The sequence below is a fragment of the Strongylocentrotus purpuratus genome, unplaced genomic scaffold (genome assembly GCF_000002235.5).
Source record: "Strongylocentrotus purpuratus isolate Spur 01 unplaced genomic scaffold, Spur_5.0 spur5_contig_828, whole genome shotgun sequence".
NCBI lineage: Eukaryota > Metazoa > Echinodermata > Echinoidea > Camarodonta > Strongylocentrotidae > Strongylocentrotus > Strongylocentrotus purpuratus.
The window spans coordinates 267,840-339,928 of NW_022145533.1; the positions used below are offsets into that span (position 1 = coordinate 267,840).

Sequence of the window (72,089 nt, forward strand, 5' to 3'; positions counted from 1 at the left end):
TCAAAAAAAGTCTGAGCAACTAATTAGAAAGTTATGAATTTTTAATGACATTAAACAATTTAAAAAATAACTAGACGAATTGGCAACTCACTCATGAGTCTTCGACGTCATGTCCTCACGTACTATCCACTAATTATTTTCTTTTTATAAAATGGCTCTAGTATTTTAAGCATCGTGATTGGTCAATACGCGTCACATGGCATTGAAAAATTTTTGATGCAAGCACGATTTTGCAGAAATGAGTGCAGAAAAAGCGCAGTAAAAAGTTATATTGCACGGTGCGTACGCGTGACCATGGAGATCCAGTGCGCGCGCGTACGTGTAGTACGCGCTCCCTCGAGTTGCATTGCAATTATTGTAGGCTACGCGTAGCTAATATTGTACGCTCCACCATGATCCCCAGCGCAACGTACGCGTAGCTAGCTCTAGCTAGCTAGCTAGAGCGGCCAGCGGGGTATTATTAAAAAGCAAATTTTTATTTTACTTTTGCCTTGGATTTAGGCCTGTTTTGACTTTTGGATTTTATAATGAAGCCAGGAATTTCAGCTGTCTGATGTAGACTCGTCACTAGACCCACTGTATGGATTTTATTTTTAATCAAGGCAATGAATCCCATTGACTTTTTGGTAAGCCTGCAAGGTCTTAGTCTAACTTTTGTTAATTAGAAGTAGAACCAACATAACTCTAGATCTAGATCTAGATCGAACTCTCGTAGACTCTAACTTATTAGATCTAAAGTTTCGTTTTTGCTATTTGTGTCGCTATTTTATAAAACAAATAACGCACTTGACCCTGTTGTGCAAAACGTAAATGCAGTAAACGCTCGGTTTCTTCAGATGGTTCGCACTGTCAACTCGCCGCAAGCGGCTCGTTGCACAGAGCGGCACCAATCTAAAGAAACCTCGCGCGTACTGCATTCACCGCTATTGCACTCTGGGACGTGCGTTATTTGTATAATATTGATGATATAAATTTCCTATTTTCTCCTTCAGAATCTAATTTCTTCACACCAGCATCCAAGTTAGATTGATAGTAATATGTTTTTGTGTGGATGCACTAATATAGAGTCATTTTTTCCTGTTAAATCATGAAAATGTGAATTTTGATAAACTATTTATATAAAAATCAATAATTATGAATATACAATATTCAGAAAAAAAAGTATAAATTCTTCAAAGTTCATAAAAGATTTTGTGAAATGTCTTGCTCGCAATATGATACAAATCATATAACCTGGGCAAAGGCATGGGGGAATCAAGTTTTGGGGGAATTGTACAATATAGGCTAACATGTATTGCTGCTGACTCTGACGATAGGGGGCGTTATGAAATGAGACTAAACGGAGCTATATGCATGCTTTTTCAAAATTCATAACTTTCTTATTAGTAATCCGATTTTGCACAAACTCTTTTTGATTGGTATATCTGATTTTTCTGCTTTTATTGAAGGTAAGTTATTTTTCGAGTGGACTTGTCCTCTAAACGTCTTTGGCTAAAACTCTTCCCATAGACATTGGACACATCCCTATGCAGTCTATGTGCATTGCGCGACCATGCAAAATTAGTCAACGTTTTAAAAAAAAAATTGAGATTCAAACCTTTATTTGTTCTGATCCTGAGGGTAAAAACTCAAGAAATGAGGTGTCATTATGAAAGAGCAGATTAATTTCCATATTTCCAAAGGGGTGTCATTTCAGATTTCTAAAAATATCTTGGTCAAAACAGCGATTTAAACGTTGTTTCCATGGTAACTCGGAGATTTCCCACTTAGTGAGCACTAATTTCATTTTTTTGGCCCTCGAAAATTAAAAAAAATAGTACCCCCTCCCCTTGAGCGTCAGGGGAAGGGGCCCGTCTTAAAAAAAAGGGTAAAATTCACCCGTTTTTACACGTTTTCCCCCAGGGTAGGGGGCCCCCACCTGGATCCGCCACTGGGCCACACATAGCTGCATTACTATCCTGGCCGTGTATTAAAACCTGTTCTTTTGATTTTTAACATTCAAACACCACTGTACAAATTTCACTCAAAATCAATAAATGACACCTAAACGAAATAGCAGTAGGCTAGAGCCAGTACAATTTTTTCAACTTAGGCCTAGATCTACAGATGTTTAATACTAATAGACAGGATCATTTGAAAATTCAACTCGACGTGAGTCTACTGTAAAACTTGACTATCCCAATAGTGATAACTGCCCCATACGAGGTGATTCAAGAGCAACCCTTTTGACGTGAAATGGCTACTATAATGTCATTCAAGCCCCATCATCATTTTCTTCATTGTCACCATCGTAGTCATCACAGTTTCTTGCACATTGGCTATGTGATGTCACAATAGCTACTGGTAATAATAATGATAATCATAATAATAGTACAGTTCTCATAAAGCGCATAATACATTTGTTAAAGGGATAGTTGAGTTCTGTTTTCAGACCACAAATGCCTTCGAAGTGCATGGCTATGGCTCTTATTTTTATCTATGACATTTGTAAGGGCCTTTTAGGACCTAAAATTGCTATCATCGTCATCAGTCATCACCATCAGTGGCGTACGTAGGATTTTTTCAAGGGGGGGGGGGTCAACTCGGGCCCAAAATTTCGCAACGACTCAGCTTTATTATTTTGCTCCCAAAAATTTAAAAATCGCGCCGGCCGAAAAGTCTCTCAGTGGGGAGAGGGGGGGGGGGGGGGGCGGTAAGCGGACAATTTTTTGACATTTTTCTTCGTTGAGGGTCGTAAGGTCACCTTTTTTAAATATCAAAGGGGGGGGGGTTAACCCCCCTAAACCCTCCTCCTGCGTACACGCCTGATCACCATCATCATCACTATTATCATATCATAGTCATCACCATCACCATCATCACGATCATCATCATCATCATCATCATCACCACCATCACCATTACCATCACTGTTAGGATTCATAATAGGATTCAACCTTTCCCCTCAATACCCGCTTATTTGTTATGTAGATTAAAGAATTGGGTCGAATGCATTTGGTAGTTAGGCTCTACATAGCTCCAACATAGCAAGGCGCGTACGCAGGATTTTTTCAAGGGGGGGGGGGGGGTTAACATTTTTAAATCGGGCCGAAAATTTCGACTCAGTCAACCGCTGAATAAGTGGGGGGGGGGGGGGGTGGGTAAGAGGACACTTTTTTTTGGGGGGGGGGGGTGGGGGTGGGGGTGGGGGTGGGTAAGACGATACTTTTTTTTTGGGGGGGGGTCCCCAAAAAATCTCAACGACTCAGCCGGCCGCTGAATAAGCGGGGGGGGGGGGGGGGTTAAGAGGACACTTTTTTTTTTTTGGTCTCGAAATTTGAAAATTTGACATTTTTCTCCGTTGGGGGGGGGGACACTTTTTTTAGGTCAGCCATGGGGAAAAAAACGAAGGGGGGGGGGGGGTAACCCCCACCCCCCCCCCCCCTCTGCGTACGCGCCTGTGCATAGCTACAGTGGGTGGGTTGCCTTACCTAGCAGTGTAGTGTCACTATCTGCACACAAGTCATACAGGCGGGACTTATAGGTTGGAGGTGAATGAAAGTTGTTTCAAAGCTCAAAAACATGGCATTTTGCGCTGCAAGTCTAAGTTCCAATGAGGGTCAAGATCACCAGCCCCGATTCCCTGCATTTTAGTAAACCAAGTCAAACTATGATGTTCCGGCTAGGACTTACAGAACAAGTCCTCTATCAAAGTTTCATGTCACAATGGGTAGAACCCTATCGCCAACGACTAAGGCCTTAATGAGAGTTGAAGGTGCTAACAGATGGAGCAACACCTTCGTTACGGTGGACAAGTACCAGCAATAGTAACAACTATGGTTTCTTTATTCCCATGAACAATATTTTAATATCACATCTTGAGAATGATTGCATCACTAAAGTGGGTTATTTTATTTATATCTCCAGACTTACGATAAACCTACGACCATTTTTAGTGTCAATGCTCTGTCCAAATGTGTTACTCTGTGACAGCTAAGAATACAACCTCAGGGTTGGGTTCAATATATTCTTTATATCTTTATATGTATTTCTATTGTGATAAGAAGTAAAGTAATAAAGATAAGAAGAAGATGATATTCTTTGATACACTTAACAGAATTTGAATTCTTTGTTTATTGTGTAATCTTCCTGCGAGATGATTAGAGAGTTTTAACCAGATCACGAACTTTAAAGTCACCTGAGTTTATCATGATCGTGAAGGTAGTTCCTGAACCACTGTCAGGCTATTCCTCAATTCCATAATAACTGAGTTTGTACAAAAGTATATCATGATTAATTGTATCGAAAGCCTTGGAGAAGTCCAGGAACACCCCAGCAGTATGTTCATATTTATCGATCCCACTAGCAATTTCAATTCGGTTCGGCGGTTCGGCTACACCACTTAAGCCAGACGATTCTAACTTATACATTTTCGCAAACAAGCGGTTAGGAATAAACACAATCATACACATACGTTAACTGCAATAGTATTTTTATTTTTAATCAGCGGTTTATTGGTCATATCAAATCAAGTTCAAATTAAACGAAACCACATAATTATGTATCTACGTTTTATTATCATATGAAAAGAGATAAAATGGAATTGATATCCATGTGCATTTTCTAGGAAGCCTTTGCTTTCAAGTACCGTGGATTTTGCTTCTGTTAAAACTTTAGTATTTTGCGATACGTACACATCAGTGCCTCGACACTGAAGTAAATAAAATGAAATACGTCAGAGTTTTTACACATTTTCTTCACCATCTTACACTTTAAGAATATGATGTATGATTGTTTATGTAATTTTGCCATTGTAACAATTGGAATATTATGCTATATAAAAGGGAAAATTCTAGTGATTACTCAGCTTGGCACTATTTGGCAAGACAGAAATGCTCCCTTGCCACTCTCCATCCACGTGTAAATTGTTACCTGGAAATTGTTAGGATAATAATATTGCAGGCTTCCCTGACTAATATACCATTAGCAGAAGTAGTATCATTACTGTTATCATTATTATAATAATGATGACTATTGTTATTATTATTATTATTGTTATTATTATTATTATAATTATTATTGTTACTATCACGATTATCAATATAACCTTTTACAGAAATTACATAAACAACCATTACGGAATATAGCTTTTCATTAACGAAGATCAAGTAATATGCAAATGACAACAGGAACTTAAGTTATACTTTTCTTCTTTAAAACTATTGTAAATTAAGTTTGATGTTCAATGAACATCTTACATATCTACAAGGGTTTCAATATTATGGTGGGGAGGGGGCATTATCCCTTCGACCAATCTGTTCGGAACGCCTCTGAGTTAGTTTACAGAAAGGGAACAGTAGTACATTCACAATAAATGTTGATAAGGTTAGATTTGGCATTTTATTTGGCCTATTACTTTGTTCACCTATGCCAAGCCTGTTTAACATTCTGGAAGGAGAATGAAAAAATCCATTAATCACACCGGATTAATTAAGAACTTAATTATTTTGGTCCCGAATAGTGGAGGCATATGGCGTTGAATGTGACAGAAGTATTTGATTCAAGTTAAGTAATACAAGAGAAATTGAAAGTGTGGTAAATTTCAGAAAATGTCGAATTTTGTATATTAAACAATATGAACCATTACTGCGTGACTGCTTCAACCAGGAATCTAATTCCAACACCTGACATGTAATCGGAGGCGTACGGGGGCGGTTGTAAAGGGTCTGGGTCCATTGTATCACCTGAAAATGTAAAAGTTACCAAGATAAGGGCAGCAGTTGCCTCATATTTTGGCAGCAAGAGGGTCTATTCGTAAAACATCTTATTTAGTTATGACAAACTACATGTTGACGGTAAATAAAGTGTCATTTTTGTGTCCGCTTTCTGATTGCTTGATCGTATGATTTAGAAACTGCAAATTTAATATTCTGTCAAAATACATCATCTCCCCTGGTGACATTGTGTCCATACGCCTATGGATGCGATCATTGGTATGATGAAAAGGTGTCCATGTGAAAAGAAGATTCGATGGGCCTTCACTACTGAGTACTGCCTTCATCAGGCGACGTCACAAAGCCTGGGTTCTTAAATGCTGCTGAGTTCACTGCAAGCTCCCTGCGCAGAAAATAAGAGAATATATAAGACGATTGATATCAACCACCATCAATATGCAATAATTCAGAGAGAATGATACATGTATCAGATATTTCCATTGGTCAAATCATGAAGGTGTATACCATTGGCGTTAAGAACAAAACAATTTTGAGAGGGCTGAGCCAATTAGATTAGGAATGTTTTCTTATATGTACTATACGGACACAATAAAAATTTGGATATCAATCCTCCCCATGAGAAGATTATACATTTCGAAGTATTATAACTTTGCATTGTACAGTAGCGATACCCTTGGTAAATCATTTCAAATTGCGAGGTCGCGTAGCTAGAAAATATTACGTTTTGAAGTTTGGCTATTTGTATTGAGAGCACTTTGATCTTGCAACTTAATAAAATATACTCTTCTTTTGACGATGGTAGGTGAAAAACAATTAGATATATTTGATTGGGTGGATTGAAAATTGTTCGGGAGAGGGGAGTCGAGCCTCTCTTTGCCTCTGTTGTTGCTATATAAACTTAAATTCCATACACACTTGCATATGAGCAGTTTCTCTAAGTACTGTAGAAACCGTTTCTCCCAAGCATGCCAGAGGCATCAAAAGTGAGGGGGCAGTTGTTTCATTCTACCAAGCGTGGGGGGTGCAAAATCGTTTCTGCCCCGCACCCCCCTCCCCTCCACCGTATCTCTCTACAACATGATGGGTCAATTGGAAAAGTATAAATATATGAAAAGTTTACGATCAAACTGAAATGTCACAAATCCACAACAAAATCAAAATAACAAAATAAACTGTTATGTATATGGTCTGTCCTATTGAATGACTCCATAGAGCTATAGCTCTATAGATAGAGCAGAAACATAGACAATAAGCAAGGCCATGGTAAATAGAATAACATCTTTTGAAATGTGGATTTACAGAAGAATGATAAAAATATTCTGGAAACGAATGAAAACCAAGAAAGAGATATTGCACATGGCAGGGCGTAAAAAAATGCACTGGTAGGATTAGTTAAGGAGAGAAAAATCAATTACTTTGGTCATGTTAAAAGGCACCAAAGCCTCTTGAAGGATGTATTGGAAGGAAGAGTGGAAGGAAGTAGACCTAGAGGGAGACCCACAATCAAATGAGAAGGGAATGTCAAGAACTGGAGTGGACTAAACTGCAAGAGTGCACCAGAATGGCAGAAGATGGAAATGGAGAGATGTTGCAACCAACCTCCGAACCGGAAGGAGATATTTAGATGGATAGACCTAGCATGTTTTCTTATTTATTAGACGGCCTAATTTTATAATGTCATCTCTTTTTTTTAGTTACATGTATAATTATAATTGAATATTTCCGCATGTGTGTATGCATTAAAACGTATGATTAAATGCATTATTGCCATTTACTCTGATGAGTACAAGACGGAAAGCTTCGGTATGCATTTGTATATATTCGTTGCTGTTCTAAACATAAATTTGCAAATTGTGAGCAATTTAACTATTGTGGCTGCCATTCAAAATAGTAAAACCATGAATGAATTCAAAAGAAACACATATATACATTAACTTTCAGAACATTTTGGCGACTGTATTTTTTAAAATTATCAAGAAGATTTAAATACATGTATATGGAATCATAGTATAACGCAAATACGAACCGACCACTTTCCGAAACATTCTTCCAACGAGGAAACATTCAAATACAAACCGACAAATGCGCTCTCCGAAACATTCTTCCAACGAGGAAACAATCAAATACACACCGACAACTGCGTTCTCTGAATCATTCTTCCAACGAGGAAACATTCAAATACACACCGAAATGCGCTCTCCGAAACATTCTTCCAACGAGGAAACGATCAAATACACACCGAAAAATGCGCTCTCCGAAACATTCTTTCAACGAGGCAACAATCAAAATAATACACACCCACAAATGCGCTCTCCGAAACATTCTTCCAACGAGGCAACGATCAAATACACACCGACAACTGCGCTCTCCGAAACTTCCAACGAGGAAACAATCAAATACAAACCGACGAATGCGGTCTCTGAAACATTCTTCAACGAAGAAACAATCAAATACACGTGACCACAACTGCGCTCTCCGAAACATTCTTTCAACGAGGCAACAATCAAATACACACCGACAAATGTGCTCTCCGAAACATTCTTCCAACGAGGAAACAATCAAATACAAACCGACAACTGCGCTCTCCGAAACATTCCTCCAACGAGGAAACATTCAAATACAAACCGACGAATGCGCTCTCCGAAACATTCTCTCAACGAGGAAACAATCAAATACACACCGACAACTGCGTTCTCCGAAACATTCTTCCAACGAGGATTCGAGGAAACAATCAAATTCCCTGCTAATGCGTAACTATGGCATATAATGAAGAATGTTCCGTTATTAGTTTTCGCAAACCCAAATCGATTGAGAGGAAATTGCACAAGCATGGTATAGCAAGGTCCAAGCGAACAGATTTAGTTCCAAAATACAAGAAATATCTTGAATGTACTCGCGTTTGCCCATGAATTCAATTTGTTAAGTTTTTATTGCATAGAGACATCTCTACGATGATATATAGGTATATAGGCCTAAATAACCAAAACCCTAAGAAAGGGGAAGACTGCCCTTTAAAGATGCAATCGTTTGTGGCAATTTTAAGGTGATATCTCAAGAAATGTTTCATGTTGAGGCAATTGAATTCACTTTCTGTTTTCATTTCTTTATGTAGTCAACAGTTTTACTGTGCATCACAAATCTCCATAGATTTCTCGAAATCTCTTCAGCTAAATTTATGCGGCATTTACATTATCAAACATCAAATTAATATGAAAGTACATTAATTCCTTTGTATGTTCTTTTAATAATTTTTCAGATTTTATCGTCACTAAACTTCCTGAACTGGGTAATAAAATTTAAAGAATGTTCTCTTACCCTGATTGAGAGGCCACAAGTTTGTCGAACTCGTTAAACACCTCTGCCTCTTCCACTTGAGCAAGTATTTCCTCAGTTCCTGGATCCGTTCCTGGATCCGTATCTGTAATGGGTGGTGGTGGCTCATATTTTGGTGGGATCTCTTGCTGTTCCTGTGCAGTCTACAGGAAAGAAGGAATTCATGTCATAAGTATTTCAGTAATTGCATAACATTGAAGCCCGTGAGTAGGATACAGTGCTGAGGAGAATAACTATTTCAAGAGTAGGCACGACGAATGAAATATTTTTTAAACAACATTCTCTGTTATCTCACGAAATAAAATCCATTTAATATTGCTACATGCATGTCTATTTAGTTGAATGGCATCTAAATTTTCACCACTACATATTGTATTTACCACGGGGTAGCTCTAGGGGGCGGGGCGGGGGGGGGGGGGGGGGGGGGTTGTCGGAGTATTTAACCTCATATTTACTACTTAATACGCGTTCGCGAAACCGAAATCATGATTACAACAATAACCGGGTATTAGTTCGACATGCATATTTGGAGGTATTTCGAAGTATGTCTCTTCAGATGAGGGACCGTACCAGGTTACATCGCGTCTTGATAGGACCGTAGTACGAATATCCATATTGTACTGTCCCAATGCTACCTATCAACGTAAATAGATAGGAAATGAATTAACCTTTATTCAACACACAGGGTCCTCCATTGCTGGCAACCCGGGACTGTGTGAGTTTGCCTTAAAATGCTGCCGCTATCGACAATCAATTTACACAATTATATTTACGGGAGATCAGATGCCGATTGGTTACCGAATGTGGAACGAAAATTGACCGATCATCAAAGATTTTTGTAAACTAATTTGGACCGCTCACGGAAATGCTGGCAAATGGTTGGCAGTCATTCGGCGATTTATAGTGGTCATAATTATTAAAAGTCGGAGATCAACTGCAAATCTTTCGGCGGTCGGCAAATAACAACTTATCGCACGCTATACATTTTTGAAAATATGTTGTCGTTGGCCGCAGCTTTTCATAGTTGTCAGAAGTCGGTAACCGGTCGTACGCCTAGTGTGACTTTGGCTTGAATAGCCTTTATCATTGGCAAACCACGCCAAACTAAGGTTTGGTATTGAAGTCGCCTGGCATGATATTTAAAACCGCCTTGATTTCTCAAGGATTCAGTAATAACATCATATTATGACCATCTTCATCTCTAGTCGGGAGCCATAGCCATCATTCTTCATTTTTTTCTTCTTCTTCTTTAGCTCAATATTTGTGAATTTTGTTTTAAAGCTGAAAGTTTTGTGGTAGATACCGGTAGATGGTTAACACTCAAAGCAATATTGCATATTTGCCAGGTACAAGCTTTTTGTGAGGAGGGTGGTTTTAGGGTTGCCAACTTTGAGCCAGAGGTGATAGTGAAACGACATTGCGAGGGAGGTAATGTGCACTTAAATGGCGGATCAGCTGGCGAATAAGCGGGGGGGGGGGGGGGGGGGGGGGGGGTAGTGAGCACTAATTTTTTTTTTTTTCCTGCTCAACGGGAGGGAGTATGGAGCAGAACTTTCTTTTTAATCAACCCCTCCCCATCCCTCTTGAGCAAAAAAAAAAACCCTACGAACCCCTAGTTTGCACCGGCCTGCAACTGTATGTTGTTGTAGATTTTTCATATTATATTTTCGTTAATTCTTACCCCATGGAAGTAAAAACCAAGTTAGAAATGATACCTCATTTCTAAAATGTTAAAGATCGAGAACATTTTGATGTGCTATTAACAAATTTATTTTTTCAACGACAGTATTTTCTGCAACCATTTCTTCCTACAATATTTTGTAAAATTGATTCTTACTGCATCAAGCTCAGTATCTCCATGCTCTGATGACGTAGAAGAACCAGATGAGGATGATGAAATCTCCGCAGTCACTACCATTGAAGTTCCTCCATTCGGCTTATTCTCGTTGTTGCTCAAAGTCGGATTAGCTTCATTCTTGGGTTTTCCTTCAACTGCTTCGAATCCTGTTGCAGACACTATATCTTTGTATTTCACCTGTTGAACAAACAAAAATTGAGGAATACGCTATCGACTAACTTGTAATTTAGCTGAGCAGGGCGATCCATCCAATGTTATTTTCTCATGTTATCATGTATATTGTTATTTATATGTTTTTATATTGGTAAATCAAATCAAATCAGGGTTTTGCATAAAAACACAAGTTCGAAAAAATGATGACTCGCTCACCCGCCCCCCCCCCCCGATTCCGTGAACGGAGGGATACCATGCGTGTTACCAAAATGTCCGGTAAAGGGGTACTTTTCACGCACCAAAGTCCGGCTCGTATATACACAAAAAAGACTTTACACACCGGACTTAAGGGGTGTTTTCAAAAGAAGAGAACATGCATATGCGTACCCTAAATAATGGTTATTGCATGGTCAGTATGAGTTCCAAGAGCCAATTGAATGTATTTCTGAAGTATGACCTATTTCTGGCATTTCATGCATTTTCCCAAGAAATATATAATGATTATAAGTCGATAATTGGCAAACACAAAAAGTTCCTGCTGTTGAAGTACTTTTTTGTGATCCAAGGAGGTTTACGAAAAACTTCAGCCTTGTTGCTGAATGAGCAACTTTGAGAAATTTGCATGAATTCCCAAAATGGCCGCTATTAGCCTTTTGAACGATGATGTCAGATAATAATGTATGATACCCCTACTTTAAAATTCTGAGGTTCTGAAAATCCACGTTCAATTTTCTTGGGTCAATTTCTCATACTACAGATAAAAGAATGATTTTGATTCGTTGATTGAACTGGTTTATTGTTTACAAAAAATAAATATTCAAAATAGCATCCAAATGCTGAAACAAATTGAATTTACAATAGTTTAAAATATTTAAAAATAGCATACATTGAAAATTGGTTAAAGGTAAAGACCAGTTATGGTCATGCGATTGGATTGTGAAAGAAACGTTGTGGAATCGATCAGAAAAGGTTGATCATCTAGCATCTAGCATCTGCAAGGTTCTGGAATCATCAAAATGATAAGAAATTTGGCCCATTTTTCGTAAAGTTACAAGCACTATACACAGAAAGATGTATATGGGACTACCCTATATCTCTCACAGACGATGAGAGAAACAAACTACCAAATATATGAATTAGTAGGCGGTTTCCCGGCAAATTTTTATCATCAAGTATTTAATAGTCAAAACATATTCTTTCACATGGTTGGTAATGAGAGCTTCCGTTTCATTTTTTGAAATTGGGCGTTTCCAATACTGGTCTTTACCTTTAAATAAAATACAGTAATATAAACACTGCACAACCAAGAATAACAAGATAACTTCAAATAATGGTGAGATATATTAATTAATTGGAACACAAAAACTGGGCAAGTTAGCAATACTGTACAATCATTAAAATATCCATAAGTATTTCAATTATGTATGATCTTGCTGATTGTGTATAAAGCACTTCTTGGTCAAGCTCCCACTTATATCAAAGAACTGTTGAATTACAAACTGTCTTAATCAACACAATCGCAACTTGCGCAGTTCCCGAGATACTTTGTTGCTGCAGATCCCATCTATCAAAACAAAAATAACGATCGAGCATTTGCTTGTGCAGCCCCAAAACTCTGGAATAACTTGCCATTTGAAGTCAAGAAATCACCATCTGTAAATATCTTTAAATCAAAACTGAAAACACATCTTTTTAATTAACTGTAAATCTAAGCATATCAGGAGCTCTTGTAGCGCAGTAGTTTTTTGGATAGTTTCTGCGCTCCATTAATGTATTATTATTATTATTATTATTATTTGGACAGCTTCCCGAAATGAAGGTAAGTTGGTTATCTGTGATACTCTGTGAACATATTAGTTTTTAGAATAATCAAAGGCTTAATTTATCAAATCACGTAAGTAAAATGGGTTTTGGTGTTCTTTTTATACCAATGATTCTATGCAAATTACCGATCAGAGTCAGCTCCAAGGAGTCAAATCAACGTAAATTCAATATCAATTTGTAAATGATAGTAAATGTAGACGTTACTTATGTATTATTAAAATATATCTATTTTGCAGATGAAGGTTTTTGTCAAATTTAAGGAATCGGAAGGCCAAGGCCCTGTACAACCATACAAACTGCTCATATAGACCTAATTATGCTATGCATTTCTTATTCGACTGTTTCGAGGTTGGGTAAACAGATTTAATCACTATAGACAATAGTTCCATGTTCGGAGCACTGCAACTTTGTCTGTCATTCTGTACCACATGACATAGCACATGCGTGACCCTTGTATATTGTCTACTAGAATTAAAAGTTAAAATGAAATACATTTTATATCGAATGCAGTTGGATTTCCTGTACCATCCATCTCAAGCGACAAGAAATCGCCGTCCCTGTTGATAATAATATTTGAATTAAAAACCCAGCACTTAAAGACCGTCAATACTACTGGGCCAGAAGGGATTAGACCACACAGCGAGGTCACTGACAGGTGGCTATCTCATTACTCGGCTCTCAACTAACATAAGAAAAAGAGGATCATGGGGGACCAACAGGCACCGATTGGGGAAGTTTTCTATAGAGGGAGCAAGTAGCTACAAGTAGGACAATGGGGCTTTAATACAATTTACCTGTGTAGCAACATCCGCTTCATCCACGGAAGGTTTCGTCTTTGGTGTGTCCAAACGGTTGCTACGACTGTAGAATAGCCATTTCCAGTATGTTCCGTTTGCGGTATAGTTTTCTTGTCCTGCAGTTCCAGATCCATATGCTTGCTCTTTTCTTTGCTAAAAAAGAAAACCCCGTCGAAAATGTATCATTCATCTGATAAATCCAAAGCCATCTAGTGACAAGTTCTTGTTATGACAATAATTATAAGCATGAGAAAAGGTGACCACATGTCCAAATATGACCTATTCAATTCAATTCAATTCAATTCAATAATGGTTTATTATGTAATTTCAAAAACATGCATCATAATTGTCATTTTACATGAAAAGCAGCAGAAGCTGGATTATTCATGTTTACATGCTGACATAATAATAAAGTGTCAGGTTGCATTTTTAAATATTTACACGTTAAAAAGATTGTTAAAAATACATTCAAAATAACATTACACGTTAAGAATACCAAAGAAAGATTTAGGTTAGGTGCGTGTTGAGCCTATGGGAAAGTTTAGGGTTAGGGTTAAAATCAAGACCTCTTTTTAAAAAAAAGCCCCAATCTGTGCCGCAGAAAAAAATGACGCCTCCCGCTACGAGCATTGGGACGGCGGGAGAATGAGCGTGGTGGCGTGAGACTTGCCCTCCAACTGCGGGAGGGTTGACAGCCCTGACTTACTTGTCAGACGTACCGAAAGCTACGACTAAACTTACTTTTAGACATACGGAAAGCTACGGCTCCAATCACCAGTCCAGCAGCAGCCACTGAGCCTATAACGATGAGAGCTATCTCCCAACCTTCCAGTCCATCATTACCCAAAGGTTCAGCGTACACAGGTGCAATGCCACTGTAACCATCGATGTCGTTCTACGAAGAAAACAACAGTCATAATCAGGGGGGAAATAAAATTTAAAAAAAGCTGTTTGAATGATTTTTCACTTGGCGGGGCAATTTAAGAATGACATCACAATCACTCGGTAATACGACTGCACATTCACTTCCTATGTTCTCTAATTTTTGAGGAAAAAAATGGAAATCATCAAACTTAAAATTTAAAACCTCCATAAATAATAGTATTTCGTTTCATTTTGCAAAAAAAAAAGAAAATGTTTTTATTCAATTATCATTTGCATCTTAACATTACAATAAAAATGACTACATTTTGGCATGACCATGGCCTTACATTAGTCAGATCTGAGTTTATTTTGGTTTAATAAGTTACTCAAAAACGTATGTAACAATCACAATCTATCTCTAGCAGCAAGCTAAGTTTATAAAAGTACATGTATGTGTACAATTCCAGATCAAAATACTGGCGAAGGGAGTGAAAAATAAAGCCCGAGTTTTGTACACAACAAATGGGATGAAAATAAAACTGCCCATTGACAAAATTCGAATTTGAAAGAATAAATGCTGTAAATGTGCTTATTATGAATATTTGCAATCATACTTTTAGGAAAATTTTGAATTATGATACATCACTTCGGCTCTGAAAATCTCTGCAACGCTCTGTAAAGCTCAATCTGATAATACTCATCAAAGTTAAGCGGTCAATTGTACAAAAGCTGCATGGATTAAATTCAGGACTTTTAGATGTTCTAAAATAAAGTAAAAGTGCCACAAACGTCATTATTTAAAACGCCATTACTTAATTAAAACTAAAACTTATCATCTGCATACAATAGTGTAAGATAGGTTACCTGGTACTCTTTTACACAAAAATATAGAATTATTAAAGAATATGGAAAATCATTAAAGATTATACTAATTTGAATTCAGAGAAAGGTATATTTGGGGCTAAATAGTCTTAATTGCAAGTTCGTGCACGGCGGTATTAACTAAGTGGTCATTTAACAAATTGTACACGACTGAGCGATTGAGTGCATGCCTTTTATCCATGCAATGAGAAAACGAATTTTAAAAGAATTCAAAAGTGAGTTTAAAGCACAGATCATGAAATAAACTTGGTGAACGGCAATTTAAATTCTCTGAAATTCAATCTACATCGGGTGACAAAATTGGGAATTTTCCAGAAAATTGGCCGAAATATTTTCTACCCATTATGTTCAGGAAAATAATTAATGAGTATACTCTAGTCCAAACACTTTTTTAACCCTTTGTCATGTCCATGAAGTCTATAACTCTCACTGTAATTGTATTATTTAGCAGTTATAATAATTTATTTAAATCAGGTTCTTACATGAAACCATTCGGGTGGCATTGAATTACCGTGACCCTAATTAAATATTTCTCAAAATAAAGCTGCACATACCTGCAGGGCGTCGTTCACTCCCTCATTAGCAAGGAACATTCGTTGTTGTTCTGTTGTAAGAATCACATTCGTAGACAAAAATGGATCCTGCACGTAGTATTCTACCAAGATTTGCTGTTCCTGAAGTAGTCTACGTCCGGCCCCATTCGCCTCAGGTTGCTCGTAGAGTTCCGCCCTTATAATCACCACGTTTTTGGCACTAAAACAGAAAATAAAAGTCAAAAGATCGAAAACGATTGTAAATCCCAATAACCGACTTGCAGCTAAAATGACCAAATAACTCGAAATCAAAGGTACCGTAATAAAGGGGTGCGCTTTCGACAATGCATTTTTTAAACATTTTGATTTCTTACTTCTGACGATTCGCCCTTAGGATGGTCATCAGAAGGGGGTGTGGGGTGTGACATTAAAAATTGTTGGCAAATCTCAAAAAAATGAAAGTAATGTGGGAAATCCGACAACACGTCCTTTCCTTGCCGGAAAATTTGAAAATGTGATTAACCTCCTTTTGTTGTGTGTGTAAATTTTCAAAAGCGTAGTCAGCAAAGTTGGTCCTTTACATCCCTCATCCTGTAAAAAGGTGTAGCGATGCGCCTATCTAATCAGATACATTATTCCTAAGAACTTCATATTTCAAAATCATTAAAAATATTAGGATCGCTTTAAAGAAAACCTCACCGGCCTTTACGAAAAAATGTGACCAAAAGTTTCAATATACTTGAAAGGGGTTGTTTAGTGTAAATCAACAATAGTGTAAATGAATCGTATTAAAGTGGAATCGAAAAATAAAAGTAGTTGTGTGCAACAAAGGTCGTCCGTGTACCCAATTTTTGTGTGAAATGTGAAAATTAAAGCGAATTGTATAAGCGCGTTCGTGTCATAATGCAATTAGATATTGCAGATTTATCGGATCGGGGGGGGGGGGGGGGTGTTTAAAAAAGATCCTAAGTCGAACTTTACTCTACATTGGACATAACAATTATGGAAAACCATTAGCATTTTCGAAAATATTTTGTAAAAATTATTTTAAAAGGCATAAAATGTTGATTAAAATCGTTCATAATCAAGGAGATTTCATTTTCTTGATGTGAAAAGTCAAAAGTACTTGAATTTTATTTTAAGGCTACAAGTGACTCTCCATAATGTTTAAGTCCAACTTTGAGTTAGGTTCGACTTAGGATCTTTGTGAATAAAGGCACCCCGGATGTGATCGAGACTTATCCAAACGGGGTGCGTCTTTTTTTCCGTAACCTAGCCATCCTGTCGCTGCATTTGATTGGCTCAATAGGTCCTATACGTTATGCGCTAGTCATCAATATTCATGATACGCACGCATGTGTACAGAATCTGATGCTAAGTTTACTTTAAAAGTGACATTGCGACAAAATCGGGAGGCTTACCGTATAAACGAATGACTACCCAGGTCGTAACTTGTCCATAATCATCGCGACATACTGGTTAATTTAGTCCAGCGTCTAGCCGATTTAATTTTGAATTTGATCTCCACCTCACCGTACCAACGCAAATATTCATATATTCAAATATTAATATGCATTCTAGGATGGCTAGGTTACGGGAAAAAAAGACGCTGTAATAATAATAATACTCAGTTTTTATATAGCGCAAATTACAATTAAGTCTCTAAGCGCTGTACATACCTTACAGTACCTTCTCCGGCACATTGTCCAGTGAATTCGGAGCAGTAGTTGTTGACCTCCCGGGATATCACCTTCTTGAATTCCTCTCGATCAAACTGTATATAGATAAGTAAAAATGAAAATAAAAGAAATATATAGTTAAAGATTTCTTTTACACTAAATGCAGTAAAAACGTAAGAGCAGAATTACGGGAATGGAGGCTAGAAATGTGGGGATCAGTGAGAGGGAATCGGGTGCCGTAAGGGGGAGTTGGGTTGTCGTTAGAGGGAATCGGGGGGGGGGGGGGGGGACGTAAGAGGGAGTCGGGGTAACGTTAGAGGATGTCGGGTGTCGTTAGAAGGAGTCGGGGGAACGTGAGATGGAGTCGGGGCGACGTTAAAGGATGTCGGGTGTCGTTAGAGGGAGTCGGGGTAACGTTAGAGGATGTCGGATGTCGCTAGAGGGAGTCGGGGGTGTCGTAAGAAGGAGTCGGTTTGTCGTTAGAGGGAGTCGGGGTAACGTTAGAGGATGTCGGGTGTCGCTAGAGGGAGTCCTGGGGACGTAAGATGGAGTCGGGGCGACGTTAAAGGATGTCGGGTGTCGTTAGAGGGAGTCGGGGTGTCGTTAGAGGGAGTCGGGTGTCGTTAGAGAGAGTCGGGGCGACGAAATACATGATGATAATATATATATATATAGTGAGGGCAAATATCGGGGATTATAATTCATGGTAAAATTGTAAATTTGGAGGAAGGATGAAAATGCCCTCTTGTAATGTAGTACAATTTATAGTTAAAGTGCGGGTTCATAGAAAATCACAAATACGGCAAATAGCGTATTACTAGAAACTGGTAAGCTATTAGATGACTATTATGCAAGTTTTAGGTCAACTACATTATTATCGGGTGGTTTATAAAGATACAAATAAAACAACCTCCATAGCATCTGGGATATGCGAGAGATTCGCCGGAAAAAAAAAGTTTTCATGCCGTCACAATATGAACCAACCCTGCCCAAGCAGACGACATCCCATAAAGAATGAACATAATTGCAATGCTTATATTTCTCAAATTATAATGAGTTTAGTGTATATAAATGTGATGGAATTTTACACCATTCAAAAAGGGATATGACCCCCATTCTGATAACTAAATTCTTTTGTTTGTAAATACACAGGATATGGGTTAATGAACGATCAAAGAAACCACACTTTCAAATTAAAAAACCTCCGGAATGATAGCTGGACGTCATTATTGTTCCCTCTTGAAACGCCGAACCTGCCGCGGTGTATGCAGCTGAAAATACAATGGCGTCTTATTTTGTTTACAAGCGACGGATTCCTTCTTTTTTTTTTAATCCTTGCATTTTTTCATCAAAATAATACCATGCACGGGGTTAAGAGTGAGGCAATAGATTAAACATTTTGCCTGAAGGTATTGAAGTAAGAGAAATAACTGAAGAAAAGATAACAAAACAGGCACTGAAATTGTGTGAGATGTCATGGGACATCGTCTGCTTGTGCACATCATGTTCAACATGTGACGTCAAATCTCAGCAGCGACCGGGGAGCTTTTCAGGTGCTATGTCGGGGCTGTATCTAAGCATTTTGTAATTGTTAATAATCATTATTTCGAATGTTTCCAAGCACTGGCTTTTGATAACCTTGGCCAATCAAAGTGTCACCTTTGCAATGATGACATTAAAGTTAGTTTTTTAAATCAATGAACCTTCTCTTTAAACACCATTGAAATTTCGTTAGAGGAAGAGATTATAAATTACACCAAAAATGAGTGGACTGATTAACTAAATAATCATCTCAGTGTTGTGTCACGACGCGACCTTGCAAAAAAGAAAAGAGAGAAGGTTTACCGAAGTCGTTAGAATGCGCCCTCATGGTGACACGACATTTGCTCCTGCGACAATTGCTCCGGGCTTTATTTCGTCTAAGATGTAGGGTTAGGGTTAGGGTTTCAATAGGGTTTTATGTTAGGTTTAGGGTTAGGTTTAGGGTAGGGTATAGTGTTGAAGTTAGCCATTCGATTAGTGTATGAAATTTACAGCGGAGCAATTGTCGCCGGAGCAAATGTCATGGAATCCTATTCATACAGCTAAATGCAAATCTTCTCTTCTTTGGAAGGGGGGGGGGGGTGTGGGGTGGTAGGACAGGAGTATACTGACCCAGCCTCCTCGAAATGTGTTGCTTATTACGTCACTCCTACCGTCAGAAGACGAATTATTAAAGCAGAAGTGGTATACCATCCTCTTTTTTTCTTCTCATTTTTGTTTGACCGAGCTAGAAAAATATAATATTTTGTACTTTTGAAATTTGTTTTTCGAGCACTTTCCATCATAACTCTGTGCTTACTATCCACCCCTTTTTCTCTCTTCTCATATGGGGATAGGCATTGTTAAAATATCATTTAGGCAATTTTTTTGGGGGGGTTGGCCTACTCCAATATCGGGGGACGACGCCTTGATCATTTTCGAACAAGAGGCTTACCCCTGATAAGAAAATAGGTGAAAAGAATTCCATAACAATGAAAATACTGGTGATAATAGTCATAATTGACTGATTGCCATTATACGAACCTGTGCCTTCTTCAAACAACGTTCGGACTATATTGAGGTACAGGAATTTCTTTTAGAGAAACAGAATGACCAATGGAAGATTAATCATCAATGATAAAAAAAAATACAAATGATAAAAAAAAAAATACCTCTTCTAGAGGGCTGGTGAGCAAGACACCAATCTTTCCAAGCGATTCAGCGACAGGATTCGGTTCTACATTGATGGGTTCCGTTCTCTGGCGAGTGGTTTCGATCGGCATCTGAGTAGGTTCGATGGCCACAGTGGTGGTTAACATCCTGGTTGATGTCCTGCTGGTTGTGGTAGGAAGGTTAGGGGTAGGCGTTGGTGTTGTTGGTACGGTGGACGATGGTGGAGGAGGTGGTGGTGGGGACGGAGGAGGTGGTGGCGGAGGGATTCTCGTTGTAACTGGTGGCTCGGGTGTAGGTTCAACTGTGGTAGGTGGAGGTGGTGGGATTGATGGTGGAGGAGGAGGAGGTAGGGTCCTGAAGGTCATGGGTGCTGTGCCCATCATCTCCGTCGTCATGGTAACTGTGGAAAGTGGAGAATTGTCTTAAAAATTCACGCAATACTAGCAAGTGTCCTGAATAATGTCTCTAGCTTGCTCGAATATCAACTTACGCGTTTCTAAATCTCAAAATAAATATGAATACCACATCAGAAAGTCTCTTAGAAAAGTTGATAGAAGGATAAAAAAACAATGAAAAATATGAAGAAAGATAAAATAGATTAATAGAAACAACGGATAAATACAAATGATATGATAGAAGTAGCATATGATGGAATGAAAGCTTAAATATTAAACATAAAAAACAGAGAAGAAAAGAGAGTGAGAAAGAGAGAGAGAGAGAGAGAGAGAAAGAGGGAGAGAGAAAGAGCAAGACTAGGGAATGATACAACAAAATGTGAAAATTAATATTGAAATAAAGGAAAACATATGGAAAGAAAGAGAAGACGAGAGAAGTTAATAAAAGGATATGAAAAGATGATGAGAGATGGAAAGATCGAAAAATAATAGACATACAATAAAAGACATAGGAAATGACTATACAATAATAAAATTGAAAGAACATAAATCATTCCAACATTATCCAGACAAATAATAGGTTTTGTTGCAGACGAGTTGTGCTGTAAAGACATCACTGTGAATGGTGGAGTTGGCGATGGTGATGATGAGGGCGGTGACGTACCCAGCATTACTGTGAAGCTATTGTGTATAGCTAGCTTTCGACCATTGAAGACCAGGAAAACTCGCTAACTTGAAACTTGAAACTAACTATATTTGGGGTGTACAGTGTGAGTCAAAAAAAGTTTACACCTAGAAAAATGCTAACCATTTCAAAAATTATCTATGTGCAGTAACTTATTATACATATCATGAAAGAGTGTTTTATCCCAAATCATTAAGTATCATTTTTGTGTGGAATATGTTTAGGCTCGAATGAACAGGAGGAATTATTTTCAACGTGCAAAAAATCGAGTTGTTGATAATGTGATGCTTGAAAAAAAACGGTTGGGATTTTGGTATTAATTTGGTCCTTGCAGATCCAAATTATGCCACACATATCACACATTAAATTTAAAATAACAAAGAACATTATTTTGTGCGTGTGTTTGTGTGTGACTTTGCTTCTGCAAAATGGCATATGATTTGTATCTCATTTGAGACATTCAATTTATTCTCTCGCTTTAGTACTTTTGTGCAAGTCAATTTTTGCATAGGCCTACGCTTTACCTTCTGGTCTTCAATAATAACGTAGAGTTCAGTGAACACGCGCCTCATTTGGGTTGCACCGTCAGCTGTCATTCTTTTCGAACCTAAAAACAAATAATAACCACGGCGGTTTTTTTTTAGGGGGGGGGGGTGTCTGGACGAAACTTAAAAATGGGGAACTCAGGGCCATCTTTACACAGAGTGGCATGGTTTCAGTTTGTCACTCACAACAAGGCGCAATTTTCTTTTCTGTGCTTCTTTTTTGGTTGTTAAATGGTACATCACCCGCCCGCCCCCTCCTTCATCCCACCCTCCCCCCCCCCTTTAACACGGTCATGAAAAAAAGACATTACCACCCGATCAACAAGGCTTAGCGTGTTTATTGAAATTTGAACGGATTAAACATCACATACTAAGCAACTTTGGCGCAAGTCGATTTTTCCACTCTCGCAAACAATGCCTCCCGTTCATCCAAGCGTGAATACATGCAGTCATACCACACAAAAATGATACTAAATGATTTGGGATAAAACGCTCTTTCATTAGATGTATAATAATTTACTGTTCATAATGATGATTTTAAAAATAATCAGCAATTTTCTAGTTGTAAACTTTTGTTTGACTCACACGGTATATACGTAGAAGAACAAAGAAGTTGCCCAGTTATAAGACCCTTGTCTTGGGGTGCTGCATTCCACCCCCCCCCCCCAACTCAGTGTTATTTAGGGTACGCATATTGCGTGTTCACAGCATCCCCCACCCTTTCAGCATAAGTCCGGTGTGTTAAGTCAATACGGGTAAATCTTTTTCTTTGTGACGAGCCGTAGATTTTGGGAACACGCATGCGGTACCTCCGTTCCCGGAGTGGGGGGGGGGGGGGGGCGGGATTCCACCCCTCGACTCTTTTGTCAAATTTCTTGATACGCCACTGTTAGTACGCAAACCTCGGTATAGGGTTAAAGTAGATGACTGTTCAAATCAATCATTGATAGTTAAAAGTCTTCGCAAATGCACTATAACTGCCTGGATTGACCTTTGTTCCAATCTGAGACTGAAACGTGTTTGCGCAAATAAAATGGCAGTATTTCTATCTAGTGCCATCCAATTGCATAGACTTTCTTCGGCCCATAATCTGATAACGAACAAATGATGCAGATGTCATGAAATAAGCATTTTAAACATCATTATTTCCAAAGTACTTGTTATCGCCACTATATTAACATAAATAATCTCTCATTTAAAGGGCCCATGACATCGAAATACCTCCTGTTAGTGTGCAGTCCTGTATACATCTCCTATTTTGAAATATAAACTTCTGAATTTGTTTCATAGATTTTTAAATATTTTTTTTAAATATTTGTTTTTCAAACTTGCTAAGCTCCATGCACCTCAAAAACCTCCAGATCTCATTTCCCTTGTGACATCATCTATCAGTCATCAATGAGCTAACTTGAGAAAGTGGTATGTATCTTTGCCGAAGTCGACCACCTGTTACATATCAAAATATGAGATTATGCAGGACTGCACACCAACAGGAATACACTTGTATTTCGATGTCATGGGCCCTTTAAACATAAAAGCGACTCGTGGGTGACGCACCCAACGCGTTCCCATATGTCCACACGGAACCCAATTCGGACTTGGGTTCCGTGTGCAATGTTTTGTTATTCTTTATTTTCTCTCATACTCATTATCCGTCGGCCCATAGGAAATCAAATAAAGTTATTGTTTGTTTGTTCTTAATGGGGTTTTTTACAGCTCGAAAATACAGTGTGAGCAAGAAAAAATTAATTGTTATAAGATTGATTTTGTTGAGATATATTATATGAACGTGTTATTATCAGGGCATGCATGCACAATACTCTACTCTCTATACTATGCATGGACTAGAGTATTGTGCATGCCCCAATTCTTGTGATACAGTAGTCACTGGATTGTCCACGGTTGGCTGCATAGAGGTCGAATAAGGTCACATGAACAAAAATCACTATTTTCGTCTATCCCGAGATGATCAATTATAGGGGATTACGCAACAAAAAAGAAAAGCTACAATGTTGATTAAATTATAATTTAGCAATCAATACTAAAAGGTAAAATTTAATTCATGGATTCTTCTATGTGGACCACGTCTTGCATCATCTCGAATATGGTATGAGCTGATCGAGTCATCACAGTAAAACTAAGCTTCATTTATATTCACAAACGGAAGTGATTAAAATCAGCGATTTTTGTATTAACTTTTTTGTCGTCTTCTTCAAAATCGGGGAGATTAAAATCGTGCCAACTCTGCTTCATTCTGTGATTATCAGATACAGAATCAGATTCTGCATCCATTTAGTTATAGAATTAAAAGTACTATGTCCCATTTGCAGCCAACATCAAATTCTGTAGAACTTTGCAGGAATAATGAATACGTCACGTATGTCCTATATCTGTGAAATTTAAACGTCCTAGTACGTATTCAAATTATGCAAGGAAACCCGTTTACTTTCTAGACTTCACTGTCAGACACTATTATAGTGACTGACTGACTTCATTTTTTCTTTGGTAATGAGCTGTAAAGGGCACATGAGCATTTGTCTACATCAATAGCACACTTCTTGTAATGCCTAATGGCCAAAATAAGGGTCTGAAAATCAAGGGTTTTAATCCCTAAAGTCGATTCAACAACTAACGGTCTTTATTATCCCACAAAAAGACATTTTCAAGCCCTTTCGTTTTGAGGAAAGTTCTAAGTTTGTATCATCTTTCACTAATGCCGGTGGAATATAACCTTTTCATTGTTTTGGTCCGAAACGGGACATAATTATAGTACCGTTACTGTATGTATAATAATAAAGTAAATTTGCATACACAGACGAAAATGTTGAGACTACCTGAAAGCATAAAGCTTATGATGGTGTCACGATACAATTATGGAATACACACACACACACACACACACACATATATATATATATATATATGCATTACGTAAGATTTATAGACAACATATAGTATCGTTCTTTTTTTGGCCAGAAGAAAAATAGCAAACACAATAAAATAAAGGGAAAACGTCTCTAATATATGGCATGAATTATATTATACAACATTGTATGGCTGTAAAGTGGATCTTAAACCAAATACATGCCTACATCTTCCAAACGAATTCATCGTCTGTTCATAAAGCCTCGGTCACAAATGTCATTACGAACTGCTACGAACGCCGTACGAACGATTTTCAGACAATGGAAAAACAGGGAGATTCGTACGAAATTACAGTTCGTACGAACCTTTGTGACCGTCGCATTACCCAAAGGGCTTCTTGTCAAAGTATAGGAGCTAGGTAACGCCCTTCCGCATGGCTCAAAAACATACGAATGTCATCAAACAATAAATGGGTCAATACACGCATGCATGTCAATAATTCATCTTGTATGTCTCACGAACTTGCCTGAGACTATAAACATATAATTATGGGATTTTGAACATCTATTTCACTTCTGCAGACATTTGGCAAAACATCTTGTATTTTATTAAACTTTGTTGATGTAATTGATATTCTCTCCGTAGAGGAAACTCCATGTATTACAGAGAATGAGATATTATGATTAAAAAAAGATAGGGTACAGGTATTTCACTTGCCAATTAATAAACCCTTACAAAAAAGTACCATGGTAACCATTTTGTTGTTGTCCAAATTACCATCCACCATGGTAACCATGGTTATCAATGTACCAAAACAATGAAATACATTGGGTCATTAAACAATGTATTTCATTGTTTTGGTACCATGATAATCATGGTTACCATGGTGGATGGTAATTTGGACAAAAAAAAACATGGTTATCATGCGACCGTCATTGTTGGGCAAACAGTTTTGAGCGTTAATTTACGCCTGGCTGGAATGCTCCCCAGGGAGTGGAGATTGTGCACACATTGTGTGCGGGCAAGTATTGAATCCAATGACCGGGGTAATAATATACCTGTAAAGCGCTTAGAGACGTCATTGATGTATTAAGCGCTATATAGTTATTATTACTATAAATATACTTACCCATTTCAGTTTGACTTTCGGAGTTCCCGTGGAAGGAGATCAAAACCAATAGCGTCATCCATACCTTCATGTTAGCCATGGCGAAGCAAACTATTTAAGACAAATCCCATGCACAGAACGTAGATATTGAAAACGAAAAAACGGTAAACATCACACAATGGACGCAAGATCTGTACTGAATCACTGATAGTAAAAGCCCATCATATATCACGGCATCTTAGTTTGCGAGGTTTTGTTTGCACGTAGGAGTGTTTTATTTGTAGATCAACGTCGGCCCAAGGTCCAAGACTATACCCAGCTACATGTAGTGTGTTTGGATAGACAGGAGATAAACCCACTCGAAGAGAGTTTTTTTATGACGAGGGCAAAGGGTACACCGTATACGCCCCCTTGGTCTCTATATACAACTGCACAATTTGTATAAAACTTTCAGGCCATACTCTAAGAATCTGAAGCAAGTAAATTTCCATGGGGATACCGCATAGTTCGATAAAAGAAGGCATGGGTGTCGATCCGTAACTGATACCTATTCATCAGGGGGGATGATCTATTCATTCATCCCCCCTGATGAATAGGTATTACGTAAGTATCGACACCCATGAAAGAAGGCCTATTTTTTAACCGACGATCTGGCCAAATGCATATAATACACGATACTTTATTTTTAATCAGTACCCTAACCCAAAGCCTATGATGGCCAAAATACTAAATATAACACTTACCCTAACCTCAAACTGAAATCCAAATACAAGACTAATGCTAATTGTAGACATATTTAGTGAGTAAAACTGAAATGATTATCGGTGGTTTAAATCACCCTATAATAAGGCCTACAATATGTTGTATTGCCCTTAAGAAAAAAAATGTATTAATGAATTCAAAACATAGAAATATCAGCCCAAAGAGAGAGATAAAAAAAAAAAATTCCGACCGACCGACCCATGTTTTAGCAACTATAAAAGGCAATACAACAATTTTTTTTTTTTTTTTTTTTTTTTTTTTTTTTGGGGGGGGGGGGGGGGGGGGCTAAATTCTACGAAGTGGCGTATCTAGGGGGAGGGGGGGGGGGTAGCCTACAGATCGAGTTGGAATAAACGTGCACCCAAAGCCATACTTATTAGATACGCCTCCATCATCTAGTCCTATTGTGAAATGTGCCCAATATGTTTTAAATCAGCATATTCATGGATTAAGCAGCTACTATTTATCAAGCATTCATCAATAAATGATTTATTATCATCGAGGCCATGGTTCAAAGGGGGTGTGGGCTACAACCAATAAGGGCAATGTCGATCCACCCAAACAGACAAGTCAAAACAACACACACACACATACACATATGCATGCAAGATGAATTTGCCTTTACTCTGTCATCAGTTTATTCTAAAGGAAATGATGCAGATCGAGTAGTTTGTTTTTCTGTTTTGATGTCCGCATGCTTTTAAATAGGCATGTTTTTATATACCAGCTCTTAGAGAAGACATCTGGGAAAAAGAATATGATGGATGACATCACTTCTGGGGACGTTTCACAAAATTTGTCATCAGTGACAAATGACAGTTTTTGTTATAAGCTACTGAAATCCTTGCTTCTGATTGGTTATCAGCAGATTTGTCACTGGTTTTTGTCATTTGTCATTAAAAAAAGGCTTTGTGAAATGGGTCCCTGGAGTCTGGACTGAGTGACTTCTGTTGAAGTAAAGCCAACTCAAGTACAATCACTATCTGTCTGTATTTTCTTTTCTCCATATTCTATACTTCTCCCTCATTCTGTGTTCCGCTCATCAAATAGCCCCAACATACTATTTCCTTTTCCTTGCCCTCATATCTATTCATATACTATTATGCATTAAAAAAATACAAGTGATAGCAGTGATCGAGCGTATTAAGACAATAACCCCCTTGGAACAATCAACCCCGGAAAACTACCCCCCCCCCTCCCGAGGACAATAACCCCCCGGAAATTACTTTTTTCGGGGGGTAAGTGTCCTCGGGGGGGGGGGGGGGTGATTGTCCAGGGGGTAGTTTTCCTATATTAGAACCGTGATCGAGGTACCTGTACATCAGTTTTACGTCAGTCTATTATTTGTATTCAATGTTACTCATGTAACATATTTCGTGTAACTTTAATATTCTACCTTACATGTTTGCTTATTATTGCAACTTTTCATATATTTTAGTATTTTAGTTGCACTTAAAAATTATAAAAAGATAATTCTGTGCCTGCCAGTCTTGTTTCAATAAAGCTCGATTGAATTGAAAAAGGTTTATGAAACAAATAAAGATGAATGGTCTTATCAAGACATCAAGAGTGTCGAGTGAAATGACACGACTTACATGTAAGCAAGGTATTTTTGTATCTTCTCTGTACTTTGCTACGTGTGGTTGCCTCTCCAAAGGGTACGTGGAGATCGAGCCCCCCCCCCCCCCCACACTCAGTATTATTTAGGTCACGCGTATGCATGTTCCTTTCCTTTGAAAGCACCCTTTTAAAGTCAATACGGGCTGATTTTTGTTGTGTTCTACGAGCCGGACTTTCTTGCATGAAAAGTACCCCTTTACCGGAGATTTTGGGAACATGAATGCGATCCCTCCGTTCCCGGAATGAGAGGGGGTGGGAGGTGGAGAGTGTGCCAGTGTCTAAAAAAACTAGGTGATTACCCTATATATATTTGTCCTCTTCTTTCAATAAGAACCCTTTTTGATACCCTCCTGAGCTCCCTCCCCCTCTTTGAAAGATTCTCCACCGCCCTTGAACTCATCACTGTAACTTATGTTTTGATCTCGTAAATCACTATACTATTTCTACTCTCAACTCAATAGCACCACATTCAAACTTCATTTATTTTTTATCTCAACTCGATACTAGTTCCACTTATTTTTCCCTTCGTCATCTCCAATTCTAGTTATTCATTTTCTTTTAAATGTACATACAAATCCCAAGAAAAAGACAGTTACAGCACAACCTATACAATATCAATATTTTTTAATCAATTGAAATTGCACTACTGGTATATCGTATTCACACACAAGAAGGATATTTAGATAAACTTAATTAGACAAATAAGATATGTTTTTTGCATGTAGTATATAACATAGCATTCAAATCAATAAATATAATTTTATTGCAATTATCATAACTTCATTTTTATTTGATGATCTCACCAATAATATTTGAGTTCGAGGTATATTTATTTCTTGGTATACTAGTAAAAGTGTGTTCTATGCATAAATAAGCATAAAATAACATAAAAATCAAGAAAAAAAGAATATGTTAGAGTAATTAACACTGCAATTGCTTTTTTTTTATCTATCATACTCACCTGGATAATTTAAAAAAATAAGATACAGGTTTATTTGACCAAATTTGTGTTTTTTTGCATAAATTAGCATATTCAAAGGTGAAATCCACCCTGATATCAAGTTGGTTTTAATAAAAGCAGAAAATTAGAGAAATGAATTAGTGAAAACTAATGAAAACCAAAAAGTCCTATCAAAACAAGATTGGAAAGTTATGAATTTTAAAAGTTGTCATCTGTGAAATACAAATTGGCAGCAATGTAACATATCTTGCTAGCTCCTCTCCAATTTGCTCTGTACAAAAGATATCATAAACTTTCCTTTTCTTATTGATTACCGAATAGATTTGTCTCATACAGGCATCGCATTAAAAAACATAATTGCAATAGTTATAATTAGGGGGAATGTATGACTGAAAATTTTCTTAAAGATAAAGGTGAGTTCTGGTCATGCGATTGCATCGTAAAAGAAAAGTTGATCATGTAGCATGTAAGGATTGGTCTGTACTGCAAAGTTCTGGATTCATCAAAATCACAATAAATTTGGCCCAGTCTTGGTAAAGTAACAAGCACTATACACAGAAAGATGCATATGGGACTACACAAATGGTGCCGGGGCTACTAACCTTGATTTCCTTATCTTTCTATGCTCATTACTCAGCCAGTATACATTTTCTACCAACATTGTTTTTCAAATGACATTTATTTGTAAGCTTGAACATTCAGTGTAAGTTTTGTTTGATTCTGTGAGAATTCATTTTTTTTTTTTTATACCAGAACTCAAGTTTATCTTTAATTCTTACCCTGTAACATGGAGGTATCTCACTTCTAACTTTCAGCATGTGAAACACTGGCTGAGATTGGGAAATGATACAAGGATATGCTCAGTAAAGGAATGATCCACAGTAATATCAGCAATGCAACAGATGTTTCATACTATAGAGTACCGAAGCTGTGACGTCATAAAAATGTATTTTTAGAATTTCTCAATTTTTTCTTCATTTTCCGGAAGAGCATCAAAAATGATGTCCAAATGTCGAAAACCAATTGAATATGTTAAGTATTGGCTTGAGAAATTCTAAAAATTGATAGATGATGACGTCACACTTCACCACTATATATTCAGTGGGGCTTATCAATACTAATATAAAGAAATGCTATAAAGTAAGATTCCTATCTTCTTCTTCTAACGATGTTTCTCTTTGGTCCTTGTTTCTTCTTCTTCTTCGCTTCTTTTGCCTTTTGATAAACTGCATGGAAAATAATGAAAAACACAGAGATGGCAGAGAGAGAATAGAGAGAGTGAATGACAGGGAGAGAGAAAGAGAGAGAGACAGTGAATTAGAGAGAGAGAGAGAGAGAGAGAGAGAGAGAGAGAGAGAGAATAGAGAGAGTGAGAGAGAGAGAGAGAGAGAGAGAGAGAGAGAGAGAGAGATATATAAAATGAGTTACTGGCGATGTATTGTGTCATTAATTTGTTTTCAAAACCTCACAAAGGTTACATGTACAGTGTTAAAGCCCCACTGTACTACTTGTAGCTACTTGCTTCCTCTATAAAGAAAACAATGCCTAAGCAGTACCAGGTTTGAAGTTCATTTCTCCAATGGTCTTTGAAATATTTATATGTAGATGGGGCTAAACGGGTGGCCACCAGAGCGGCATATACAACAATACTCTGCACCATTCATAAGTAGTGTAACATCTCATATAAGAAAAATGGTTTGTTTAAATGTGTTGGTAGGAAAATAAAATGCTAACTCACAGCACCAATTGCAAAGTGGGGACAGTATCAATACTGATGAAGAACTCTAGGTATTAAGTAAGACCATATATTCACTACAATGGCAATCCTGAAACAACTGTGTCAAATAGACAGAGCTAAAGGGTATTAAATGGTACTGAAATCATTGAAATACAAGACACAGTTAATTTATCTTTGAGTCTTACAGTACATCGAGTGGTACAGTCAAACCTGCTTTAGTGACCACCTGTCTACAAAGACCGCATTTGTTGTTTCCCTTGAAAATGGTTTAAAGGAACCTGTCTACAAAGACCTCCTATCTTCAAAGACCACATTTGTTGTTTCCCTTGAAAACGGTTTCTCATTGAATTATGTACTAAAGGAACCCGTCTACAAAGACCACCTGTCTTCAAAGGCCACAATTGTTGTTTCCCTTGAAAATGGTTTCTCATTGAAATATGTACTAAAGGAACCTGTCTTCAAAGACAATCTGTCTACAAAGGGTACTTTTTGTGTTGCCCTTGGGCGGCTGCTATAGACAGGTTTGACTGTATCATGAACATAGAAGGAGGAAAGGAATGACAAAATATGCATCAAAACAAAAACTTACTGATTTCGTGTTTTCCAGAGTAGTGTAGCAGTAATCTTCTTGTAATGAATCCAGAAAGGCTTGGTGTTGTCTCATTGTGTTGGTGACTGCTAGCTGTGTCTGTCGGACTTGCTCTACTAGGTTTGCATGCAACGCCAGCGAAGTAGAGTCAAAAGAACTCAGCGCTAAAAAAGATGACGTGAAACAATCTTAATCTTAATAATTGATGACAAGTTAAATACCACATTTTCAAATTTCTTGAACACAATATATCTAGCCTAATATCGTTTAGTAGGTCCTATGGAAGCCCTGTACCAGAAATGGTGCTTTTATCCGGCAAGTAACAATAATTTCACTGAGCCACCTGACTACTAGGACCATGTACAAAAAACTAAAAACATTGAAATTATCCCTGATAATGTAATCACAATGTAGAGGTACATGTATATACCTATGTCTAACATTTGTATATTTTTCGCTTTGAGGTCTCCCTTTGGAGCTATCCCTTTTCCCCAGAAAGTGTCCTTTTGTTATTGGTGCCCCCCCCCCCCCTCCCTTTGAAAGATGCTCCGCCGCACGTTTTGGGGTGCTGTGTAGCAACCCATTATCTGAATTTTAAGAACTTGATGTAAAAAGATGTGCTTCATAGTAATGAAAGCACAGGGCTAGAGAAAATGAGAGGGGGTGGAATCCACTAGGCCCTATTAGGGTTAAACTATTTCCATGGCCAAGATTTTTGTTGTTGTAATGATTGCTAACGACTAAACAAAACAGGTTAAGAAAGAACATAGAAATATGTACATAATAAGGTTTAAATAAAAATTAAAAAAAAATATATTTTGGGAAAAATAAAGGTTGATTTTGGTTTGATTTATTGCAGAATAATCCAGTGCTTTGGCAAAATTTGACAGAATTTTTCCAACTTCTAAATCAAACCGGGCTCAAACTTAAGCGAGTCCCAAACTGGAATTTTTCCGGATCGTAACGGATACCCGACACCCGAGTTACCTGACATGGGTTTGACTACCAGTACTAGGACCATCTTGGATAAACTCTTACATTTTTTAGTATTGTAAAATATCCTGGTCCCTGAAGTATGCGGACACTTCAAACTGAACAATGAAACATCTCGTTTTCCTGTCAGTAATTTGGCAGTTATTTGTGATAACATCTACATGTAGGATTGACAGGTAACCTGACTGATAACCAAATATTTCAATGGGGTCTCTATCAATTTCTTGACCCACAAACCAAAATACAGAAAGGACACTATAACATGTCTACTTTAGCCTGGTTAAATTAAGGATTCTTGTAATAGCTCTCCCAAAGCATATTTATATTTTCACTAAAGTATGATATAAATTAATTTGATAGTTAAAGATGAAGTTGAGTTCTGGTCATGCGATTGCATTGTGAAAGAAACGGTGTGGAATCGACCAGAAAAGGTTGATCATATAGCATTTAAGTATTCGTGTGCATTGCAAGGTTCTGGAATCATCAAAATGATAAGAAATTTGGCCAAGTCTTAGTAAAGTTACAAACACTGTATATGGGACTACACGAACATGTGGCGTAAAAATCCCTTCTGTTTTTACGATGTTATATGACATATTTAGAATATGAAGGCATTTGAAGAGCCATGCTTTTCTGGGAACATGTTTTATCTGATGTCTTTCCACACTTGCATAATAACAATGATAACACTCACAAATTATATTTCACCTCTTCCCAGAACTCAACCTTCTCTTTAAAGGGTATTGTATTGATATAATTTATTTGTACATGAGGGTCTCCCATAATGCCAAATGCATGTTAATACTTAGAACAAAGTGAAATTTGCTACATGGTTCTTTTAATTTTAGAAAAAGTTTTGAAAAAAAGATACAGATAAAATAACTTACTCTGCAAAACCATTGGGTCCACAACATGAGACACTGTGTCCTTAATGTTTGAACTTAGAAGCTTGAAGTATCCTGGTGTCTGGAAATCATAATCTATATTCAAGAGATGAAGAATGAAAAAGTAAAACAAAAAATAGGGAAATGTATGAGAATAAAATAACCAAGAGAATCATGAGGGGAAGAGGGACAAGGATGTGGGAGTAAAAAGGGAGAAGGAATAAGGGAGAAGAGATGAAGAGGATAGAAAAAGGAAGAGCAATACAGAAGTTGAGTGAATGAGGAAGAGAAGAGAGATAGGAGAAAATAAAACCCACAACATATCAGTTGTAAAGACAAAGACAAAACTTAATATTCAAATAGCAAACATTATCAAGACTCAAGGCCAAGTTAACCTGGGCTTAAAGATAAAAGGCCAGTTATGGTCATGCAATTGCATTGACTGTGAAAGTAACGTTGTGGAATCGATCAGAAAAGGTTGTTCATCTAGCAAATAAGTATTGGTGTGTACTGCAAGGTTCTGGAATCATCAAAATTATAAGAAATTTGGCCCAGTCTTGGTAAAGTTACAAGTACTGTACACAGAAAGATGTATATGGGACTACGCACACGTGCACGACACGTGCGTTATATCTATCATGTCCAAATAGATGTAATAATTTACCAAATATATCAATTAGTAGGCGGTTTCTCGGCAAAAGATGTATGATCACGTAGTAGTCAAAACATATTCTTTCACATGATTGGTAATAAGAGCTTCCATTTCATTTTTTGAAAGGGGGGCGTTTCCAAAACTGGTCTTTACCTTTAATATCAAACCATTTAAGGTGAAGACATGGTATATACTTACAACAAGAATATTGATAGATCAAAGTATTGAGAGACAAAACGTATGCAGTTCCAGATGCGGCAATGCAAAATGTGTTGCTTTTCTTAATCCTCCCAGTTTACTGGCAGCTACAAGTGTACATGACAAAAATTTCACTCTTTCATACACTGTAATTCTACCAAGTTATGTAATACATAGCTCATTCTGAATCCCGCCTAGCTGATAAAATACATTTCATTCACTTTAGTATTATTCATAATTCTATAAGTTATATGATAAATGATTTTCTATTGCAGTATTGCCTATGGTGATGAGAGCTACATGCATGTATACCTTTAAGCCAATGATGGTTGATGGAATGCAAGGAACCAGAAGTTTGAACAGCTGCATCATGTCCTATACGTTTCGAAACGATACTTGGTCGACTACTTCTAGAATCGCTTCCACTATGGGAGGTAGAGAAATCGCTCGCGATAGTCTGGTCATCCGATACAGTCGCATCATCAGAATGCGATAAGGTGTCAAAATCATGCGAGTAGGAAACAGATCTAGAAGGCGTGATGGTATCGATGCTGGTGTCTGAGACCTTGGATCTCGTATTGTTGCTAGTAGAAAGAGAAGAATTTGAGTCTGACTTTGAGAGGTAGCTTCTCGACTCGCTGTACGAGGCGACCGAAGAGTAAGAGTCTGCGCTAGTCCTGCTACTCTCTGGAGTAGTACATGTTGAAGCGATGGAGTCCGCAACCGTTGATGGACTCATTGTTCTTATACTCTCAATGTCTTTGTGATGAGATATGTCATCATCATGACGAGAAGAATAGTCCGGAGTTTGTGAGGTGCTTGGTGGCAGCAAATCGTCGATGGTCTGTAGACCAAAAATGTCTTTGTGATGAGATATGTCATCATGATGAGACGAAGAAGAGTCCGGAGTTATATGCGAGGTGCTTGGAGGTAGCAAGTCATCGATGGTCTGTAGACCAAAAAATGTCAGCCCTACATCCTCTCCTATCGATGACTGAACACTAGATTCAACCACGGATTCAACCACGGATATATGTTCCAGATTTTCTGCGAGATAACCTGTGGAAAGTAAGATATAGTCAAATCATTAAGAATACAGGAAAAACATGAAAATGTGTTATGATTTGATGATCAATGTTTTATTTCCTCAATTTCTTGTTATCATTAAAATCACAACAGATTTTATGATGAAAGCCTGGGATCTTAATAGTCATGTCCTCATTTGGCAAATTTCGGTCAATATTTGTTTTTCCACCTGCTCAACCAAGCTGTAATGACCAGGGTTGGCATGATTTAAATAGATAACAAGTCCATGTGAAGGTCAAAAAAATTTGTGACCTAATACAAATGATGGACTTAAAGCACGAATCACCTTTTTTTCATCATTTATTGTGTTTGATACATGCATATATAGTCAAACCTGCTTTAGTGACCATCTGTCTACAAAGACCACATTATTTGTCTCCCTTGAAAAGGGTTTCTCATTGAAACATATACTAAAGGAACCTGTCTACAAAGACCACTTTTTATGTTTCCCTTGGGCGGTCACTATAGACAGGTTTGACTGTATATGTGTGTAGTTTAAACTACCGGTAATTTGACAGACATGTGTGTTAAAGATTTTCGTTTTAATTACCTCAAAAGTGTACATTTTTTCCTAATTTTGTGCTACTATATCATTTATTTTGTTGAAAATTCAAGACCTTTTTTTGTGGCCAACCAATTCTGTGCAAATACATTTACATGTAATTCAACTTTTCTTTTGTACTTATTCATGCTAATCCCATTTTGACACAGTAAACGATGTCATACATGGTTGGAAATTAAGTCAGGAGCACTGAATTTTATGTGAATATGCATCGACTACTCTATGAACAAGTCTTTTATTTCTCTTAGTCCGATTTCAGTATTTAAATCTACCAATTACACATAAAGTGTTATTAAGAAGTAATAACATTTATGAGCTGATTTTAAATGCAGGGTACTAGCACAGAACCTTTGAATACAGAACAAAATTGTCCTGGAGATAAGAGTAGCAGCAGTAACATACCCGTATCTGAGAGCCTTCGAGGGGATGCTCGATTCTCTGATACTTGATCTGAAACTGTATCGGCTTTCTGCACATCCTGTCAAGGTACAAAGAAATGACAAAACATTACAACAAATTTGTCATATTGTTTATCTACATGAACATGATCAAAGTATGGTAATAGAATGGGTTATAGTTACATCTACATGTACCTTCTTTGAGTGACAACAAGCCAACAATGCCTTAATAGCTCAAAAAAATTGTGAGTGTTCACAAGAGTAAGAGCGAAAGAAAGTAAGAAAAGAAAGAAAGAAAGAAAGTAAGAAAAGAGATAGAAAAGGGAAGGGAAAGGGGGCAGGGCAGAAATAATGAGTTGGTCATTCTATAAGTCAGAACTATGAATGCATTGGCCTCGAAGAGTCAATACACACTAAGAATATCAAACATTAAAGTCCAGTTCTGAGCTGAAAAGAGAAAATAGAAATATTGGCAAACAATATTCTATTAATAAACAAGACAAATGCGACTGCGTCTCCTACATGTATATATGCCTCCGCACTAAATTCAGTATAGGAAATGGATAGATTTATTTGTGACATATCACTATGAAAACAAATTACCCCTACCTTCACAAAAGAGGAGTATTCCGCGGTGTCTCCTATCAAATAGTCAATACTCTCTTCATCTGTATCAAGCTCTGCCATTATTTTGTTGTACACGTTCCGTCTACTGCTGCTCTGTTGTGTGTTTCTAATAGGAGTAGATGTCAGAGGCATTGTGGCACTTTCTGATTTGGCTTTGGTTGATAGCTTTGCCTTCATCTTAGACTCTGTCGCATTAGATTTAGAAGCCATGCGAGGGTAATTTTCAAGTTGGGTGGCAAAGGAAGACGGATTCTCTTGCTTAGATTCCCCATCGACTACTGGCTCCACTTTACCCGATGGCTTTTTCATGAATCGGTACTTGTCTCTATTCTCAGCAGGCGCAGGAGGGCTGGAAGTATCTACAGTGACATCAAGTTCTTGGTACTGGTCGCGAGACCTATCGTCAGACGAATCACTGTCTACTATTATCTTCCTGGAAGCTATCTTTGCATTGTATTTTGAGGCTCGCTGAAGGGCACTGGATGTGAAGCTCGTAGACTTCTTCCCTGACATCGGTCTTGCCGACTGTTGAATGCTCTGTGCACTTCGGGAAGAGCCAGGTAGTACTGCACTTGCAGTGCTGCATTTAAGAAAAACAGAAAATGAAAGCAATTATTTTAGTTGGACTAATTTCAATTCACTTTAATCAAGTCAGTATACAAATTTGTCAGATGGCTTAGCGTCAAATTTATCAATTACCGTTAAAAAAAGGGTAATTATAACATTGAGATTTTTTTGTACAAACGCCATGGGACCCTCAATCACACATATCCAGTATATGAATATTTATGCCGGGGGCTCCTACCCTACCATCATTCAGCAGGTCCTAATGAAGCCCTGTACCAAAAAAGACGTTTGTACAACAAAAACTCAATGTTATAAATCTTTTTTTTTAATGCTCACTACACACCCCCCCCCCCCCACTGAGCGAAATATTTATCAGCGCGTTTAAGTTTTTCTTTTGTTAGTGCTCACTGCTTTGATAGTTCTCATTCTACCATGGTAACAAAGAGCAAGACAGATGGACGAACAAATAACCACTGTGGCAGAAGATATCAAAATACCTTGCTTGCATGTAGCGATGCATTTAACTAACGTATTTGTCGGCGTAAAGGCTGCAGTATTTTTGGAAGAGAAAATATTAAAAAGTCGGGGTGCGGCCTTTACGACGAAAGAGTAAAAAAAAAAAAAAAAAACGAAAAAAACTTCAAATTTGCACGTATGGGACTACAAACGGTAAAATAACAATACCACTATGGTACAGGACATTACCAAACATCTTACCGACAATTTTATCTTGCATTGTTGACATGAAGACGAAAATAAGTCTAAGTTCGTGCCAATGCATTGCAAAGGTAAAGGAAGGGACAGTTTAACGGAGCTGCCGCGAACATCCATCCGAATTCGCCATTTTGTTTTTTCCATTTCATGCAGTTTCGCATTACACCGTACATTGTGGTAGGGGTATATCGGACACCAAATCTGCCTGCGTTCACTTTTTTAGCTAAACTTCCGGTAAATTATAAGAATATGGATGAATTTGGTATCAGTTTGTAAAAAAAAAATAGTGTTTTCGAGAAAATTATGATTATTTTGTTTTGTACGTTTGGTTTTTTTTCCCTTTTTTTTTTTCCCTCTTTGAAATGTAAAAAATGGGGGTGCGGCCTTATTGCCGGCAAATACGGTAACCACTTAACACCCTTATGATTAATGTCTTGATTAAAATACTTGCCTTGATTTTTTCATAAACTTCATTGAACTGGAGTTCTTTGCTTCATCAGAAAGACTCAAGTCACTCATTCCAGAACCGATGTCATCCATGTTCTTCTTTTTCCCAGATGTCTTCTTTGAAAGCTGGGATAAATAGGCCTATTGTATAAAGGCAGATCATAAAAAGGGAGCAACATGAAACATAAAGAAATTACTCTGTACCTTTTGTAAAGTTCATTAACACTGGAAGTAAACTCAGCCCTAAACTACTATAGACAGATACCTGGGTGGTGACGGGGTCCCCAAGGGGTGTTGTAAATATAAAACATCAACAGTTTATAGCCCATTGCCAACTGGAATCACCACACCCACCTGCAGAGTATGATGCTTAAGCAATATCTTGTATGGTGTATAAAGTGAAACAAATATTGAAATCATCCCTGATAATGTTATCACAATGTATTACATACCAATGTCTAAAAAAAATTGTATTTTTTCGCTTTGAGATTTCCCTTTGTAGGTGCCCTTTTTTCTTGGTGCCCCCCCCCCCCCCACCCCACTTTGGAAGTTGCTCGGCCGCCCCTGGAGCACATTAAATGTGCATTTGGACAGGAAGGTCAAATCTTACTTTTTAGTACCGGTTTTTCTCGCAAGAGTATATTTTCTTCTACATGTAAGTAGTTTTTAAAAAATTGAAAGCATCAAATACTCTAAAAGTTGGGCACCTTTTGTTGACCTACGTTTGTATGATCTTGAGTTTGTTATGACCCTGGCAACTGGTCTCTTTTTGATCTCCTATAGTCCTAAAAACAGAGTAAGCTATTACAATATTTCCTTGGAGACATAAGGAACAGGATGTGCTCATTAGTGTTCTAGGACATTGTGATAATTCCTTCACAGAAACCTCTACTTTTACAGTTCTAATCCTTCTTTTGTCACCTTGCAGCACTTGCAAACCTCTTGTGAGTCAGATCACTTGAAAAAATTACACATTCTAAAATCAAAATGCATTTTTCTGTCCCCTAGTATTCTATAAGACTGGAATTCATCTCATTTTTGATTGGGTTAGGAACATGCAACTTTGATGAGTCGCAATTTACCAATTTGAAGCTGATATTCTCCTCTTTCAGAAGTAGACCCAAACTTTAAAAAAAATGCAAGTACACAACCCAAACCATCTTTGGTTTCATGTGCTGGGTCTTGTAATACTGTGTTTTCTTTATACTCCTGAACTGTTCATACTCTGTTAACCCATAGGATGTGTCATCAAGTTTTGTACAGATTATTTTTTCTTTCCTTTGAGGCGATTGGTCCTCTATCTAAATATTCAAGTAAAGTAAATTCCTTAATTTAGGTTCAAGCAAATACATTAAAAATACATGAAATATATACAGTCTAAGGGCTAAGGCAAAGTATCACAAATTATGTGTTTCTTACCCCTGTCCGCAACATTTCTTGGTGGTGGCATGCCGCTTCAATATTGTTAAGATCTCTATGTACATGTATACTCTGTAGTTTGAACGTAGCACATTGATTAAAAGAACAATACCATACTGCTGTGCCACTATATTTTGTTTGTAGTGCATAGTTATTTACCACAGACAAGCACCAACTTTTTGCACTGTACGGTGCTTGTACATGTATGTGGTCTGTGACAGAGAGAGAAAATGATTTGATTTCTGATTTTTGTTTCTGAGTTGACAAACTGAAGACAAACTTCTGTGATAAAGTAAAGCTTTCTCTCAGCAGCCCTTATATAAATGGCTGCCATCTTTAAACAAATAACAACAAATCCCCAAAATAACTTAAGGGCTTCCCTCACTGATCTTTTAAAAAAACAATTAATTTTGTTACTTGTCCTAATACATTACAAAAAAGAACAGTAATGTGAGAATTAGGAGAGCCATCAAAACAATTGGGAGTTTTGTTGAGATGACCAACCATCAATGAATATGAATGCCTGCAGCACATGATACTCACAGCAATGTCATCATCTTCGGTGTTCTTGCTTGGCTGTTTTGGTTCAGTTTTCTTGGAGGTCCCTCTACCATCTAATGTAAAGTGCTGACCTCTCATACGACTTCTGGACTTCTCAAGAATAGCGGCAGCTCCGCCTGCAACCGAGTGCTTCATTCTGTATCTTCTGGATTTACTGAACACAGACAAAGAGATCAAATTATTAGCAAAAAAGCCTTTCTATACAACTCACAAAACACAAGCAATTTTTATAATGAATTAAAAATGTCCTTCCATTCCCAAAGCTGTTTTTGTTTTGTTATTTAAGACAGTTTTAAGTAGAAATAGAAGTCCTAGTCTAATGTATTTTGAAGTCAGCCACAGTGATTCAAATACAGTCGACTACCACCCAATACTATACGTACCTCCAGTTAAAACTCAGACGAGTAATCTATATTGTGGAGGACCAACCAACCAACTTGAACCACAAGTATCAGTGACATGTCATAATTTCATAAAATGTAGGCAAATTTTGCAGTGCAGTATTCCACGCAATGGCAATCACACGCTCAGAGTCTGAGACAACTTTATAGCTCACTGGCCAAGATATAGTGTTGCTTCAGTTCAGCTTCATCCACACTCACTGCACTGCGCGTGCCTTAAACTCGCTACCGGGTAGCGAATTTTTTTTCCGTACTCGAGAGAGCAAAAATCCCATGTGCGCATGCGCGTGGACTTATGATTTCTCTGCTACTTCCCATACGAAATGTACATGTATTCGCATCTACTGTGCACGATTCGCGTTCTACGAGTAAACGATGGCATAGTAGTCTTCAAACACAGACTCTGATTTGCCAGTTTGACAAATCAATATGCGTATGTGTCGCGATGTGCTTATTCAAGTCTGTGTAGTTGTATGATTCAGACCCAGTAGTGCATATGGAAATACATTGCAACTTGTATAGAATGGTATAGTAGTCTGCAAGCACAGACGCTAATCTGACAGTTTGACAACATACTAGTAGTGTGCTGAGAAGTACTTTATTCAAGTCGCCAACTTGTATAGAATGGTATAGTAGTCTGCAAGCACAGACGCTAATCTGACAGTTTGACAACATACTAGTAGTGTGCTGAGAAGTACTTTATTCAAGTCTGCGTAGATGTATGATTCAGACCCTACTGGTGCGTGCGTTAGAAATGCATCTCAATGTGTAGAGTGTAGTATAGTAGTCTGCAAGGACATAATAATATATTGTGTATTGATGAGTAGTGATTTTATGCAAGTTTGTGTAGTTTAATGATTCCAGACCCCATGGTAGGCCTATGTATTGTGCCACTGCTCTCTCACACTCTTTCTCTCTCTCTCTCTCTCTCTCTCCATATCTCTCTCTCTTTCTCTCTCTCTCTCTCTCTCTCTCTCTAGCCCTCCCTCCAGTATGCTCGCACTCTCTGTATTACTTTTATTTATAATCATGGTCTGCTGAGAGCCAGAAGGATGTTAACTCTTAACACAACGAATGCCCTTCTGGCTCTGAACAAACCCACACACCATGAGGTCATAGAAAACTACGAAAACTTGAATAAAAGCACTACTCAATACACAATAGGCCTATATTATTCTGTCAAACTGTCAAAGGAGAGTCTGTGCTTGCATACTACTATGCCACTCTATAAGTTGAGGTGCATTTCCAATACACGCACCAGTAGGGTCTGAATCATAAAACTACTCAGACTTGAATAACACTATTTTGTCAAACTGTCAGATTAGCGTCTGTGCTTGCAGACTACTATGCCACTCTGCAAGTTGAGATGCCTTTCCAATACACGCACCAGTAGGGTCTGAATCATAAAACTACACATATTTGAATATAAAGCACTACTCAAGACACTATGTTGTCAAACTGTCCGATTAGCGTCTGTGCTTGCAGACTACTATACCATGCTATTCAATTTGGGATGCATTTCTGTAAGCACTAAAATGTCTGAATCATACAACTACTCAGACTTGAATACTAGTACTATTGCTACGCACGATATATGCGTAATTGTTTTGTCAAACTGGCAAATTAGAGTCTGTGTTTGAAGACTACTATGCCATCGTTTACTCGTAGAACGCGAATCGTGCACAGTACATGCGAATACATGTACATTTCGTATGGGAAGTAGCAGAGAAATCACAAGTCCACGCGCATGCGCACATGGGGTATTTGCCCTCTCGAGTACGGAAAAAAAATTCGCTACCGGGTAACGCCGACGCCGGAGCTTCCTGGAGTTACCTACCGGGCAGCTCTAGGGGGCTAGAGTCTGATGCCGTGATGGAGTGACCAAAGGTCCCGCAGACTTTCTTTTTCTCGCACAGTACATATCTAGATCTATAAATACCATGTTCTAAGCCTCATTAGAATCGTTATTTATCATATAAAGAGATTGCATACAAGTTTAAAGCTATGATTACTTAAAATAAATGACATCACGAGAAAATCGGGAGGCTTACCGTAACGTAATCGAATTCAGCTCCAGTCAGTTGTTGTCAATAGATTCTACAGCGATTATTAATAGCCTGCCCTCTTTTGGTGGGCGTTTTATTTACTTACTTGGATTTAACTTGAGACGCAAAGTTTCTTATTTGCCCTGGCGTCACACGTTATAGGTAGTTTTTGAAAACTTTATAGAGGATGGGTGTTCATGCATTGCCTCTCAACAACAGATTTGAATAGTGGCAGAAACTTCGTCCTCTGGTAAAAAGAATTCTGCTTCAAGTTGGCATCTGAAGGGGGGGGGGGGTATATGGCGCTCTATTTTTGTTTTACTCAACGCCCCCCCCCCCCTCTCCATTTGAGCACCGGGGGAGGAGCCGTCTTCTTTTTAAAAGTGTATTTATTTATTTCGTTTTATAAAAACAGGGTAGCCCCGTCGGTAATCACATTACTGTTTTCCAGGGGCTCTTTAAACAAATGCAACATGAAGATACAAACTCTTTGAACAATATAAACAATATAAACAATATCTGGATTTTTTTTTTCTGGTTCTGGATTTTACTCCGACAAAGCGGGATCCCGCATCACGTCAGAGGGAATATACCAATCATAGTAATATATAACAGAAAATAAGTAAAGAATAAGAGTGAAATAATGAATTATCAATGATCTGTTCAGATTATATTGAGAATTTATGTAAATATTCATGAAAGAAATAAAGAAAGAAAGGCAATGATCTATCTTTAACATCGCTGCTTAATTGATTGATTGATTTTTATTCGACAAGCTTCCAACATACAACAATATACAATAATAACAGATCAAAAAAAGTCAGCTTGAACAGGATAACCCACGAAAGCTCGAGAGCTTATTTCCAGTGGGGTCCCTTACAGACATGTATAAAATTAATAAGTTAAAATAGTAATATTTACAGACAGATAAGAAAATTAAAAGAACTACTTATTAAAGATAATAATAATAACAACATTAAACTGATGATAGAAATGATATTAAGTACAAGAAGAAAAAAAAGAAGGAGAAGAAGAAAAAGAGGAGAAGGAAGAAGAGGAAAATAATGATGAATTTGTAGAAATTCTATAACGTACGAAAACATAAGTATATACAACATGAAAAAGTATGAACCGACAGAAGAATAAAAATTTCAATCATATAACATGTCATTCACTTCTCTTCTCTGACTGTCAAGTATTAGGTATTCCTTTAATTTCCTCTTAAAATGATCATAGTTTCCTATTTCTTTTACACCATTGGGAAGGGAATTCCAATGTTTTATGGCATTGTAATAAAACGAATTTCCAATACTACCTACTCTTTCAGGTAAGTTAAAGTTGAATCGTCTATTTCTTGTATTATAATCATGTACGTCAGTAACAAGATCGAAGTTGGATCGAATATAATGATTCGACCTAGTATGGTATATTTTATGCACATGATGCAATACGAGTTGTTTTGATCTTTGGTCGACTTCAAGAAAACCAGCTTTAGAAAGTTCGCTGTAGCCAACATGAGTTCTTGGACCAGAACAGTTGATAAATCTCACCATTTTGTTCTGTATAATCTTCAACTTCTTTTGATCTGACTTGTTTATGTTACTATACCATGCAGGGTTAGCATAGTCAAATAAACATTGAATAAGAGCAAAACAGAGTGTACGTCTTGCTTTTAAATCCATACAACTTTGATATCTGTACAAAAATTTCAGACGAGAATTTGCTTTTTTTACAACTGATTCTACTAAAGATGAAAATGAAATTGCGCTAGCCAACTCAATGCCTAAATACTTCACAGACTCTTTTCTCTTGATTGCTTGATTATTGTGTGTCACTTTGAATTCAAATGACTTTTTAGAACTACTTTTAGAACAAAATAAAATGCTTTCTGTTTTTCCCAAGTGTAAAGAAAGCTTATTATCAGTCATCCAATCGACACACGTAGACAGCTGTTCACTGAGCTTTTCCTCAATATATTTAGGATCAGGATTTGAATAGAGTAGTACGCTGTCATCTGCGTACAATAATAGTTTGAAGTCTTTTATACAAATACACATATCATTTATATAACTTGAAAATAGAATTGGGCCTAAAATGCTTCCCTGAGGAACACCGCAAGTTATAGGCATTAGTTTGGAACGAATATCATGAATGGCCACTACTTGGTGCCGATTAGATAAGTAGGATCTAAACCAATCTAAACTTGCCTTATCAAAACCCATTAGTTGTAACTTCTTCAATAAGACGCAATGATTAACTGTATCAAAAGCTTTTTGCAGATCAAGGAGCACCATACCAACAAAGCGCCCTTGGGAAGTTTCTCTCCTCAAATAATCAGTCAAATGAATTAGACATGTTTCAGTCGAATAATCATGTCGAAAACCAGATTGAAATTCATAAATTATATCATTTTCTTTGAAGTATCTTTCAATTTGAACACAGACCGATTTTTCTAGAATCTTTGATGCTACGCTTAAAACACTAATAGGTCTATAGTTGCTAACATCAGTTTTATCTTTCTTTTTATAAAGTGGAGTCACTTTTGCTATTTTCATATCCTCTGGAAAAGTACTCGTCAAGATAGATAGGTTCATTAAGTAACTTAGAGGCTTAAATAAAACCTTCGCACCATCTTTTAGAAATTTAGCTGGAATCAAGTCTAACCCAGTACTTTTTGATACATTCAACTTACGTAACTCTTTGAAAACAAATTGTTCACTGATTGGTAATAACTCGAAGCTGTTTTCACGTACACCTTTTCTTTCGTAAAAGTCACGAATACAATCATTGTCTGCGCTGAAAAAGTCTTTGGAAGGGGGGAGTTTGTCTACTAATTTGGCAGCCACATTTGTGAAATGAGCATTGAATTCATCAGCGATGGCCATCTTATCATGACATAATTCCCCATCAATTTTAATGACAGATTCTTGTTCTTTTCGCTTCTTATTTTTCAATCCTAAGCTTTTTAGATTCTGCCAAAGTTTTTTCGAATCTTGTTTATTTTCTTCTATCTTGTTTTGTAAGTAAACGAGTTTAGCCCTTTTCACCTCTCTTTGGACCATATTTCTTAATACTCTGTATCTTTTATAGAGCTTCTCATCTTTTGCTCTTTTCCTCCATTTTTTGTATACTATATTTCTCTCTTGAATTAGGGAAAGAATATCTTTAGTCACCCAAGTTTCTGATCTTTGTTTTATTCTTATCCGTTTCAGTGGCGCTATCATATTCAAATTTGAGATAAAAACATGTTGAAATATTGACCATGCCTCATTTACATCTGTACAGTCAGTTATTCGTGACCAATCAACAACAGATAGTTGAAGATTGAAAGACTCTTCTGTATATTTTTTCATGGATCTGATATCATTAGTCCTGTGATGACCTATAGCCAGTCTAACATTTTTCCGTGTACAGAAAGTAAAATAATGGTCGCTAATACCTAGATCAATGACACCACTTTGACTTATTTTATTTTCTTTGGTACAACCAATATGATCCAATAGAGAAGAACATGTAGGTGTAACGCGTGTTGCCTCTTTAATGAGTTGACTAAACCCATGAAGACTCAACAAGTCAATATATTTTTTAGCCAGTGGCGATTTGCGAAGAAGACAAATATTCATGTCTCCTAAAAGAATTATTTCGTCATCCTTTTTTAATGTATCAAGAATATTGGACAATTTCTCGATAAACAAATTGTTTTTCGGAGGTCGATACAGAACGCCAACAACAATTGGTTTTGATCTTGGTATAAGCAAATTTATCCACAGGGATTCCGTATCTCCAGTACTTATAGCATCCATAATATTAAATGCAATATCATTTTTGATATAGAAACATACACCACCTCCAGAGCCAGAGGATCGATCATGGCGTATGATTTTATATCCGTCTATTTCAATTTCTTCATCATTTATGGAATTGTTTAACCATGTTTCAGTGAAAGCAATAATAGACAGCCTTTTTCTTTTAAAAAGAATTCTAAGTTCCGATATCTTGTTTAGAATAGACCTCACATTGAGGTGTAAAAAATGAAGACCTTTAATTTTAAACTTTTCTTCAAATTCTTGAAAAAGAGAAGTGTTTTCATCTTTGAGGTTTGGCTGAATTATTCTTGCTATCGCTTGCTTTTCAGGTGTGACGCGCGTTACCTTAAAATAGTTTTCTTTTAGTCTATCCTCGTTTTGGCTTTCTTTCTCTAAACAATCGTCTTCACAAAAAGATGGCAGACAACATGTTAAACAATTCCACTTCTCATCAGGGCATTCATAATATAACCTGCGGTACTCTGAAAAACTGATAGCTTGACAATTAGTGTGAAACCATTTTTTACAATAAGAACACAGAAGGCCGTGTTGATTACATTTGACTGGCTTATCACAGTTCCCACAAGGGAACTTATATTTTCGACCGTCAACTATAATTTTCGGATCATCACTAGATTTTGTCAAACTTTCACTTAATTCAATACCCTTCTTACAAATTGAAGATAATTCGCCCAGTCTTTCATGTCCACCTTAAAATAGAGAGAACAAAAAGTATTCTTGGTCTGAGCATTTCGCATTGAGTGGGGTAGGTTATTCCACTGAAGAGCACCATTTAACTGAGAAGGCACGTTTTCCACATTCTGTTTTAATTCTTGGAATAATAACGCCCACACTGATTTTCAGAATTCCTTGTTGAGTATCTATGAGTATTGACGGACAGGGTGAACATAATATATAAATATGATGGGGCTCTATTATTCATAATTTATTAAATCAATTTATTTTTTTATTGAACTCCCATCTTTTTTCCATATCAATCCATTTCAGGGTACTAAACATTTCGGAGGTGGAAATCGATGTGTTTATTTTAAGGACAATGTTGCCATCTGCTTGTGTTGCTTAATCAAGATATCTTTTGTTCTGTTTTTGCAAGTACTTTATGAGACACTACACCAGTCATAGTAAGGAAGGATAAAGGAATTGGCAAGTACTTTGGCACTATCAATATTGTGAGATATTACTTAACTCTATACGAAGTAGGGCCAACCTATAGAGGCAATTTTATTTGAAGTGTATTTCACATGATCCTGCCACGTCATGTACTGGTCTATAGACAAACTCCCAGATATTTTACACTTTGCACTTGCTAGCAGTGGCGTAATGTGCAAAAACGTTTTTTTTTTTTTTTGGGGGGGGGGGGCGGAGGGGCGGAGGGGGTATAGGCATCAGTGGCGACCAAGCGGGCTGGGTCTCACCAGAGTATAAAGCATTTGCAATTTTAGAACCACATTAGACGCATTTTCAGGCACTTCCTGGAGTAATATGACGTAAAATTGCTTTCTCCTACCCCCTCCAAGAGTAAGGGTTTTTTGCAATTTGAGAACCACATTTGGCGCATTAATGTCCACCGGCACTTCCTGGAAAAAACGAGGCCTTCTGATTTGTTAGAAGTTATAGAGAAAAGTGATCTGTCACGTCGTGAGACGTTGTATGTGCTTCGTTGCTGCACAATGCACAAAGATGGTGGTCCGATACTTCTATGGTATATTGCAAAAATTATCTCGAGTTTATAAACTGTGTTATTATCAGGGGCGTCACTAGACCTTTTTCACTGGGGGAGGGGGAGGGATGTCGAGGCCACCGATTATCGACAAAACGAGCCACCAATTACCGACAAATATATTAATGCCATAAGCGGCTTCACAGATATCATTTTGTAAACCCCGGTCATCGGATTCATTCACTCACAGTGTGCATCATCTCCACTCCCTGTGGAATATTCCTACCATCCTCGGCGACCGTGCACTCTGTGAGGGCATATTATCATAAAGGCTTTCGTCATCGATCCTACGGGGGGTGTTTCACAAAGCTGTTCGTAAAGTTACGCATGACTTTACGAACGATTTGTATATGAAAAGCCAAATGGGATGCTCAATCATTATTAACTGCATCAACTAAATTTGAACTGTGCAGATGTAGATTAACATTCTTATTATAAAAACCATTTTTAATGCAAAGTGTTTTTTGCCATAATTTAATTGAGGTTATTGGAAAAATCAGAAAAAAACTTTGGGCATCCTATCTGGTACTTCATATACAAGCCGTTCGTAAAGTCGTGCGTAACTTTGCTTTATGAAACACCCCCCGGATCCTATTTCTCTATTATTTTGGTATAGAGGGGCAAATAATAAAAATAATATAGATTATTTGTAATGCGCCAACTACACATGACTAATGTGTTCGAGGCGCAATGGAGAAGAAAAACTACAATTACACGAAAATACACACAAATGGAACAAAAACAGCGTGAAAGTAAATCCAGGCTACTGGAAAGCCGCTTTGAACAAATGAGTTTTGATGGCATTTTGAAAGCAATTTGCACTTGAAATATAACGAATATCTTGTGGCAATTTATTGTTTCCATATGTAACGTCCAGTGCAATGACGTATTTGGGGGAGGGGGTGTTTTGGGTGCCCTTGGCAAACAGGGGATGTTTTAGCTGCTCAAACACCCCCCTTTGCAAAAGCGGGGGTGTTTTTAGAATTTTGAAGACACACTTTATCTGTGTTTTATTTATGACCCCCCCCTCCCCCACCCTCTTGTAATTATTTACCGGCTGGCTGATTCGGCGCTAAATATTTTCTCACGAATTGGGCGAGAAAAAAATTCCTTACATTAACCTTTATAAAGTTCCCGGATTAGAAAACAAAGTTGTAAGTTTTGGATTTGAAAAATGGGGTATGATGTCTTTATTGATGGATTTATTCTTCTTTGAAGTTTTTTTTTTTTTTTTATACATAGAGCAGGAAATCCAATGATAACAGGGTCATTATTTTAACGATATTTGGAAAAGTGGGGTATTTTGTGAATGTGTACACAATAGGCCAAATAAATAGAAAGAGAGGAATTAGTAGGGGAGGGGAGACACACATAGGGAGAGAGAGAGAGCGACATCGGGAAAGAGAGCGACAGAGAGAGAGAGCGACATATGGAAAGAGAGCGACAGAGAGAGAGAGAGAGAAAGAGGAGGGCCAGGGCAGGGAGAAATGAAGAGAGAGGAGATGGAGAAGGGAAACAAAAATCAAATTTAAATTTATAATTCCTACATATCGGTATACTGAACTAGACTGGTTACGCAGATTACTGGCAAAGTCAATTAAACTTGAAATGAGTAAAACATAGCTCGAATTCGAAATACAATTATGCCACACCTCTTCATGTTGGTTTAAATTTCATCTGTTTATCTTTGAATGTAATATAATGCCTATGTGTAAACACTATTTTGTAAGAGTGCTATATAGATTTCGCCTGCTAAACGACAGTTTCGGTCAAGGTAAATGATTATTTCAGAAAAGTATCTAAATAAAAACAACTACGAACAAAATGGTTATAGGTAAAGACCAGTTTTGGTCATGCGATTGCATTGTAAAATCGATCAGAAAAGGTAGATCATCTAGCACATTAAGTATTGGTGTGTACTGCAAGGTTCTAGAATCATCAAAATGATAAGAAATTTGGCCCAGTCTTGGTAAAGTAACAAGCACTGTACACAGAAAGATGTATATGGGACTACGCGATATATTATTATATCTATCCGGACTGGAATAGATATAATAATTTACCAAATAAATCAACTAGTAGGCTGTTTTCCGGCAAAATTTGTATCATCACGTACAGGCACGCCGGAAGCAGTTTGGGATTGGGGGGGGGGGGGGGGGCAAACATTCCAGGGGGCTCAGTCGGCTCACCTTCCAGGGGCAGTGACGTAATGAGAAAACACGTTCGGAAGGGGGGGGGGCAGACGAAAAATCTGCATCGCCATCAGTCTTACATGTTACATGCAGGTCCCGCGGAACGTTTTTCAAAGTGGAGTATTAACGATCAGATAGAGCGTAAATTGGCGTGGGGTCCAGGGCATGAGCCTCGGCAGGGGGTCAAGGGGCTGAGCCCTCGGAAGCTCAGGGGTTTTAGGTATCTAATTACGGTTAGATGAGCATCCAAGGGCCCTCTTTAAGGCCCTTGGCGGGGTCCAGGGGGCATAACCCCGGAAACTCGTTTTTTTTTTAGGTATTTGATTACGGTCAGATGAGCATCCAGGGGGCATAACCCCCGGAAACTCGGGTGTTTTAGGTATTTAATTACGGTCAGATGAGCACTTTTTAATGCCTTATTTGTGACATTGGCAGCTCACTTATTTTTCCTCTCCCGTCTTTCTTTCGTTTTCGCTTTAACATACTTTTTCAAAACGTAAGAGGGGGTGGGGGGTGGGGGGGGGGGGGGGGGCTAGAGCCCAGCCACTTTTTGGACCATGACATAAAGGCTTCTTAATAAGCGTCTTTTTCGCCCGACTGTATTTTGGGAATTTCTTATTATCCAACAAACGCATAAAAAGGTATGACTTACAAAAAAATGGAGAAAAAATACCGGAAAATCATGTCATAACAGCAACATTTGTAAATCACTGGTATCGAATAAGAAATACACCCCCATCAGTACGCCAGCGTTCAGGGGCTCATGTCTTCTCACCCCTACAACAACAAAAAAGACACGCTTTCCCATTCTCGCACAATATGTCCCTGATATAAATTATGTATCGCTATTATAAAGACCTCCATTGACAATTAATCGTACAGGTGGCATGCGCAATGTTTATGAAATTTAATTCCTGTGAACTTTCCTTCGTTTTGCCCGCCCCCCCCCCACTTTTTTTGGTTGGGGGGGGGGGGGGGGGTGGGGGGCAACTGCCCCTCCTGCCCCCCCCCCACTTTCAGCGCCTATGATCACGTATTAGTCCAAACATATATCTTTCACATGATTGGTAATAAGAGCTTCCATTTCATTTTTTTGAGAGGGGGGCGTTTCCAAAAACTGGTCTATATCTTTAAAGGACCGAATTTTGAAAGTCATTTTGAAATAAAAAATGAGGCACCAACTCATCAAACTAGAGGTGGTGGTGCGGGGGATGTGGTCTAGATACGTCACCGGACTGTCGTTCACGCGGTTCGTGTTTCGATTCCCGCCACGGCACTAATTTCCTTAGGCAAGTAATGTATCTCCTTTGAGTGATCATCCATCAAAGCGAGAGAGAGAGAGAGAGAGAGAGAGAGAGATGGTAGAAGAGAACGAATGTTCCTAAATTTTAACGCGTGTTTTTCTTTTCTGTAATTATATTGGAAGAAAAAATATCTGCCACGATATGAGGCGGTCGTTCATGATCGATGAGAAGGAAACTTAAAACAAAATAATGGATTGCTTATATTCTTTTAGGGTATAGAGTGAAGTACATTTTGCTTATTGCTCACAAGCTTTAGAATGGGAATATTTGAATACGTACAAGAACCCCACCCCTTTCGATTCTCTCTCTCTCTCTCTCTCACCCACTCTCTTTCTGGCTCTCTTTCTCTCTCCCTCTCACTCACTCTCTTTCTCTCTCCACTCCCTCTCTCCCTCGATCTCACTCTCTCTCTCCCTCTCTCTCCCCCCCCCGTGTGTGTACGAATGCAACATTTCTCAGCAGGAGGTAACCTCAGGATAACATGGTATTGACCTCAAGTTACAGCTACTATTAGCATTAAAAAAACAAACATATTGAAATAATCCCTAAGAATGTAATCACTAACATGACAACATACGGGTATATTCCAATGTTTACAATGTATATTTTCGTTTTGATGTTTCCCTTCGGCCAGTCTACCAGATACAATGGACGCGTTTGGAAGACAAAGGATTGTCTTACATAAACAGAGACGGCAGCATGATCTATCAAACGGAATGTAGTACTTCGATGTACCTTTAATTTGATTTAGCTTAATTTGATTCAGCTCATAAAACCGACCTATTTCTACTCGATCATCGAGTCCGAAGACTGAAAGGCCCTAGATATGTAACGATATTTTAACATTTGAACACAACCCAAGATTCCTGAGAAGATACTTAAAGTTTTGAAGTACAGTCTAGGCTCTTCGCGAGCAGTTTCATTGGAATTAATCGTGAAATTCATTTCCCTCGCCTGTAAATAAAACAATACGCGGCCCGCCTGGTTAGCTGGTATCTATTTGGTTAGATGATGGAGACTTATTATCTCCATGGTTAGATCAGGGAGTCCTCCCACCACTGGGCTACATGTTAGTGAGCGTCTCAAGTATACAATTCTAGCTCATTACTTGGAAAGTAATAACTAATTTTTTTGTCCTTGAAATCGTAGTCTGAGTTTATCTGAAGAAGACCCTATTTGATGCTCAGAGAACAATGTCATCTTCCGGAGACCGATCTCTTTCTCAGCTCTGGCCTAATCATGCCATGTCAAGTTTAGAATGAGTTACCAGCTTTAATAATTATATTTGACTATATAGCGCCTAACACTATTTTATCAGAACAGAAGTCTCTACAATAATGCAGCATAATTACCCTGGCTTTAGCAGTGCAACTGTTACGCGCGCTGCGTAATAAAAGGAAAAAAATTCCTACCGGTACCCATTTACTTCACCTGGGTGGAGTGTGGCAAATGTAGATCAATGTCTTGACAAAGAACATAGGATATAGATCGAGTCCACTTTCCCCCCAAAATAGTAGTGCCTAGCCCTAATTAAAAATAAATGGGTCACATTACTGTTATTATTGTTGTTGTTGTTGTTGTTATTATTAGCAGTAGTAGTGTTTATAATAAACGTGGTAGAATAATATAGATGTGGTGGTGAGGGTGGTCCCGGAAGGCGGTAAAGTAGTAGCAGGGCGATGTAGCCGCAGTACATAATATGACTTAACATGATATCCTTTTTCTAGATCATCTTCAATTAGTACACTCTAGACTCTAGACTCTTTTTTTCTGATTTACACTCAGCATCATGTGAATTTTTATTGAAATTTTGACGATTACAAATTCTTCTTTACCATCGATCAGAATAATTGCGTTCATGAGGAATTTTCAGAAAACAATCGCCTGTTGGGAAGATGTTTACAGCACTAATAATATGTGTACTACGATATTTCAAATCGAGCTCATGCGCTTTTCCCCAAAACAAGCGGGTTATTATTCAATATTCCTCAAATATTTAACTTTTAACTTTTTTGATATAAACTCAAACCCCAGGTTCTGTCCAGGAGGCTGGTAATCGACCTGGGAATCCCTTTTGGGGATATTTTAATGAATTAAGGAAGTTCATAAATGTGAAGACCCTTCGATCTGAGAGTAATGTAATGGGGTTCAAGTTTCCTGCTGGGTCTGCTAGAGTAGGCTACGAGGAAGGGGGTGGAGCCGGGTAGAGCATGGTATGCACTCAGGGGATCAACGACGTGGACCGTTCTCTTTCACCACTTCATCTCCTCAGCTCAGTTCAGTGTGCAGAATAATTCCACAGGTGGAAGACCTATATACAGTGAAATATGGCCATCCTTACATACCAAGGGATATTCAGAGATGGAAGTCATGTTTTTCTTATCATTTTTCTCTCTATTAACTGGAGCCCTGTCTGCTCAGGTGAGCTTATTATTTCAGTACTTTGTCGTTTGACTAATTTTTACCAAGTTAAGTTGATCATCATTACCATATAGTTGAATTATGATTGAGAGTTCTGGTTATAGTATAGGTGTACATTGTATTGTAGTAACCAGGTATAACCTTTAAACGCCTCTGGTCAACTTGTTTGTTTTGTTTGATTGATTTTATTTCTGCGTTTAAAAAGATACAAATTCAAATTCAAAGTACAACAATTCGAACAATTACAAATACAATGAATAAAATGTTTACAAAAGTATTTGAATAGAAAATCATGTACAATTATATCATACGATAAACTAACTCCAGGGAGCAGACAGAGAAGATGAGAAATATATAGTAAATATGTTTCAATAAATTAGAGAGGTAATTTAGAACGAAGGAGACCACCATCGTGAGCGGTTAGGCGGCCTCATAAAACTTCCACTCAGAATGACGAAATATAATCATGACCTGATGACTACATGCATGGTATTGTTAAGGAAGTTTTTATCGTATGTTTAATTTAATTAGCCTGTACTCATTTGTTTATTTATTTACTACCTATTGTTTCTTTTCTCTTTAATTTGTGTTATTATCTGAGGACATTGGAGCCCCGCCTTTGAAAGGCCAATGGCCTAGCTCTGCTGGCTCCTCCATATTCTTTGTATTATTTATAATTATATATTTGCCCTTATGTATGATGCATGTATTGTTAAATGTAGTTAAATGTATTTTTTTTAACGAGAAATGGAAATAAAATGAACTGAACTGAACTGAAGTATGTGATCACAATCATTAGTCACAGCAAGGATCTCTTTGGTCACAGCAACCCGTGCCGAGACCAAACGATGAACGCGGTGATCACTTTTTGTGGTCGCATGTATATGTTTTTGATTAGGGGTTCTGGTTTAGCTCGAGGTAAGTGGTTAGGCCGGGTTAGAGGGCACGTACGTATGCGCAATGTACTAAAGAATACCTAGGGTTCATGCATGGACCTATACTTAGTAAAAGCATTCGTCAAAATGATCATCTCACTGCTAGATGATATTATTTTGTCATTTATTCTGAAGAAAAAAAATGAGACTATGTTCTGCGTAAACATGGTAAACCAACTAGGCGTTGTGGCGTGCGCCTGTAATCCAGCTAAAAAGTGGAAGTTACAAACTGATTCAGCCGAGGACGCATGCAGGTTCGAAACTGAGTCACGTCTTTCGGATGGTGACGTTTAAAGGTCGGTCCCAGACGTAAATAATCATATCTGATTGATACACGTCTGTAAAAACCCAATACACACACACACACACATGGTAAAGATCTCGATCAGAGCTGAGGTAATTAAACAATAGCAAAATAAATAACATAATTATGATCTGTACACAATATGTGTAAACTAAGCGCTTCCGAATTAATTACACGATCAACATTTGCACTGCAGCGACTTTATCTCCCAATTTCGTGGTGAATTACCAGACACTGTGAGACACATTGCTGATCAATATTTCATTTAATAGATGTTACCAATATTCATGAAAATATCATTGAAGTACAAGAAGGAACATAAAGTATTCCAAAAGTTTATGTAAGTAATGATGATTTCCGTTCTTCTTCAAGTCATTACCATATCATGTTGACGTGCAAAATGTACTGTACAAATCAACCAATCATTGTTGTAAAAGAAAATTGTACAATTCTTTTAAAACATCATTTTATTCTAAGTAAAGCAACAAATAATAACACTCTATTTTATGATATCCATCCTAAGAAATCAAAGGTAAAAACCCTGTCCTTTATGTTTCTACGCATTTGTTTGTCTTTATAATTATGGCTATTGACATGCCTCTGATCGTGGCATATCGAGGTACTTCGGCGCCCGGATTTGGGGGGGGGGGGGGCTGGGGTGGGGGCGGCAAGCATTGAAACTGCGAGCGCCCCAAGCCCCCGCCTGAACTGGTCTACTTCACTGTACACTGCTGGAATATGAGCTGAGGGTTCATGGTTGCTTGAAAATTGGAACTTTACCAATATTTGGGGGAGGCTGCCCCCAATCCCCTCCAACTCTGTATACGCCTGTGACTGCAGCGGCTTTCTATTTATTTCTTCTTTTTAGTATTCTTCAAGTGGGGCTCAACTCTTATGAGAAATGTAGGGTAATAATTTAGCAAGGAAACAGGAACAGTTTTCTTTCACATATACTGTACCATCCCAGATGTCATTATATTATACTGCAGTATCACTCTCAATGAGGAGCATGCAACGATAATCTTTTGCAGGTTTTTTTTTGGCGTCCATTTAAGTGCCGACCCGGAGCACATTCCCCCTGTCCCCTTAAATACGCCACTCCCCCTGATGAAGCAGACAGCTGCTAAATAAGTTTTTATATCAGTGATATCTTGACATCGCTTTCGTTACATCGATCGAAGTAAATATTAGAGCTTTCCACGGAATGTAATACAATGTATAGCCGCGTATCAGGACAATTACCCCCTGGGCAATCACCCCCCGGAAAATCGACCCCCGGAAAACTACCCCCAAAGGACAATACCCCCCGGAAAATTACCCCCCGGAGAATTACCCCCCCCCCCGAGGACAATTACCCCCCGGAGAATTACCCCCCGAGGACAATAACTCCCGAGGACAATTACCCCCCGAGGACAACTACCCCGAGGAAAATTCCCCGTGGATAATTATCCCCCAAGGACAATCACCCCCCGAGGACAATTACCCCCGAGAACAATTACCTACGAGGACGATTACCCCCTGGACAATCAGGATTCAATAGCAAAAGACGATCTGACAAATTGAGAGATGGCAACGAGCCCATAAGATACCCTGCATGAACCCATATTTATTCAAATACTAATAGCACGTCGTCTTCCTCATCACTACACATTTCCCTTTAATTATAATTTTTTTACAACGCCAGTGCGTTTGCTGATTTCCACGAAGGATGTAAGTTTTAGGTAATTGTCCAGCGCTTCTCAAAATGCATATAAATACATTTCTCTGGAGCAGCGTTATTTCAACTTTTTGTTAGTCACGGTACCTTCTTAAGAAATGAAAAGTTTCTCCCGAATCCTATAGTCTTCACAGACTATATATTTTGCATGACTTTGGCACTCGCCAGGTGCTATGTGCACACGTATGGGCACATTTAAGAATAAAAAAGAAGACATTTTCAAACTAGTAAAAAATTAGTTTGTAATCAACACACTAGACACGATGTAAATGAGGTATGGGGGCACTTTGCCGCCGAATGTTCATGAATAAAAAGTTATGTATTCGGTCATGACCTTCATACACGAATATGAGGGGGGGGGGGGTAGTGATTGAGCACTAATCTTTTTTGGGGGGCCCTCGAAAATTTGAAAAATTGCACCCCCCCCTCTTGAGCGCCAGGGGGGGGGGGGGGGGAAGGGGCAATATCCCCCAAAAGGTAAAATTTACGTGTGTTTACACTTTTTTCCCAGGGGGGGGGGGGGGCCGGGCCCCCCTGGATCCGCCACTGGGGGTCGTTGTCCTCGGGGGTAGTTGTCCTCGAGGGGTAATTGTCCTCGGGGGGTTATTCTCCGGGGCGCAATTTTCCCAGGGGTAATTGTCCTTGGGGCGTAATTGTCCTCGGGGGGTAATTATCCGGGGGTAATTTTCCGGGGGAATTGTCCTTGGGGGTAGTTTTCCGGGGAGTAATTGTCCTTGGGGGTAGTTTCCTGGGGGTAATTTTCAGGGGGTGATTGCCCAGAGGGTAATTGTCCTACAACCATAATAAATCAGCTTAGTATTTCCATCCATTATATAATCATTAAATCATACGTAACATTCTCTTAACCGTAAATTTATGTATTTTGTTGACTATAGGGCCCCGCTCATAAGCCTAGCTTCTAAAGGGGTCCTAAAACTATTCAGTTTATGATGTAATCAAGTTAGAATAATTATATTGATTGATGTACTATTACTATAGTATCTTTTGTATGTAATAGATTATATCATGCTTTGTGTGGTTTTGAATAAAATGAACTGAACTGAACTGAGCCCACTGACGAAACTGTGTTCGTTTGCTTTATTTCAATATAGATCTATATCAATCATATGTGTCGTATTCTAATATGGAATGATGGTTGCCCCCTCCCAGATGTAATAATAATAATAATGAAAATAACAATAATGATATAAGTGATAACTAGACATATAATACTTGTTTGGAACAAGTATAGGTGGGCTGGTCAACAAACATTTGAGACAAAATAAGGCAAAAATAAGCGACATACTGCTTACAAATTCTTAAAAGACAATATCATGTAGATTCATAACGTGAACTAAATTCACCTTCTATAGGCATAACACGCAAATTATGAAGTTTTTGACATGAGGCCTTTAATCAAAATTTTCACTATGATGACGTCATCAAAATGAAAAATGGTTATTACTGCGCTTGTAGAGAATTGTCTTAGCTACAACATATCGAAATTTTGAAGAAAATTGATCAATATTTACAGAGATACAATCAATTTTACATAAATATGCTGACGTCATAATATGCAAATTCGTATTTTGAGTTCCAAGGCCATTGTGATGATGTCACGATACACTTAATGGCCAAAAGAGACATGGAATCATATTTCCGACTCATACTCTATCTTAATATGAAAAAAAATTGAGGATCCTGGTGCATTCCAAAGAGCTATAACGGATTTTGTATAGGCATGTTTTTGCCCATATATGCTATGTATTAAAAGACCTCGCGCGCACTGACATTTATCTTGAATTTACGCTCATCTTGTTAATAATGGTCATAAAGAGATAAACATGGAATCAAATTCCTTGAAAAAATATGAGAAATATCATGAAAGAAAAAAAAATGGCGATTCTATGTTTTTTAATGGTGTTACGCGCGAAAACGCGCGCGCATGCTCGTACGCGCGATTTTTTATAAAATGCTTAAAATGACCTGAAACGTATGCAAAATAAATTTGAGACGATTTTAAGCATTTAAAAATTTTGCGCGCGCATTGACGCGCGGACGTACGCGCACGCGCGCGTTTTTTGACCTGAAATTGACTGGACTGATATTGACCTTGATCGTAATAAATATGAATGAGAAATACCTTTTGGTTATGAAGATATGATCATGAGTTTATTTTCAGAAAATTTCACAAAATGGCGCCTAGATGACGTCATCAGTCAAGGTCAAGGTTGAAAACCTTACTGTGTTTTGTCCATATGCCTATACATATGTGTGCCAAATATCAAAGCATTTGATTAAACCATTTTCAAGATATCTTGTTAACAAAAAAGTGGTTAGAAATAAAATAAATAAACTAGAAATTTAATTCGTCATGGGGACGATTTAGGTGGTCTGTTTTCAATTTTATGATCATTGAAAAGTCAAAAAAGAAAAAAAATGAAGAAAAAAATTGTTGAAGACTCCCGGACTCGAACCAGGGATCTCGAGGTCTGAAGTCAAGTGCGTTACCGATATACCAAAACATTTCCCATAGCGGTTACACGTAAACGAGAAATGGAATTCTCAAATCCCACGTTGCAAGTGAAATATGAGCATGATCTCGGCATCTGATCGAAAACTAAAGGGCACACTTGTGAAAGCTTAGGGTCTCAGCTACAACATACTTAAAGCTCAGCGTAAACAAAGATAAAACGACGGAGATATTGCTCGCGAAAGACGAGAATGTAGAATCCAGTTTTGAGAAAAAGTCATGTCCCATAGAGAATACACGCAAAATGTGAAAAATGGACATGCCTCCTTTAATCGCAAAAATACGCCATGATGCCTTTGTCAAAATGAAATATTGTGGGAACTGCATTTGTAGAGAATATTCTCAGGTAGAACATTTCAAAATTTGAAAGAAAATTGATGAACATTTGCAGAGATACAATCAATTTTCCAAAAATCTGCTGACGTCATAATATGAAAATTGAAATTTTGAGTTTGGAGGCCATTATGATGACGTCATGAGTTAATTGAGGGTCAAATGAGACATGAAATCAAATCTCCAACTCATGCTTTTTCTAACCATGATATAAAAGTTGGGGTCGATGGACTATCTGAAGAGCTATTTTGATTTTTTAAATGGGATGTTTTTGATCAAATTTGCATTATATTGCCCATAGCAGCACGCGCGGATATTGAAATTTGACGCGCGCTCACGGCCTTATGAAAGGTCAAGAGTGACTGTAATTAATGTAAATTGTCATTTACGGTAAGAGGAATCTAAATCATGTAAAAAATTTGAATTTGAAGTTTTCTGCGCGCTGTGCGCGTGCGCAACGCGCGCGGGGAACACGTACGGACGGAAAAATTTGAAATGCTTAAAATGACCTAATTCGTACTCTCGTTCAATAGTTAATTGATTTTGAGCATTTTATAATTTTGACGCGCGCGTACGTGCGCGTCATGACCTTTATTTGACCTTTGATGACAGGCGTTGTTGACACTTGACCTGAAGTGTATGTGATATGAATATGAATGACCTTTGCTTATGTTTCATGAAGATATGATGGATAACGTTATTTCACAAAATGGCGCCTGGATGACGTCACGATAACTTGATGACCTTGAAAATGTTTCTGTCACGTCTCATGACAATGACCTATGACTGTGCCAAAATTGAACGAAATTGATCAAACTGATCTTGAGTTATCTTGTCCACAAAAAAGTGAAGAAATAAACTAGACATTTAATTCGTCATGGGGACGAATTAGGTGGTCTGTCTTCAAGTCTTATGATAGATTATAATATTTACTATATTGAGAAAGGGAGAAGTTATATAGACATGTAAACAATGATGATCATGATGATGATGATGATGATGATGATCTTGATAGTAATGGTGATGACGATGATGATGATGATGATCATGATGATGTTGATGATTATCATCAACAGACCACGATGACATCAGACTGAAAAAAATGAGAGAACATTTAGATAGTATATAGTCTCAGCTACAACATACTAAAAAATCAACAAAAATCAAGCCGAAATAACGGCGATATTGCTCGCAAAAGACAAGAATGTAGAATCCAGATTTGAGAAAAAGTCATCTCCCATAAGGATTACACGCAAAAAGTAATGGATCTATTGATAATAGGGTAATAATAAAGTAAATATGGTTGTTTATTACATTATTTGCGATTGTACGTGTTTTAATATTCAAAGGAGATGGTAGAGTGAATGGTCAAAAAGAAAAAAAAGTGAAGAAAAAAAATTGTTGGAGACGCCCGGACTCGAACCAGGGACCACGAGGTCGGAAGTCAAGTGCGTTACCGATATACCAAAACATTTCCCATAGAGATTACACGTAAACGGAAAATGGAATGCACAAATCCCACTTTGTAATTGAAATATGAGCATGATCCCGGCATCTGATCGAAAAATAAAGGGCACACTTGTGATAGCTTATTGTCTCAGCTACAACATACTCAAAATTCAGCGTAAACAAAGCTAAAACGACGGAGATATTGCTCGCAAAAGACAGGATGTAGAATCCAGTTTTGAGAAAAAGTCATGTCCCATAGAGAATACACGCAAAATGTAAAAAATTGACATGCCTCCTTTAATCGCAAAAATACGCCATGATGCTTTCGTCAAAATGAAAATTCGTGTTGACTGCATCTGTAGGGAATTGTCTCAGCTAAAACATATCAAAATTTGGATGAAAATTGATCAATATTTACAGAGATACAATCAATTTTCAAGAAATCTGCTGACGTCATAATATGCAAATTGAAATTTTGAGTTGGGAGGCCATTATGATGACGTCATGAGTTAATTGAGGGTCAAATGAGACATGAAATCATATCTCCAATTCATACTCTATCAAAATATGAAAACAAAATTGGGTTCATCTTCCATCCTTAAGCGCTACAATGGATTTTGTATAGGCATGTTTTTGCCCATGTATGCTATGTATTACAAGAGCTCGCACGCACGGAAATTATCTTAAACGGACGCTCATTCCGTTATTAATGGTCAGAAAAAGGTGAACAAGGTATCAAAATGCTTGAAAAAATGTGCCAAATATGATGACATAAAAAATTTGGCAATTTTTTGTTGCAAAATGCCATTACGCGCGAAAACGCGCGCGCATGTGCGTGCGCGCGTTTTTTGCAAAATGCTTAAAATGGCCTGAAACGTATGCAAAAAAAATTTGAGACGATTTGGAGCATTTTTATTTTTTGCGCGCGCGGTGACGCGCGGACGTACGCATGCGCGCGCGTTTTCTGACCTGAAATTGACCGGACGGATATTGACCTTAATCATGATAAATATGAATGAGAAATGCCTTTCCGTTATGAAGATATGATCATGAGTAAAAAGTACCAAAAAAAACACAAAATGGCGCCTGGATGACGTCATGAAAACTTGATGACCTTGAAAATGTTACTCTAACGTCTCATGACAATGACCTATGACTGTGCCAAAATTGAACGAAATTGACTAAACTGATCTTGAGTTATCCTGTTAACAAAAAAGTGTGAAAATAAATAAAAATAAATAATAATAATAATAATAATAATAAAGAAAGAAAATTCTGACGAAAACAATAGGTGATCTGTCGTTGACAGACCACCTAATAATAACTAGATTTGTAATACTTGTTTGGTACAAGTATAGGTGGGCTGGTCCAGCTAACATTTTAGACAAAATGAAGGGCACATTTGAGATAGCTAATTGTCTCAGCTACATCATACTCGAAGTTCAGCGTAAATGAAGCTAAAATGACGTAGATGTTGCCCGCGAAAGACGGGAATGTAGAATCGAGTTTTGAGAAAAAGTCATGTCCCATAGAGAATACACGCAAAATGTGAAAAATTGACATGCCTCCTTTAATCGCAAAAATACGCCATGATACCTTTGTCAAAATGAAGAATAGTTCTGACTGCATTTGTAGAAATTTGTCTCAGCTAGAACATATTAAAATTTGGAAGAAAATTGATCAATATTTACAGAGATACAATCAATTTTCCATAAATATGCTGACGTCATAATATGCAAATTGGAATTTTGAGTTCGGAGGCCATTATGATGACGTCATGAGTTAATTCAGGGTCAAATGAGACATGAAACAATATTTCCGAATCATACTCTTTTAAAATATGAAAACAAATTGGGGTCACCTTGCATCCTAAAGAGCTACAATGGATTTTGTATAGGCGTGTTTTTGCCCATATATGCTATGTATTACAAGAGCTCGCGCGCATGGAGATTTATGTTAAACGGTCGATCATTCCGTTATTAATAGTCATAAAGAGACAAACATGGTATCAATATGTTTGTAAATATATGTGGTATATTATGAAAGAAAAAAAAAAGGCAATTCAATGTTGTGCAAAAGTTTTACGCGCGAAAACGCGCGCGCATGCTCGTACGCGCGATTTTTTATAAAATGCTTAGAATGGCCTAAAACGTATGCAAAATGATTTTCAGACGATTTTGAGCATTTCAAAAATTTGCGCGCGCATTGACGCGCGGACGTACGCGCACGCGCGCGTTATTTGACCTTTTATTGACCGGACGGATATTGACCTTGATCATGATAAATATGAACGAGAAATACCTTTTGGTTATGAAGATATGATCATGAGTTGATTTTCGTAAAATTTTACAAAATGGCGCCTAGATGACGTCATCAGTGAAGGTCAATGTTGAAAACGTTATTGTGCTTTGTACATATGTCTATACATATGTGTGCCAAATTTCTAGGCATTTGATTGAGCCATTTCCAAGTTATCTTGTTCACAAAAAAGTGGTTAGAAATAAGAAAAATATACTAGACATATAATACTTGTTTGGAACAAGTATAGGTGGGCTGGTCAACTAAAATTTGAGACAAAATAGAGCAAAAATAAGCGACATACTGCTTACAAATTCTTAAAAACAATATCATGTAGATTCATAACGTGAACTAAATTCACCTTCAATAGGCATAACACGCAAATTATGAAGTTTTTGACATGAGGCCTTTAATCAAAATTTTCACTATGATGACGTCATCAAAATGAAAAATGGTTATTACTGCGCTTGTAGAAAATTGTCTTAGCTACAACATATCGAAATTTTGAAGAAAATTGATCAATATTTACAGAGATACAATCAATTTTACATAAATATGCTGACGTCATAATATGCAAATTCGTATTTTGAGTTCCAAGGCCATTGTGATGATGTCACGATACACTTAATAGCCAAATGAGACATGGAATCATATTTCCGTCTCATACTCTATCTAAATATGAAAAAAAATTGAGGATCCCGGTTCATTCCAAAGAGCTATAACGGATTTTGTATAGGCATGTTTTTGCCCATATATGCTATGTATTAAAAGAGCTCGCGCGCACTGACATTTATCTTGAATTTACGCTCATCTTGTTAATAATGGTCATAAAGAGATAAACATGGTATCAAGTTCCTTGAAAAAATATGAGAAATATCATGAAAGAAAAAAAAATGGCGATTCTATGTTTTGTAATGGTGTTACGCGCGAATACGGGCGCGCATGCTCGTACGTGCGATTTTTTATAAAATGCTTAAAATGACCTGAAACGTATGCAAAATAAATTTGAGACGATTTTGAGCATTTAAAAATTTTGCGCGCGCACTGACGCGCGGACGTACGCGCACGCGCGCGTTTTTTGACATGAATTTGACCGGACTGATATTGACCTTGATCATGATAAATATGAATGAGAAATGATTTACCGTTATGAAAATATGATCATGAGTAAATTTTCAGAAAATTTCACAAAATGGCGCCTAGATGACGTCATCAGTCAAGGTCAAGGTTTAAAACCTTACCGTGTTTTCTCCATATGCCTATACATATGTGTGCCAAATTTTAAGTTTCTTGATTTAGCCATTTTCAAGTTATCTTGTTAACAAAAAAGTGGTTAGAAATAAAATAAATAAACTAGACATATAATACTTGTTTGGAACAAGTATAGGTGGGCTGGTCAACTAACATTTGAGACAAAATAGAGCAAAGATAAGCGACATAATGCTTACAAATTCTTAAAAGACAATATCATGTAGATTCATAACGTGAACTAAATTCACCTTCTATAGGCATAACACGCAAATTATGAAGTTTTTGACATGAGGCCTTTAATCAAAATTTTCACTATGATGACGTCATCAAAATGAAAAATGGTTATTACTGCGCTTGTAGAGAATTGTCTTAGCTACAACATATCGAAATTTTGAAGAAAATTGATCAATATTTACAGAGATACAATCAATTTTACATAAATATGCTGACGTCATAATATGCAAATTCGTATTTTGAGTTCCAAGGCCATTGTGATGATGTCACGATACACTTAATGGCCAAATGAGACATGGAATCATATTTCCGACTCATACTCTATCTTAATATGAAAACAAATTGAGGATCCCGGTGCATTCCAAAGAGCTATAACGGATTTTGTATAGGCATGTTTTTGCCCATATATGCTATGTATTAAAAGACCTCGCGCGCACTGACATTTATCTTGAATTTACGCTCATCTTGTTAATAATGGTCATAAAGAGATAAACATGGAATCAAATTCCTTGAAAAAATATGAGAAATATCATGAAAGAAAAAAAAATGGCGATTCTATGTTTTTTAATGGTGTTACGCGCGAAAACGCGCGCGCATGCTCGTACGCGCGATTTTTTATAAAATGCTTAAAATGACCTAAAACGTATGCAAAATAAATTTGAGACGATTTTGAGCATTTCAAAATTTTGCGCGCGCATTGACGCGCGGACGTACGCGCACGCGCCTGTTTTTTGACCTGAAATTGACCGGACTGATATTGACCTTGATCATGATAAATATGAATGAGAAATACCTTTTGGTTATGAAGATATGATCATGAGTTGATTTTCAGAAAATTTCACAAAATGGCGCCTAGATGACGTCATCAGTCAAGGTCAAGGTTTTAAACCTTACCGTGTTTTCTCCATATGCCTATACATATGTGTGCCAAATTTCAAGTTATTTGATTTAGCCATTTTCAAGTTATCTTGTTAACAAAAAAGTGGTTAGAAATAAAATAAATAAACTAGAAATTTAATTCGTCATGGGGACGAATTAGGTGGTCTGTCTTCAAGTCTAATGATAGATTATAATATTAACTTTATTGAGAAAGGGAGAAAATATATAGACATGTAAACAATGATGATCATGATGATGATCATGATGAAAATGATCTTGATAGTAATGGTGATGACGATGATGATGATGATGATCATGATGATGCTGATGATCATCATCAACAGACCATGATGACATCTGATTGGAAAAAATGAGGGGACATGTAGATATCATATAGTCTCAGCTACAACATACTCCAATATCAACACAAACGAAGCCGAAATAACGGCGATATTGCTCGCAAAAGACAAGAATGTAGAATCCAGATTTGAGAAAAGTCATCTCCCATAAGGATTACACGCAAAAAGTAATGGATCAAGTGATAATAGGGTAAAATAAAGTAAATATGGTTGTTTATTACATTATTTGCGATTCTACGTGTTTTAATATTCAAAGGAGATGGTAGAGTGAAAGGTCAAAAAGAAAAAAAAGTGAAGAAAAAAAATTGTTGGAGACGCCCGGACTCGAACCAGGGACCTCGAGGTCGGAAGTCAAGTGCGTTACCGATATACCAAAACAATTCCCATAGAGATTACACGTAAACGGAAAATGGAATTCTCAATCCCACTTTGTAATTGAAATATGAGCATGATCCCGGCATCTGATCAAAAAAAAGGGCACACTTGTGATAGCTTATTGTCTCAGCTACAACATACTCAAAGTTCAGCGTAAACAAAGCTAAAACGACGGAGATATTGCTCGCAAAAGACAGGATGTAGAATCCAGTTTTGAAAAAAAGTCATGTCCCATAGAGAATACACGCAAAATGTGAAAAATTGACATGCCTCCTTTAATCGCAAAAATACGCCATGATACCTTTGTCAAAATGAAATATCGTGACGACTGCATTTGTAGAAAATATTCTCAGCTAGAACATATCAAAATTTGAAAGAAAATTGATCAATATTTACAGAGATACAATCAATTTTCAAAAATCTGCTGACGTCATAATATGCAAATTGAAATTTTGAGTTCGGAGGCCATTATGATGACGTCATGAGTCAATTGAGGGTCAAATGAGACATGAAATCATATTTCCAATTCATACTCTATCAACATATGAAAAAAAATTTGGTTCATCTTCCATCCTAAAGCGCTACAATGGATTTTGTATAGGCATGTTTTTGCCCATGTATGCTATGTATTACAAGAGCTCGCACGCACGGACATTATCTTAAACGGACGCTCATTCCGTTATTAATGGTCAGAAAAAGGTGAACAAGGTATCAAAATGCTTGGAAAAATGTGCTAAATATGATGACAGAAAAAATTTGCGATTTTATGTTGGCAAATACCAGTACGCGCGAAAACGCGCGCGCACGCGCGTGCGCGCTTTTTTTGCAAAATGCTTAAAATGGCCTGAAACGTATGCAAAATGAATTTGAGACGATTTGGAGCATTTTTATTTTTTGCGCGCGCGGTGACGCGCGGACGTACGCATGCGCGCGCGTTTTCTGACCTGAAATTGACCGGACGGATATTGACCTTAATCGTGATAAATATGAATGAGAAATGCCTTTCCGTTATGAAGATATGATCATGAGTAAAAAGTACCAAAAAAAACACAAAATGGCGCCTGGATGACGTCATGAAAACTTGATGACCTTGAAAATGTTACTCTAACGTCTCATGACAATGACCTATGACTGTGCCAAAATTGAACGAAATTGACTAAACTGATCTTGAGTTATCCTGTTAACAAAAAAGTGTGAAAATAAATAAAAATAAATAATAATAATAATAATAATAACTAGACTTGAATTCGTCACGAAGACGAATAAGGTGGTCTGTCTAAGTCTTATGATAGATTTGAGAATGGGAGAAGTTATATAGACATGTAAACAATGATGATGATGATGATGATGATCTTGATAGTAATGGTGATGACGATGATGACGATGATAATGATAATGTTGATGATGACGATGATGATGTTGATGATTATGATCATGATCATGATGATCATGATCATGATCGTGAGCATGATCCTGACATCTGATTGAAAAAATGAGGGAGATTTAGATAGCATATAGTCTCAGCTACATTATACTCAAAAATCAATAAAAAACAAGCAAAAATAACGGCGATATTGCTCGCAAAAGACAGGAATGTAGAATCCAGATTTGAGAAAAAGTCATGTCCAATAGAGAATACACGCAAAATGTGAAAAATTGACATGCCTCCTTTAATCGCAAAAATACGCCATGATGCTTTTGTCAAAATGAAAAATCGTGGCGACGGCATTTGTTGAAAATTGTCTCAGTCGGCTAAAACATATCAAAATTTGGAAGAAAATTGATCAACATTTACAGAGATACACTGCAAACAGTATGCCTAGGGTGTGATTGTTACGTCACAATGATGGAGTTCGGTCATAGTGCGCATTTTGTTATATGCGTAATATACATTGTCATGGTCACCAGCAGCTGGTGCGCGATGAAATGTACAACTGGCTCGATTATTGCTCACTACTTTCCCACGCATTTTGCCGTTGACTTTTCAGATCGAGCAATAATATTTATAATGTATTTCGTATAGGCGTGTTTTTGCCCATATGCTATATATTAAAAGAGCTCGCACGCAATAATGCAAGGCCGTCCAGAGGATTTTTTTATGTTGGAAACCGGGGTAAAATGCAATAAATTATTGAAAATTTATTGCATTTTCTGTTTTTTTTTTTAATTCATGGAAACTGCCCCCTACCCTAGCCCCCGCTGCGTACAGTCATGGTTCAGTGACAAAGCAATGGCCTCGTAACTGTGAGGCCCCAGGATCAAAACCGTGTCGATGTGCTATAAGGGCCCTTTTGTGGGGCATTAATCCTCATTACTGTCATTTATGACTTAAGGGCATAGGTCCCCTAGTTGATAAGCATAGGAGCATATACATGATTTAGCAGTCACGCAAAACACACATTGGCAAATCATTGTTCAATAAAATCTGAGAATTATACTATTATTTATCTAGATCTAGTATTTTTAAATTATTTTTAAAATAATTCCATAAATTCCGGATAAAAAAAAAATATTCCACCTTTATGAGCGACAGTGTAGGAGGCTGCCCCCAAAAAAGAAGTGGGCGGGGACGCTAAACATGTATATTCTTTTTACATGGCCTAAACGACAAGGTATCAGATATCCATTGTTTTGACATTCCTTTTCCCTTAGATATAAACACGCAAAATCATGCATTTCGTGAGAAATTATATGCGCGAGAAATATACTGGGCGAATTGTCTGTAGGGCGAATTTAATCTGACCAAGATTTTGGCCGATTCGAATTGCATGCACACTCGTACTCATGGTCATATGAGTATCCGAGTACTGCTGTTTTGTGCTGTTGTGCTGATTGCTAGCTTAGCTTTGGTAAGAAATCGGTTGTTGCTATTGTATTACTTTATCGTGAATCCTTTCTTATTAGTTTGTTGGAGATTTTGCGTTATCGCATAAGTGTGTGAGTGTATTAAACTTTTAAAGGCATTGACTTTGTTTATATCTATAATAATGTTTGCAGTTACAAATCAAGTCTGAGATGCGATACATCTTACGTATACATGTATAGCCTAGGGTCTACGTGTAATATCATCAGCTCAGCGAGTGTGATTGTGATTGAATTTTGAAGCCCTACGAAAAACAAAAAGGAAGTGTTTCAAAAAAGTGAAAATCTTTGACTCAGTTTGACTTTGAGTGACCGGTTTTACCATACTCATTTCCCCCAATAGACCGTAGACCTAGTCTAGATCTAGTTCTAGATCTAGGTCAGTGTTGTTATAAATTAAAAACCGTAAGTCCGTAGGGATCTAGGCCTAGTACTATACTACTACTAGATCTAGATACTAGATCTATCTGACTATAGGCCTAGATTAGGGAGGCCAATGCCCGGGCGTAAGGCTTCTACGCCTACGATTTGTGCGCTCGTCGTCCAACTCCAAGTCAGAAAATTACCAGAAGAAAAAAAAAGGGGAAAAAAAAGAAAACAAATATCTAGGGTCTATGGAATAAAATGTATAACAAATACACAATTAAACACTCCACAACATACCTATAATCACGGATCTGTAACGATCTTTCACCATTTATTGACGATCTTGCAGATTTTGACGTATTTTGATCCAATAATTGGGCTAGCAGACGAAAAAAACGGACGCACAAGAGAAACTAGAGGGTGATGAGGTTAGCTCACTAAAATCCTTCTCAATGACTGAAGGTAGATCCTAAAAATATGGAACCAATTTAATATCAAAGAACTTTTGAAAGAGATTAACATATCAGATGTGCACAAATGTCACTTTTAACAACTAGAAAATATAACGAAAAAAGATTATATCTTTTTAATTGCAGATTTTTACAAACTGCACATTCGAAGGTAGATAGAGTACGATGTTTTTGTCAATCTTGCGTTGGTTTGAGCCCCATACTAGCTAGAGCCATCTCAAATTGAGAAGGAAAATTGTGAACAGAGACCTCATTGTTTGAGCCCCAAATAGAAGTCTTGCGACATCATAATATGAATATTTATGAGCTCCGGTCTCATCGCGCGCAAAACAAATTTGACGTAGTCTCACACATAGTACCTTTTTCTCAGCACTAGACACCAGTGTCGTGCAGTAATGTATGAGAAGTGTAAAAAAAGACATTTCAGTAAAAAAAAAAAAAGTCTACGTGAGCAGTCTATACTCCAATTGAGAAGTGTAATGAATGCCATGATTTGAGCGTGTGTGTTTTAGTGTATGATATCATCATATGGTTAGTGAGAGAGAGAGAGAGAGAGGGAGAGAAATATCTCCGTAAGTAGTACACGTCTATCAATGCGTGCAGTCATATTTGATTCCGTATTGTGATCGCTGCATGCAAGTGCAAGTTGGATTTATCGATCGATGATAATGCAGTGTCAGATCTTTACTGATGTCTGAGGAAATAGTAATTGGAATACATCACAAAACTAAGGTAGGCCTATTTATTTATTTAATTTTTAATTACTTTCTTAATTTACAATGAGTGGCTTTCGAGCTTTCTCTCCATTATGTTTTGACCCTCCATGCCATGGCTAGCATGGTCGATCGCGGCTTGCATGCAATTACCGTACCTGGCCTGCAGTACTGTGTCGGTGTGTGCGACTAATTCAAGGCTAGCCGGTGATGATGAATGTACTTTCGCGCGAAGTTTTGAACTTGTTGTCCGGGCAATGACCATGATGACACGCCCATTCCCTCGGGCCTGTCTAATTCTCAACGTAATTGAAATTGATTGTTTCAAGGCTCTTACGTACGGCCAGGCGTAGAAGGAACCTCATAGGAACTAGCTGGATATCTCCTATTTTAT

At 37.6% G+C, this 72,089-nt stretch overlaps 3 protein-coding genes and 1 long non-coding RNA gene across 5 annotated transcripts in view; 1 reads left to right on the forward strand and 3 right to left on the reverse strand.

Moving 5' to 3' along the window:
* Window positions 1–4,076: 4,076 nt before the first annotated feature.
* LOC115918163 (tyrosine-protein phosphatase non-receptor type 23-like) lies at window positions 4,077–26,401 on the reverse strand. The gene is made up of 9 exons (XM_030983289.1): window positions 25,951–26,401; window positions 20,331–20,731; window positions 17,638–17,732; window positions 15,980–16,178; window positions 14,399–14,574; window positions 13,677–13,827; window positions 10,885–11,082; window positions 9,030–9,190; window positions 4,077–6,096 (listed from the first exon to the last, which is right to left on the reverse strand). Exons 1-9 carry the CDS (start codon window positions 26,027–26,029, stop codon window positions 6,021–6,023), a joined length of 1,536 nt encoding a protein of 511 aa, XP_030839149.1. The 5' UTR covers window positions 26,030–26,401; the 3' UTR covers window positions 4,077–6,020.
* Window positions 26,402–30,318: 3,917 nt separating this feature from the next.
* On the reverse strand, window positions 30,319–35,339 carry LOC757110 (uncharacterized serine-rich protein C215.13). The gene is made up of 4 exons (XM_030983251.1): window positions 34,639–35,339; window positions 33,480–33,572; window positions 31,600–31,763; window positions 30,319–30,498 (listed from the first exon to the last, which is right to left on the reverse strand). Exons 1-4 carry the CDS (start codon window positions 35,063–35,065, stop codon window positions 30,406–30,408), a joined length of 777 nt encoding a protein of 258 aa, XP_030839111.1. The 5' UTR covers window positions 35,066–35,339; the 3' UTR covers window positions 30,319–30,405.
* Window positions 35,109–43,199, reverse strand: LOC105441510. Its single transcript, XM_030983299.1, has 7 exons — window positions 43,160–43,199; window positions 40,690–40,861; window positions 38,732–38,868; window positions 36,982–37,579; window positions 36,377–36,452; window positions 35,251–35,385; window positions 35,109–35,170 (listed from the first exon to the last, which is right to left on the reverse strand). Exons 2-7 carry the CDS (start codon window positions 40,840–40,842, stop codon window positions 35,109–35,111), a joined length of 1,161 nt encoding a protein of 386 aa, XP_030839159.1. The 5' UTR covers window positions 40,843–40,861; window positions 43,160–43,199.
* A 26,649-nt stretch (window positions 43,200–69,848) lies between these two features.
* LOC115923071 overlaps window positions 69,849–72,089 on the forward strand; it is an 8,397-nt gene continuing 6,156 nt past the window's right edge. The window contains exon 1 of one of the 2 annotated variants that reach the window (XR_004063760.1): window positions 69,849–70,133. This is a non-coding gene — a long non-coding RNA (uncharacterized LOC115923071). The remainder of the gene's footprint in view (window positions 70,134–72,089) is intronic. The other variant, XR_004063758.1, reaches the window with a different exon arrangement.

Coding starts and splice junctions, on each gene's coding strand:
- LOC115918163 (XM_030983289.1), bottom strand. CDS start 26,029: ATGGCTAACATGAAGGTATGGATGACGCTATTGGTTTTGATCTCCTTC. Junction 14,575..15,979: donor GAGTGAACGACGCCCTGCAG/GTATGTGCAGCT, acceptor TTTTCTTCGTAG/AACGACATCGATGGTTACAG. Junction 11,083..13,676: donor AAGCGGATGTTGCTACACAG/GTAAATTGTATT, acceptor TTTGTTCAACAG/GTGAAATACAAAGATATAGT.
- LOC757110 (XM_030983251.1), bottom strand. CDS start 35,065: ATGAGTCCATCAACGGTTGCGGACTCCATCGCTTCAACATGTACTACT. Junction 31,764..33,479: donor GGACCCAATGGTTTTGCAGA/GTAAGTTATTTT, acceptor CATCTTTTTTAG/CGCTGAGTTCTTTTGACTCT. Junction 30,499..31,599: donor CTCTGGAAAACACGAAATCA/GTAAGTTTTTGT, acceptor TTTTCCATGCAG/TTTATCAAAAGGCAAAAGAA.
- LOC105441510 (XM_030983299.1), bottom strand. CDS start 40,842: ATGAAGCACTCGGTTGCAGGCGGAGCTGCCGCTATTCTTGAGAAGTCC. Junction 38,869..40,689: donor CCGAAGATGATGACATTGCT/GTGAGTATCATG, acceptor TTTATACAATAG/GCCTATTTATCCCAGCTTTC. Junction 35,386..36,376: donor TCGAAGGCTCTCAGATACGG/GTATGTTACTGC, acceptor TACTTTCCACAG/GTTATCTCGCAGAAAATCTG.